Raw genomic sequence first — 72,089 nt, 5'->3', positions numbered from 1 at the left:
CATTTGCAAATATTTTCTCCCATTCTGAGGGTTGTCTTTTGGTCTTGTTTATGGTTTCCTTTGCTGTGCAAAAGCTTTGAAGTTTCATTAGGTCCCATTTGTTTATTTTTGTTTTTATTTCCATTTCTCTAGGCGGTGGGTCAAAAAGGATCTTGCTGTGATTTATGTCATAGAGTGTTCTGCCTATGTTTTCCTCTAAGAGTTTGATAGTGTCTGGCCTTACTTTTAGATCTTTAATCCATTTTGAGCTTATTTCTGTGTATGGTGTTAGGGAGTGATCTAATCTCATACTTTTACATGTACCTGTCCAGTTTTCCCAGCACCACTTATTGAAGAGGCTGTCCTTTCTCCACTGTACATTCCTGCCTCCTTTATCAAAGATAAGGTGACCATATGTGCATGGGTTTATCTCTGGGATTTCTATCCTGTTCCATTGATCTGAATTTCTGTTTTTGTGCCAGTAGCATACTGTCTTGATTACTGTAGCTTTGTAGTATAGTCTGAAGTCAGGGAGCCTGATTCCTCCACCTCCATTTGTCTTTCTCAAGATTGCTTTGGCTTTTCGGGGTCTTCTGTGTTTCCATATGAATTGTGAAATATTTTGTTCTAGTTCTGTGAAAAATGCCAGTGGTGGTTTGATAGGGATTGCATTGAATGTGTAGATTGCTTTGGGTAGTGGAGTCATTTTCACAATGTTGATTCTTCCAATCCAAGAACATGGTATATGTCTCCATCTATTTGTATCATCTTTAATTTCTTTCATCAGTGTCTTATAATTTTCTGCATACAGGTCTTTTGTCTCCTTAGGTAGGTTTATCACAGTTTCAATTTCAATGCTTGTGACTGGTCTGTTCATATTTTCTATTTCTTCCTGGTTCAGTCTCGGAAGGTTGTGCATTTCTAAGAATTTGCGCATTTCTGCCAGGTTGTCCATTTTATTGGCATATAGTTGCTTGTAGTAATCTCTCATGATCCTTTGTATTTCTGCACTGACTGTCTTTACTTCTCCTTTTTCATTTCTAATTCTATTGATTTGTGTCTTCTCTCTTTTTTTCTTGATAAGTTTGGCTAATGGTTTATCAGTTTTGTTTATCTTCTCAAAGAACCAGCTTTTAGTTTTATTGATCTTTGCTATCATTTCCTTCATTTCTTTTTCATTTATTTCTGATCTGATCTTTATGATTTCTTTCCTTCTACTAACCTGGGGTTGTTTTTGTTCTTCTTTCTCTAATTGCTTTAGTTGTAAGGTTAGGTTGTTTTTTTGATATGTTTCTTGTTTCTGAGGTAGAACTGTATTGCTATAAACTTCTCTCTTGGAACTGCTTTTGTTGCATACCATAGGTTTTGGGTCTTCGTGTTTTCATTGTCATTTGTTTCTAGGTATTTTTTTATTTCCTCTTTGATTTCTTTAGTGATCTCTTGGTTATTAAGTAGTATATTGTTTAGTCTCCATGTGTTTGTATTTTTTACAGATGTTTTCCTATAATTGATTTCTAGTCTCATAGCTTTGTGGTTAGAAAAGGTACTTGATACGATTTCAATTTTCTTAAATTTACCAAGGCTTGATTTGTGACCCAAGATATGGTCTATCCTGGAGAATATTCCATGAGCAATTTAGAAGAAAGTGTATTCTGTTGTTTCTGGATGCAGTGTCCTATAAATGTCAAGTTTGTCCATCTTCTCTAATGTATCATTTAAAGCTTGTGCTTCCTTATTTATTTTCATTTTTGTTCATCTGTCCATTGGTGAAAGTGGCGTGTTAAAGTCCCCTACTATGATTGTGTTACTGTTGATTTCTCCTTTTATGGCTCTTAGTATTTGCCTTGTTTATTGAGGTGCTCCTATGTTGGGTGCATAGATATTTATACTTGTTGTATCTTCTTCTTGGATTGATCCCTTGATCATTATGTAGTGTCCTTCTTTGTCTCTTGTAACATTCTTTATATTAAAGTCTATTTTGTCTGATATGAGAATTGGTATTCCAGCTTTCTTTTGATTTCCATTTGCATGGAATATCTTTTTCCATCCCCTCACTTTCAGTCTTTATGTGTCCCTATGTCTGAAGTGAGTCTCTTGTAGACAGCATATATACAGGTCTAGTTTTTGTATCCATTCAGCCAGTCTATGACTTTTGGTTTGGAGCATTTAATCCATTTACATTTAAGGTAATTATTGATATGTATGTTCCTATTACCATTTTCATAATTGTTTGGGTTTATTATTGTAGGTCTTTTCCTTCTCTTGGGTTTTCTGCCTAGAGAAGTTGCTTTAGCATTTGTTGTAAGGCTGGTTTGGTGTTGCTGAATTCTCTTAGCTTTTGATTGTCTGTAAGCTTTTAATTTCTCTGTCAAATCTTAATGAGATTCTTGCTGGGTAGAGTAATCTTGGTTGTAGGTTTTTCTCTTTCGTCACTTTAAATATGTCCTGCCCCTCCCTTCTGCCTTGCAGAGTTTCTGTTGAAAGTTCAGCTGTTAACTTTATGGGGATTCCCTTATGTGTTACTTGTTTTTTTTTCCTTTGCTGCTTTTAATATTTGTTCTTTGTATTTTTTGATACTTTGGTTAGTATGTGTCTTGGCATGTGTCTCCTTGGATTTATGCTGTATGGGACACTCTGTGCTTCCTGGACTTGATTAACTATTTCCTTTCGCATATTAGGGAAGCGTTCAACTGTAATCTCTCCAAATATTTTCTCAGTCCCTTTCTTTTTCTATTCTTGTGGGACCCTTACAATTCGAATGTTGGTGGGTTTACTGTTGTCCCAGAGGTCTCTGAGACTGTCCTGAATTCTTTTCATTCTTATTTCTTTATTCTGCTCTGCAGTAGTTATTTCCACTCTTTTATCTTCCAGGTCACTTATCCGTTCTTCTGCCTCAGTTATTCTGCTATTGATCCTGTCTAGAGAATTTCGTATTTCATTTATTGTGTTGTTCATCACTGTTTGTTACTCTTTACTGTTTCTAGGTCCTTGTTAAACGTTTCTTGTATTTTCTCCATTCTATTTCCAAGATTTTGGATCATTTTTACTATCATTATTGTGAATTCTTTTTCAGGGAAATTGCCTATTTCCTCTTCATTTGTTTGGTCTGGTGGATTTTTGCTTTGCTCCTTCATTTGCTGTGTGTTTCTTTGTCTTCTCATTTTGCTTATCTTACTGTGTTTGGGGTCTCCTTTTCTCAGGCTGCAGGTTCGTAATTTCCGTCATTTTTGGTGTCTGTCCCCAGTGGCTAAGCTTGGTTCAGTGGGTTGTGTAGACTTCCTGGTGGAGGGGACTAGTGCCTGTGTTCTGGTGGATGAGGCTGGATCTTGTCTTTCTGGTGGGCCGGTCCATGTATGGTGTTGTGTTTTGGGTTGTCTGTGGCCTTATTTTGATTTTAGGCAGCCTTTGTGCTAATGTATGGGGTTGTGTTCCTGTCTTGCTAGTTGTTTTGCATAGGGTGTACTGCACTGTAGCTTGCTGGTCGTTGCGTGAAGCTGGGTCTTGGCATTCAGATGGAGATCTCTGGGCGATATTCGCCATTTGATATTATGTGGAGCTGGGAGGTCTCTTGTAGACCAGTGTCCTGAACTCGCCTCTCCTGCCTCAGTGGCACAGCTGTGGCTCCTGGCTGGAGCACCAAGAGCCTGTCCTGCACATGGCTCAGAATAAAAGGGAGAAAGAAAAGAAAGAATGATAGAAGAAAATAGAATAAAATAAAGTAAAATAAAATAAAGTTATTAAAATAAAAAATAATTATTACAAAAAAATTTTTAAGTAATAAAAGAAAAGTGGACAGCAGAACCCTAGGACAAATGGTAGAAGCAAAGCTATACAGACAGACTCACACACAGAAGCATACACATACACACAAAAAGCGAAAATGGGAAAAAAAAAAAAATATATATATATATATATATATCGTTGCTTCTAAAGTCCACCTCCTCAGTTTGGGGATGACTTGTTGTCTATTCAGGTATTCCTCAGATGCAGGGTGCATCAAGTTGATTGTGGAGATTTAATCCGCTGCTACTGAGGCTTCTGGGAGAAATTTCCATTTCTCTTCTTTGTTCGCACAGCTCCCGGGGTTCAGCTTTGGATTTGGACCCGCGTCTGCGTGTAGGTCGCCTGAGGGCGTCTGTTCTTCACTCAGACAGGAGGGGGTTAAAGGAGCCGCTGGTTCGGGGGTTCTGGCACACTCAAGCTGGGGGGAGGGAGAGGTACGGATGCGGGGCGAGCCTGCGGCGGCAGAGGCCAGCGTGACGTTGCGCCAGCCTGATGCGCGCCATGCGTCCTCCCAGGGAAATTGTCCCTGGATCACGGGACCCTGGTAGTGGCGGGCTGCACAGGCTTCTGGGAGCGGAGGTGTGGATAGTGACCTGTGCTTGCACACAGGCTTCTTGGTGGCTGCAGCAGCAGCCTTAGCGTGTCATGCCCGTCTCTGGGGTCCGCGCTGATGGGGTCCGCGCTGATAGCCATGCCTCGTGCATGTCTCTGGAGCTCCTTTAAACGGCGCTCTTAATCCCCTCTCCTCGTGCACCAGGAAGCAAAGAGGCAAGAAAAAGTCTCTTGTCTCTTCGGCAGCTCTAGACTTTTTCCTGGACTCCCTCTCGGCTAGCTGTGGCGCACTAGCCCCCTTCAGGCTGTGTTCACGCAGCCAACCCTAGTCCTCTCCCTGGGATCCAACCGAAGCCCAAATCCTGAGACTTAGCTCCCAGCCCCTGCCCACCCCGGCGTGGGAGTGGACAAGCCTCTCGTGCTGGTGAGTGCTGGTCGGCACCGATCCTCTGTGCAGGAATCTCTCCGCTTTGCACTCCGCATCCCTGTTGTGCTGTGCTCTCTTCCATGGCTCCGAAGCTCCCCGCTCCGCCACCAGCGATCTCCACCGACGAAGGGGCTTCCTAGTGTGTGGAAACCTTTCCTCCTTCACAGCTCCCTCCCACTGGTGCAGGTCCCGTACGTATTCTTTGTCTCTGTTTTTTCTTTTTTCTTTTACCCTACCCAGGTACGTGGGGAGTTTCTTGACTTTTGGGAGATCTGATGTCTTCTGCCAGCGTTCAGTAGGTGTTCTGTAGGAGTTGTTCCACATATAGATGTATTTCTGATGTATTTGTGGTGAGGAAGGTGAGCTCTGTGTCTCACTCTTCCGCCATCTTGAAGCTCCTCCTGTGTATCTTAAGTGTCTTTTTCATTTCCCCTCCTTTCAGCTTCCTAAAATACATTTTTATATTTTCTCTTTTTAATCTCTTTCTTACTTCCATGTAAAATTCCTGTGTATATTCTGCCAACTAATATATTGTAGATTATATGATTTCTGAAAATGTTCTCCCAATTTGTGGTTTACCTCTTTATATTCATTATGATTTATTTTAGTGAAGAACTATTTTTAAATTTAATATGGTCAAATTTAGCAATATTTTTCATTTTTAATCTTTTAAAAGACATCTTTCTCTCCCCTAAAAGCTTAAAGATATCTTATAATGACATCCAAAGGCTTTATCGTTTCTCCTTCCATTATTATTTCAACCACTTGGAATTCATCTACTTTATGACTTGAGGTGAAGGTTTAGTTAGTTAATATTTTTCTACAAAGATAACTAATTTTTCCTGGCAACAAGTATTGAAGAATCAACATTTTCTGAGTTATCATCAATTATTTTTCTGTTTTTTTAATCAAATTTCCATATAAATTTGAGTCTATTTCTGAAATCTCTTTGATGCTTCTTTGGCCAGTTTGTCTATTGTGTATTAGTAACACACTGTCTTAAAAACTGCTGTTAGAACATGCTTGACACCTTTCCATCTTTAGGTATATATCGCTAATAATTGGCCCTTATCAATGTAAATTTTAAAATTATGTTTTAAGTTTAATTTTTAAAGAGCCTGTTGGGATTGCATCTATTTTATAGGTCAATTTAGGAAAAACTGATAATTTTTTGATGAGTGTTGGATCACTAAACATGGCATTTAACTCCATTTGTTCATCTCTCCTTTAATATCCTTCTCAAAATTTTTATAATTCTCTCTAATGTATTTGCTGAATGCTTTTTTTTTCAAATTCATTTTTTAATGTTTAGCATTTTTACAAACTGAGTATATCTATATATATCTCAGATGAAGAAACAGAGCATTACCCCAGAAGATGCATTAATATTCCCTTCTGTTAATTAAGGTAACTGCCATTTTGGCTTCTAACAGCATATTTAATTTTGCCTATTTCTGTACTTTATATAAATGTAATCATGCATTATATACTCTTATGTGTCTGCATCCTTTGCTTAATATTATGTGTATACTAATGATTCATATTGCTGCAAATTGTTAAAATTAATTTATTTTCAGTACTGTAGGATATTTTATTTTGTGAATATACCACACTTATTTTATCCATCCTATGCTTTGTAGACATTTGTGCAGTTTAAAATTTGAGGCTATTACCAAATGTACTGCTATGAACATTCTAGTCCATGGCTTTTGATTTAAAAAGCTACGATTTTCTGTTTTCTATATATCTGCTATGATGTAAGAATGAATTTTAAAAGTCCTAAGGTTTGTATATTTCCAGATTTATTCTGTATTTTAAACTATCAAATGGTTGTATCAATTTGTACCCCACATCATCAGTGTAAGAGAGTTCTGACTTCTTCACACCTTCATTGTATCTACGCCTGGGGTGTGTGTGTGTGTGTGTGTGTGTGTGTGTGTGTGTGTGTGTCTGTGTCTCATTTTGGCTAATTTGGTTCATACATATTTATATCCCAGTCTGATTTTAATTAGCATTTCCCTTACCATAAATGAAGGTGACCGGAAGTCAGAGGTTGTAAGGACCCTCGTTATATATACATCAGATTTTCAGGGTAGAGACCAGAGTAGAGAGGGTTGAAAAGTGAATCTGGAGGGGCAAGTAGAAGATGTATGGCACAAGATGTTTAGTAAGTGGTTGGGATATTATTCTGGAGCTTAGAGAAGTGGTCAGGACTAAAAATACAAATTTGGTAAGTATCAGTATATTGATTGTGTTTGAATCCATAGAACTCAACGCAGTGTTAGTTTGTGATTATAGACAGAGAAAAGTAAGAGACCAAGGAGATCATTCTTCTGCTAATATTAATGTGCAGAGTTCTGGCACAAGAGACATTGAAAATCAAAAACAAAAACAAAAAATTGACAGTGAGGTATGGCTAAACCCAGAATGTTGAGTCCTGGAATCCAAGTAAAGAAATTGTTTCAAGAAAGGAGTGACTAAATATGTCAAATAATTTTGATGAAGTAAATAGATTGAAGCCTAAAAATTAACCATTGTATATGGTAAGATGGAGTCATTTTGAGTATGACAAGAATTGTTTCAGTGGAGTAGTAGCAAAGAAAGGCTAAATGGCATGTGAATTAAGTGAAGAGAGTAGGCATATATGGACAATTTGGGGACCTATTAAAATAAATGGGAACAAAAAATGTAGCCTCAATTGGAAAAGGACCTAACATAAAGAGGATTATTTTTAGATAGAAATATTTTGGTATGTTTGTATTTTTTTAACATCTTTATTGGAGTATAATTGCTTTACAATAGTGTTAGTTTCTGCTGTATAACAAAGTGAATCAGCTATATGTATACATATATCCCCATATCTCCTCCCTCTTGCGTCTTCCTCCCACTCTCCCCATCCCACCCCTCTAGGTGGACACAAAGCACCGAGCTGATCTCCCTGTGCTATGTGGCTGCTTCCCACTAGCTAGCTATTTTACATTTGGAGAGTGGGAAGGGTAAGCTGGCTATGTTTGTATTTTGATTAAAAAAATTATTATGTGGGTAAACATTGGTTATGCAGAAGTTAGAGGGTAATTGAGGGAGCAAAGAACTTAAGCAGGCACTAGAGACTGAGAGAATGGTATACAGTCCATAGAGAGAGAGGTTGGCATTAGATAAAATCAAGAGTGGCTTATATATTAAAACAGGAAGGAAGATTATATGAGCAACAAGTACACGTAGGTGGGTGGGCTTGTTGGTGGGATGCTGAGGTTACTTAATTTTGGTTGGTTCTGTATTTTACATGATACAAGAAGTGAAGTCATCAACCTAGAACAAAGGATAGGGACAGAATATTGCATAGTTGAGAGAAGGAAAAGAGCAAGTATAGTGAAGGATCTAAGGGAATACATCATTGTAAAGCACACTTTGATGGAAAGAAAAGAATCACTGGTTTGAAAAATGGTTTGGGATATTACCCAATGACCTGGGAGAAAAAAGGTAAGAAAACTTGGTTAGCCAGAATTTGGGCTGGAGAAATGAAAATGGGGAAAATGGGAAAATGGAATATTAAAATTACCATGTAAACTATGTTAATCACTTCACCTACCTTGACTTTACAAACTGCAAATAGTTATACTAGAGAAAAAGTTAGTGTTTTGACAACTTTTGGAGAGTCTGTACTATGTGATATTTACTAATAGTATTCTATCATTCTCTGAAGTATCTGGATGTAGTATAGAGATTTATGACATTTTATTTGTATCAATAGTTCATTTATTTCCAAATATTTATTAGCTGTTCTCACTTTCTGTTATTGTTTTCTGAGAAAATGCCTACTTAGCTCAGACAGCTAAGTAAGATTAATATAAAGACCTGTTTGTGATGTCTGTTTATGAAAAACAAGGGAGAGACAACTATAATTAAGAGTAAATTCAGTATTGGTGGAGATTGAGAGAAGTCAAGGTGCATCTCAGACATAGTGTTCAAAATGCAATGGATTAGTCAAGTTGGGGAAAACTAAGAAAGATAGGTTCAGCCACCTTGTCCCAAAAGGAAGGGAGAGAGTCAAGGTTTAAGAAAGTCAAAAGATACCCATTTGGAAGTCAGTGTTACTAGTATTGGCATAATAATGTGGAGATAGGCTTGGAAGTGTCCTATGATGTCCTCTAACTGTGGCTGAAGATGGTTAGGGGTGGACTAACTGCAGAACAGAAGATAGCTCCAAGATTGGGAGAAGGGGTTGGTAGGAAGTTAAACTGTTATCTAAGCAGAAGACACAGGATGGTGGCTTTTCAACTGAATATGACCCACTGATGGACTTGCTTGTCCTGAATAGTGTTTTAAATAAACAGAATTAGTTTCCAACGTCCAAGATCTTTGAGATTTTACATAAAAATCTGGACTTACAGTTTCTTTAAAAAATGGAAAACTGTAGGAAACCAGTACTTGAATTTCTGCAGGGGAAAAGATACTCTGTTTTAGATAAATATTTCTGAACTAGTAATTTGTCTGACCCTTATTAATATGGGTGGACTAAAATGGTGTTAGGCTTCAGTAATAGTGTAACTTCCTACCAAACCTTTCTCCCAATCTTGGAGCCATCCTCTGTTCTGAAGTTTTTGATCCCTTATGATCTTTATCCCCAGTTAGAGGACATTGCATGGAACGTCCAAGCCTATCTTCACATTATTACTCCATTACTAATAAAGGTATAAAAAGAGATGAGGAGTCACTGTTTCATATATTTCCCATAAAATTAACTATATATATATATATATATATATTTGAAAGAAAGAAGCTAATTATGGCCTTGGGTCAGAGTCTGGACATGAATTAACAATCTGCTTCATTATGGCCTGCTATCCTTGTGAGTCATAGAACAATACAGCGGGTAGAGGAGAAGGGTATAGAAATGTGAAAGGAAGATACGCAAATAATGGATTTTCTTAGGTCCACATGACATAAAAATGGTAGCCATACAGTAACGTAGCTGATTCATAAAGATTATATCATGAAGAGCTGTTTGCATTGAAGATGAGTATCTGCTCTGAGCACAGCTTTATTACTGGAATGCTGTCATTCTCTTTGGTCTAGTAAATTCAATAATTTCTACCAATTCTTCCTCAGCCTTCTGAAATTTTCATGCGATGGAACCAACAGTGGGCATGCAAATGCAAAAGCTCTTCTGTTCTAGCACAACCCCGGTGAACAAGTAAGAGAGAATAAATGCAGTTAACTCCAAATACATTTAGGAAATCTTTAAAGGGCAATGTCTCCTACCATTGCATCTAGTTTGAAGTAGCAGTACATTAGGTTATAATTGGAAGCTCTTTTTTGAAATCTGTTCACTTGGGAAATGTCCTAAACATGATGCAGAAAGATTTCCATGAAAACAGTTCCAAGAAATAGTGATTATTGTTGGCTCTACTGGACAAAGGACTCTGAGATCACCTAATATCTGTTGTTATGTAACTTGGTCAGGCCATTTACTCTCTGGGTGCCTCACTTTCCTTGTCTACAAGTGAGTGATAATATTTTCTCTAGCTAGCAAATAGAGTTGCAAGTAAAATTTGAGATTCTAATAATGTACATAAAAGGTTTTTAAATAACATAAGTTATTCTACGAATAAGGCTGATAATTTGTTATGCCTGCATTTTTGTATTATAAATAAACTTAATAGGAAGTAAAATAATGGGAAATACATTCCAAGTAGTTTTTTAAAGATATACAGTAAAATTTGTAGATCTTAAGTGTACAGTTGGATAAATGTTGACAAATGTATACACTCCTTTTTTACTGAAGTATAGTTGATGTACAATATTATGTTAGTTTCAAGTGGATAACATAGTGATCTGGCAAGCGAATACATTACAAAAGGATCATCATGACAAGTTCAGTAACCATCTGTCACCATACAAAATAATTACAGTATTATTGACTGTATTTTTTACATTGTGTGTTACATCTCCATGACTTATTTATTTTACAACTGGAAGTTTGTATCTCTTAATCCTCTTCGTCTATTTTGCCCAACCTCCCCCACCATCCCCTGTGGTAATCACCAGCTTGTTCTCTGTATCTATGAGTCTGTTTCTATTTTGTTTTATTTGTTCATTTCTTTTGGTTTTTAGATTCCACATATAAGTGAAATCATACGGTATTTGCCTTTCTCTGTTTGACTTATTTCACTTGGCATAATACTGTCTATGTCCTTCCATGCTGTTACAAATGGCAAGAGTTCATTCTTTTTTATGGCTGTGTACTACTCCATTATATGTATATCTATCTCACATCTTCTTTATCCATTCATCTGTTGAGGGACACTTAAATTGCTTCCATATCTTGACTACTGTAAATAATGCTTCTATGAACATTGGGGTGCATGTATCTTTTTGCATTAGTGTTTTCTTTTTCTTTGGATGTATTTCAGGAGTGGAGTTGCTGGATCACATGGAGGCTCTATTTTTAGTTTTTTGAGGAACCTCCATACTGTTTCCCATAATGGCTGCACAAATTTACATTCCCAATGACAGTGCATGTGGGTTCCCTTTCCTGCACATCCTTGTCAACACTTGTTGTTTATTGTTTTTGATGATAGCCATTCTGATGAGTGTGAGGTGTGGTTTTAATTTGCATTTTACTGAATGGGAGAAAATATTCACAAATGATATATCAAATAAGGGGTTAATATTCAAATTACATAAAAAATCACACAACTCAATGTAAAACACACACACACACACACCTTTAACTAATGTTTCTATCATGCTAGAAAATTCCCCAAGACCTGGGAAATCCATTCCCAGTTATGCATCCAAGAAAAATAAAGCATCTATCCACAAAAATATGTGTACAATAATTTTAAGTAAGCATTATTCATAATAGCCAAGAACTATAAATAATTAAATGTCCAATAACAGGGGAATGTACAAACAAATCATGGTATATTCATGAAATAAAATGCCATTCAGTAATAAAGAGGAACTAAACATCAATACATGCAACAATGTGAATGACTCCCTTAAACATTGAAAGAAGCCAAACACAAAGAAATGATTCCATATGATTACATCTTGAGATTCTAAAAATCAAATAATGATGTTCAACCCTCTACAGCAAAGAGATTAATACATAGAAATAAATGCTATGATCTCAGAAAGAAATGGAGGAGGTATCTGAGCATATGTAATTCTGCTTATTTTCTTCTCTAAACATAAGGACCTTTTCCCTGCTTTAATGTGTTGAATATTATGACTTTGGATATATTTTTTGGATGAAAATTATTGACATGTTTGTGATTATAAGAGATAAGAAAATTGTGTTAAATAGTCAATACTTCTTGAAAGCAAAACACAAATAATCTCCAAATAAAATGAATAATTCAACTCAGATCTTCCTGTTTTTTTGAAGTGTAAACCATATGTAATACAAAATCTATTATTGAGTGGCTACTACATGAGTTTTGAATAAAAATAGTTTATAGGGATTGTCATTATACAATATTCACCATAAATATACCAACAAGGGTCTCTTGGGATTGGCTTCCATATATACATCCTTTCATTATGACATGGTGCAGATTTTGTCAGAATTTATTTGGCACAGTGTCTGGGATTTCTTGGTAATTTTTATGGATTGTGACATGACAGTATATGTGGGTGAAATTAACCCAATTTACTGTTTACTTGATAGATTAATAACCCCTCTGTACCTTTTATGCTCCATTTTATGCTGAAAATTCATGAAGAATCTCTGACAAAGATGCTCATACTGATAGGGCATTTATTAAAAATGTTACGACAGAAGTAAAAAATAATTGTGCTGCCTTCACATTTAAAAAAGTTTGCAGTTGCATTTGCACAACTTTGTGGCTAGTTTAAGAAGTTGATGTTGTTACCTGACATATGAACATTTTGCTTCTTCGTCATAATTTGGTTAATTGACTGAGCTCTGTCTTGTTCACTGGAGATCACAGATACTTCATATGCGAAGAGATACGAAATGAAGATCACACATTTTAAGGTATGCAAAGTATCATCTAAGAATTATTTTCTTTGAGAACCTTACATACATTGTGCACTGCTTCTTAAATCATAACCTGCTTCTTGCTCTGTTCCTCATGCGTTTTTGATTTTTATTACGATTATATTTTATTTTTCCTTGCTACACTTAGCAGAAGTGAAAATAAATATTGATGGTGTTAGCTGACAACATGGCTCTTAGTTTTCGCTGTGGAGACTTCAAAAATAGGAGAAATCTTATGCTGAAATGAAAGGAATATTTTGTTATAGTATTTGAATACTCTCAGAAGATTTTTATAAAAAGGACAAACATCTCTAATTATCTGTATCTATGCAGAATTGCTTTCTGAGGAATTATTTATATATAGATACATCTGAAAGAAATCTTTTATGGAATCTGTCCTTAAAAAACCTCCATTTATTTTAGACATGTTTGTCTGGCTTTCTTCCAGAGATAAGCTTTCTTTTAGAGTAAGTGTAAATCTGATTGTAAACCTATACCTTCAAAGAAACCAAAGTAGTCTGTTTCTGCCTTTGTCTTTGGTGCCCTTTCTGTAAATGTCCAGTATTTTGAGGTAAAAAACACATGAAGAAAATGTCTTTAGGAACTTCTTTCATTATTTTCAAATCTCTTCCACTGATATTTCAGTGATCACTTAGAGGTTCATTATCTCATAGATTTTTTTAATCTTGCTATTGATATTTATATGTCAACTTTTTCTCATTCAAAAAGCTTTGTTATCGTCCCATGGTGCGTTATCATCAAATTGAATGCCTAGAGTAGCATTCATTTTTCATTTATTCATTTGTGTATTAAACATGTGTTGTCACAATGTTTTGTGTATTGTATTTACTCATCTCCTATGTTTTTATAGGTTTTGCATGACTCTCATAAAAGTTTTAGCATAAGAGTTGAATTTGTATATCTTATTTATTTTATTCTCTGTAATCAAGCCCTTCTAGAATTTTGCATTATAACATCAGAATACACTTAAGCAATGATAATATTAGTACACTGGAGTAACCACGTATGGTTGTTTCCAGCAAACAGGCTGGGTTAGCCACCCAGAGGCTGAGGTATCAGGTATCAGAATCCTGGGGTAGGCACTGCTTTGCATGCTGGAAACATGGCACTGAACAGCAGAGGTAAAGTTTCTGTCTTTGTTGTGTTTACATTTTAAAGGTGGATAATATACTATGAACAAATACATAATATGTTCATAGAATGCAAATAGGGAAAAGAAATAAGGAGTTGATGGGACAATGAGATAAGTGAGTACCATAGGGTAGGGTTATCTGAAAAGTTTCTCTGTGAAGATGGCTTTTGAAACGAGCAAGAATTAAACTAAGGGAGGGAATGAGCTTTGGGGAAATGTGAGAGAACATTCTAATCAGAAGGAATAGTAAGTACAAAAGTTAGAGTGTTAACAGAGAAATTTGAGAAATGGAAAGAAGATCAGGGTGGTTGAAGTGGAGTGGATGAAGTGAGAATGGGAAAAGTTGGGGTTAGAGAAGGAGGCAATGACATGAGCATGTGGCACCTTCTAAGCCGTGGCGAGAAGTTAGGATTTTATTCTGAGTGAGATGGGAAATGATTAGTACAGGTTTTTGAGCAGAGGAGTTACACCATTTGACTTATATTTTAAAAGAACCATTTTGCCTTCTATGGGATGAATAGAAGGCAGGGAGACAAAAGGGCAAATCTGAGAGACTAGTTAAGAAGTTAAAGCAATAGTTCAAAGAAGAGATCATGGTGACCTGGTCTGGGAGTCTAGGGTTTCAATGGTAGAGGTAGCAAAATGTGACCAGATTCTAGAGGTATTTTGAAGACTGAACCCATGAGATTTGATGATAGGTAGGTTTTTTCTTATATATATCTGAAAACAAATGTTTATAAAAGTTAACCAGAAACAAAGGAATGAAAAGTACAACATTAAGAATGTTTGCAATATTCTACTTTTTCCTTTGTATAGATGGCTCACATGTGCTCCTTTTAACCTTGTGCTGTAGTGATTAGGATTCTGCACTTTCACTGCTTTGGCCTGGGTTCAATTCCTGGTCGGGGAACTGAGATCCCATAAGCCATGTGGCACAACCAAAATTAAAAAATAAATAGATAAATAAATAAATAAAATTATTCTTTAAAGCTTATTTAAATATTATCTTTTTGTATGTCATAAACCTTATGTAAATATTATGTGTATTTTTATATGTATAAAATAGCACATTGAATTTGATATTTTAAAAGTTGAGTATCTTCCCCATGATTTTCAAGTTAGTATGTAGCCCTAGCAAGATTGAGAAAAGTAGAAAGTAGATGTGGAGGGCAAAAAGAAATTATCTAGCACATCTCACTCCGGTCCCTTTATTGTACACTCATCCTTAATTCATTCCGATAAAAATTTACATACCCAACACTGGGGGCATACAAAGTCACAACAATTACTGTATCATCATGGAATGATATCATGATCATTTGGCTTAGTAATCATGATCAATCACTCTGAACAGTAAATTCTCTGAATGTTGGTTTGCCACTATAAAGAAACTAAAATGGCCAGTAATGGCTGCAACATCCAAATCCCTTGAACCATGGTAGTGTTTGGTAATAACATTCTTCCCTTGGGCTTTAGAATCTCTAAATCCATTGAGCTCAAGGTTGTAGAGACAGGATTCAGATTCTTCAACTGGGTTAATAGGAGTAATAGGAAGAAAAGTCAGTCCTTCTTTTGGTACCTTGGCTTGTATGGAGAAAATAGAACCATATTTTGGCTCCTATCTTAAATGGTACATTGTAAAACAGCACCATGAACCCATGGAGTTATCTATATGCTGGTGCTATGGGTGAAGTTTCAGTAGTACACTCATTTCCCTCTTTCATCAAACCAAAGGCTCAAACAATGGGACATGCTTTAAAAAACGATGAATTCTACAGATATGAACCTGTTGCTTTTTTTTTTTCCTTAAAAATCCATACTTCAGCTAATATATCATTAGTGAGAGAAGTCAAAGCATAACCAGTTTTCAATCAACCTTTGTATATCCAACTTCTAAAATTAAATCTGCTATGCTATTTGCCCCAAGATGTGTTTTTACCACTTTAATTAATAGTGCACATGGTCTGTGTAACTAGTAATAACATGTAACAACAGCAAATTTGTCCTAAGTCTATTGCTTTACAACTTAAATAATTTGTCCCAAGTACATTAACATGAAAGCCACTAAAGGAGGAAGCTTTAAGTCAATTCCTTTAAAATCCTTAGTTATTAAGTAACTAAGAGAGTTTTTTTTTTTTGAGAAAGATTAAGAAGGAAAATTGGATCATACATCTAATTCAGCACAGGAATTGAATCTGAATGTTCTAGACCACATCAATGATGCTTGCCCTCAGTTTCAAGGCATCTTAGAAGTTGAGTTCCTCTATCTTCTTTTGCTATTCTCTTTTAGAGTCTAAGTAGACCCTAGTATTATTAATGCAGGTTTTGACTGCAATGCCAATAATGAGAGCCTTTCCTGTCGATGGTGGGATTATCTGGATGGCATTCTTTATACTCTTCTATAAATGTCCTTTTGTTGATAACGAGCATTAAAAAATGACAGTATTTTCCTGGAGTGATTTGCAGAATCATATTGCAGGCATCAAACATATGAAGAAATGCCAGTGAAAAATTTAGGAAACTAACCCACACCAAGCTAGGGTGCTGTATAAATTGAAGTAGGCGTATCATAAATAATTAATATCACAACATACAGAGGTGAAGGAGGTGTTACTTGGATCTTCCTGTTTTATAGGTTTCACAAGGACAAAAATATAATGTAAACCTATTTACAAATCCCCACTTCAAGGGTTGTAGATAAATTACAGACCCTCAGTTAAATTTTAATTCCAGATAAACAACAAATATATTTTTTAGTATAAATATTTTCAAATTATCTCTTTGGGACATACTTATACTAAAAAAAATATTTTTATTGGAAATTCACATTTAACTGTGTCGCCTACATTTTTATTTGCAAAACCTGGCAAGTCTGTGTCCCTTCTACCAAGTTTTCCTAGGAAAATTCTCTTTATGATCTGCTGAACCCTTGGGATTTTATTGTTCTGATTGGGGTATTGGATAAGAAGAGACTAGATAATTAGTAAAAGAGGATACCTTCATTCTAGAGTAGAAAGAATGGGAGAATCCTTTCTGAAGGACAAAATAGTTGTGAGAATGGGGTGGGGTGGAGTAAGAGGACTGGGGTAGAGATAGAGAGTAATGGTGAGAAGAAGAGAGTTTGGGGAGTAGGTGCCATATTATGAGAGAGATTTAGACTAGAATTAGATACAATTTTTGGAAAGTTTTGCTCTTTTTTTATATAATATAATTTCTCTTTTGACATCTCACCAATAGGCTTCAAGAATACATTATGCTACTAGGTTGTTGTTTTTCTGTTGTTTTTTTGTTTTTCTGGTGTGAGGGTAAGTTGTTGGTTTTAGTTTCTTTAAGTTTTGATATCTGGCTGGCATTGGCCAACTGATGGCCCAGTTTAATTTAGGTTATATCAAAGTTCAGTGCACATCGATCATTCTCAAAGCATGGGGGCTGTCTTGTCAAAAAGCAAAAATGCTTTCATGCAGCTTTCAATAAAATTGGAAAATAGTAATTTAATATTGACTGAAGGGCTTGGGGTGGTTTGTGAAGTAAGGAAAAATCTTTCTCTAAACCGTAGCCAAAAAGTAGACAAGTGTCAATTTCCAAATTTAGGAAGTCATTTCAGTGAAAGAGTCTTGCTGGGGTGTGTTTTGTCTAGTTCTTACAGACATACTTGGCAGTTCAGTAGTTCTGCTTCAGGGATTCCCATTAAGTTCTTGAGTTACAGACCCATGTCTGGCTGCCCTGAATTATAACTGCAAAATGAGCTGTAGTTAACAATGTCATTTAGTTCCCCATTAGCATTTATATCACTGCAATAGAGTTTTGAATTCCTGCCTTTGTGAGGACACTTGAAGTTTCAAATCAGATTGTAAACTAAGAAATGATCAATAGTAGGGCCATTTTTCAGGCTACCCGAATAAAGCAACATTCCTTTGTGGCTTGAAAAAAAGTAGAATTTGTGAAGATGAAGAATATATGGATTTAACACTGAGGCCCAGTTTTAAAAGAGAGAGGAAAAAGTATCAAGAATAATATGATAAACATTCATATACCACATATCCACAGTTTTTTGAAAAGATTGACATTGCTGCTTTAGATCTAAGGTTTTTGAAAAAAGATATAAAGTAGATACATGTATAATGTTGAACTAACTTTGGCTACCATTTCCCCAAGGGCCACTACCATAAAGGTTTTGGTGTGTATCCTTCCAACCTATGTTTTGCTCCTATATGTAATTAGTAAATTGGATAACCATGAATATGTGAGATTTAATCATGCAGCCACTTCATATGTCTCCCCTATTCCTTTATACTGACACTATGGGTGTTTACTCTTCCCAAGTAATAGGCAAAATTCAAGTAGTCTGTGACATTTCTAAGTGCCCTTAGCTAATAAAGAATCATATGGTTATTTAGAGGCACTAAATACTGTCTCAATTTGGTAATTAACTTTTCAGGTCTGGGATCATTAGAGTTTCATGTAATAGTCAAAACTCTAAACTTGATTTAATGCTGAAACTTCTTTCCACCTCTGTCTTGGGCCAAGTACATGAGTAAAGTCTAAGGTTGAGATGGGGCACATATGGTCTGCTTCTCTCCCTCTGCCTTGAATTTCTACAGGGCTTTCCTTGGCTTTTTAATCTTGTGTCTGAGGCCTCCAGAGTTGATGGAGGTTGGGTAGCTAGGAGATGTAGGTAGATGAAGAAAGTTCTGACTTACTATGTCATTCAAGGTCCTGGCAGGAAACAGGTGGCACATCCAAAAGGGATGATTACTAAGAGTTTAATGAAGAGAGTGTTTTAAAAGGAAAGGTGAAACACCCCATGGTTAGGAAGAGTGAAAAGCCACCACCATACCTGAGGTCACCCATCAACAGCTTAGGCCCGAGGTGAAGGAATACAGACACTGCCAAGCCACAGCCCCAGCAGGGAGGGAGCTAAGAGAATAAATAAACCAAGTTCTCTTTCATCCCACTTGCCCCAAACCCCCAGATATCCTGTGGGGTTTTTCCACTGGCTGAAATCAACCAACAGCTAAAGACTTGACGTAACTCTTATGGGTAAGCCTTCAGGAATATAAAGAAGGAGCAGATCTGTAAGGCTAAATCTTCCTCTTTGAGTACTTTGATGGGTCTTCAAATATTTTCTCTTTTTTTCCTTCACCCCCACCTAATTTGTGGGGAACTCCCATCTATATTTCCTACATTAGGGAGAATGTATTCTGATTAAAGTTTGTTGCTGTTCCTTTCTTAAATGCCTGGCTCTCTAGCTATATGTCAGCTTTCCAATTCTAAATAAGTTTATTCCTCCAGGAATGTTCTCTCTTCCACATGACCGACATCTAGTCCAAAGGAATCACTCATGCATTCTTGGCCCTGAAGGACATTGAGAGTGCATATTAAAATGGAAAAACACTTTACCTTCAATGCAACCTTCACATCAGGAGGTCCACTAATCTCCATTCCTTTATGATTTTTCAGACTAGATTCAGAAACTGATCCCAATCTTTAGAGACACGTTAGTCTTTTTTGAGTATTTTACTTAAAGACCTACTCTGTTATCTCATACTGTCGTGTTCTTGCCTTATGGTTTCCATTTCATTTTTTAAATTGTGTTTGAACATTTAGAAGAGCCTTAGTCTAAATGTTACTTTTAAATAATCTAGTAGTTCTGGTTTAGAACTATCTAGTATTTCACAAACGGTGGATTGTGATTTTTTTTATTATGAATTAAAATTCACTGATACTTTTCATGGAGTGCCCAAGTAATAAAAGTGACTTAAAGAGCTGACTTCATATTTGCCGCTATCAGGCCTAATATATTTTATTGATTACAGACTATTTCTATGTTAAATGTTTGTCTTGAGATTCCACAGCACAAGGATTGTGTGTTTTGGCTCACACATGGATGTGGCACAGGAAGTGCTGTTGCCGTGTACTTTATTGCCGTGTACTTTATTTCTACCTATGGCTCCAGAAAGATGGCAAACTTCCTCGCTTTCTTTATGGGTCAGTAGGTAGAGTTTTCGTACTCTTTATTTTTTGTATAGAGAAATGCTTTGGGATATCCTGGTTTTAATCATGTACAGCAGGTGTTTAGCTTGAACTCCTCTGTTATATGGAATTTAATTCTCTTCTAAATCATCGGTAAAACATTTTGGGTACCTAGATATTTTTCTTTTTGGTTTCAAGCTTAGCTCTATAATGTAAATATTTTTCTATATTTTATCTGACATTTCTATATGTTTGGTATATATGTGTGGTGGTGACATATCTGCTTAGTCTGACTTACTGACTGGACATAAATTTGGTTCAAAAAGGAATTTTTGTGAGAAATGGGCATTTTCATTTCTATGTAATTTTAGCACATGTAATTTCAGTAATGTAATACAGGCAACATAGCATAATTTCTAACTCAGTTTAATCCATTACATAATCACTCTAAAATTTATAAAGCTAGTACAGATGTAGATCAAGGAAGGAACTTTTTATTCACATGTAAGTATGGAAGAAGTCAATCACAAAATGTCATATTTCTAGTTGTATTATATTTTATAATTATATTCTACTGTAAAAACTGATTGAAAAAATCAATTATTTCCATTGCCCATAACAAAAATTAAAAATAAGGAAAGCCATGACAGTTCATATTTTGTTTTGTTGTAAGATAATTATTTAGTTCTTTCAAAAATTGAGAGATGTAGGGCTTCCCTGGTGGCGCAGTGGTTGGGAGTCCGCCTGCCGATGCAGGGGACACGGGTTCGTGCCCCAGTCCGGGAAGATCCCACATGCCGCGGAGCGGCTGGGCCCATGAGCCATGGCCGCTGAGCCTGCGCGTCCGTAGCCTGTGCTCCGCAGCGGGAGAGGCCACGACAGTGAGAGGCCCGTGTACCGCAAAAAAAAAAAAAAAAAATTGAGAGATGTAGTGAAACTTTTATGTACAATATTTGTTTTTTCTCACCTATTTGGTTATGTAATTTCAAATGCATGAGGCATCAAGTCTCGCAAATGGATAAGCAGGGAAGTCTGCCAGGAATTTAAAAAGATTATGATACATTTGGAAACTACTTGTGGATCATCATCTAATATTTCAAAATTCAAATTAATCATTAGGCTTGGGAAAATAAATATAAAAATAAGAACTCCATAATGACTATGGAAGTGTAATTGAATAGAGAATTTATTCATTAAGGTTATAAATCCCATTACTGGTTTAAATGCTTTTTATACCACTAACATTAATGTCAAATAAAGACTGGGTTGCTATGCATTAGACCTGAAAATGCATATTACACTAATTTTGGTCTAAAGCCTGTGGGTAAGATCATTTAAGTCATTACACAGGAATAAACCAGGTATTCATGGTGTTGAACATAAAGATTTACATCATTTTCCCATCCATGTCTTGATTAACATCTCAGTTTTGGAGAGAGCTTAGTAAAATATCAATGAGAATTAGGTTGTTATAGGGAAGTAATATAATGGTTCACTGTTTACAAGAAATGGGAACATGGCTTCAATTACCAAATGTGACTTTTTTCTCTGCCTGAAGGTCACATGAGGCTTTACTTGATAAAATATTAAGATATAAAAACAAACTTTTTTTTCTTCAGAGCTTTCTGCTTATATTTATGGTAATAGCTTTTTGAAATTAAAGGCAATGTCTGATAATTAATATGCCATGTTAGGATGATAATCAAACAATTGTATTTGCATCCATTAATTCTTTAGTACAAATTATTTTTCTGAGACGTGAAGGGAAATTTTCCTTTTGGGGTGTGTGTGTGAGGAAATGGGTAGATGGTACTTAGGATGAAGTAGATAGAATTGTCATGGTGTAGATTTTCTTCTCTCTCATGAAACAGACCTCTAGATTAGAGGTAAATAAATGAGCATGATCAAGCTCAGTTCTTGTTTTGTCACTTTCTGCTATATCTTCAAACCATTTTATTTTTGATTACTCTACAAAATCTCAGCAAAATCATTCTTTCTAGATTTGCCTTCTGTGTTGCACAACTTTTTTAGTGATCTTTTAGTAATCTTATTAGTTGACTGTTCACTCTTTTTCAGTGAAATGGAAACAACCGCTAACCTTGGTTTCATTGACTGCCAACTATCTTGAAGTTTACTTTTCTTACTCCAAATTCTCATACTCTGTCTTTAACTTTCAATTTAACTGTTGATTAAAGACCCAATCTAAATCAACAATGAGATATTAACATTTTTTGTATGTAATTAACCACTCTTTTAGACTACAGGAGAAAAATATGATTATTTTAATAGATTCAGGGAAATAATTTGATAAGTTTCAACAATATTTATGATGAAAACATTCAGAAAACTAGTAATACAGGCAATAATCTTTAACTTGATACAAGCAAAACACATATCTCTCTTAAAACTGATAAATCAGTCTAAAAATTAGTAAAAATATAGAACAGTACTATTTAATAAAAACATAAAGCTCGTATGTAGTGTGAATCAATAATTTAAATTACTCATGTATAAAATGTTCTGGTAGCCATATTTAAAAAGTAGAATGAAGCAGATGAAATTGAGTAATTCCCTTCTAAATAACTCGAGTCAAAAAATTATCCAGAAAAAATATAAAATACTTCAGACTGAGTGATAATGAGAACATCACATATCAAAATCTGCTGGGTGCAGTTAGATCAGAGTCAAGAGCTATAACACCTAAATATAATCCTCATCCTTGGTTAGATTTCATTTTAAAAAGTGGGGGTATATTGTGGAAGAAGTCCTTTTTTTCTCTGTGAGCTTGATTTTTCCATCAACTTCATGTCCTGAAAATAGAAGAGATTCTCTTCAAATTTAATTCAACCTTTAAGTAAACCAACTGTTTGTACTTCCGGAATCACACCCAAAAAATCTTGAATTTTTTTCTTGTTCATCAAGATAAGTTTAGATTATTTCTCTTTTATTATAAGTTTAAGAATTGTTGACTACTTAAGAGACTACCCTTTTATTCAAATTAAAGATAGATGGAAATATATTTTCAGAAAAGTTTTAATTTTAATGATAATTACTACTCCATTATAATATCAACATTTATTGGAGCATTATATGTATGATTTATCAATAGAAAGTGCAAAGATAATTTTTGGTTTGATTAGCTATTTACTATAGATAAATGACAAACATAAAAGCAACTTTATTTTTACTTTAAAAATGATTAGTTTTAAAAATACAATAATGAAAATACCACATATCATAACTACGGGATGCACTGAAACAGTATGCATTTATAGAACACAATTTATAACATAAAACATTTCTATTAAAAAGAATAAAGGATAAAATTTATTAATTACATGTCTTGCCTAAGAAAGTAAAAAATGGGTGCAATCCTAAAATAAATGATGAGAAAGAATATAAAAGTAAGAGGAGAAATCAATCAGGTATAAAGCAAAAGATTCAAGAGAAGATTGTTAAGAGACAAAAGTTGTTTTTTGGCAAAGACTAAAAGACAAAACTTAATTGAGATTTCTTTTTTTAACCAGAGGAGGCACACACAATATTAGGAAAGATAAGAGGAACATAAGCAGATGAATTGCAGATTTAAAATATATAATAAAAACATCATTATAATTTTATTCACATAAATTTAAATACCTAAAAACAATAAATAATAAACAGAGATACGGATAGATCTTTGGAAAAGATTATTGAATGAAAAAAGTATTAAAAATGTGAGATTTATAGCACAACTTCATTTAGTTACATTAGAAACATAAACCTGAAACACCATTTTATATTTTATAAGATTATACACATTGTTTATTTTTCTAAATTACCTTTATTGAGTTATAATTCATAAACAATACAAATCACTGATTTTAAGTGTACAGTTTGTACTGTACCTTGACCTCTAGAAATTGTTCAACTTACAATTCTTTGCCTTTGCCTAGCTTCTTGAAGTCTCACCATATGTATACAATTTATGGTCTGGAACAGACTCAAGGGATTCAATTCACCAATTTCTGAAGCTATCGCTGCTGATCTCCCATCTCTCCTCTACTCCACCACACCCCATAAATTCCAGCTACCTTAGTCTCTCCACCCACTTCTAATCTCTGTCTTCTCAACCCTGTATGACTGACGTTTTCTGCTTGAGCTCCCTGTCTTTCTTTCACAGACTGGAATGGTCCTCCATGTAGAAAACAAGGATGATCTTAGAACTCACTTCATTTGTTTCTTTCTCTCAGGAATCTCTGCCCTGCATTAATTATAGTCAAATAATGTTATTTAGTATATTTTTATGTCATTTCTAATTGTTTATGGCATGAGGGCAAGGCAGTTATTCCTCACAGCAAAAGCAGAAGTTCTATATATGTACATTGTTAAGGATCTTTGTGAAATATAACCTGGTAAGTGACAGGTAGCATTGTGCTTTGGGGTTAAAGAGTTAAAAAGTAAGGGAGAGGCCTTGCCTAAGTTAATGATAAATTTTCTATGAACTAAGAAGTATGTGTTAATAAACTCAATAAGTATATCCAAGGTACATAAAGAAAGTTAAATTTAAAACATAGATGTATTCTGACAGAACTCACAGTAAGTGCTCACTAAACTATATGGTTCCCTAATTGTTGGAGTGTTTTACAAGGTGGATTAATAAGTATTCAAAGCTGTGGCAGCAGACTTCACTGGGGCTGGGGGGTAACTGGGGAATTGGTGATGGGTTAAAGGAAGGTAGAAAGGCACAGTTTTGTATGAGAGGAATGCTTGGATATACAAATACTGAACTCAAAGGCCAATTTTGATACAGAAACATTGTTCCTCCTTATGTGAGAAGCTACCCTGAGGAAATTCCTAGTTGAAGCCCCAGAGGTTCATTTGACAAGAGAATGGCATTTTGTCCTAGCACAATGAATGAAGGTGTCTCTACAGGAGATTTAAGGGGCAGAGGCAATTCCAGAAATAACCCCCAAAATATCCCTGCATGCAAGCCTAAGGAACTGGGCTGGCTTGAGTTGTGAATGCCATTCCTGTGTGGATGACATAGGCAATCTCCACAATAGGTCAAGAGGCTGAGTTGGTTATAGGTGGGTCCCAACCCAAGAGCCCGGAGCAGCTGGAGGTATATGGATTTTCTTGGAAGGCTGGTTGACTTGGTTACCTTTTCCTGGAGTGTTTGTTCCTAGGATGCAGTTGTGCCCATCATTGCTGAGACAAAGACCTGGTTACACAAGATGAGCTTTCTATCTTTATTCTACCTGGTGTGCTGATCCCATCCAATGCCCTAGGATGGCTTCTTGGTGTCTTATTTTCCTTGAATGTTCTTTAGTGTTGTCCTTCAAAGATCTGAATATTTAGAGAAATATGATGAAGTTGTCTCTGAAGGGAAGCCTGGTATCTCCATATAGTGCTGCAATTCCAGATCCACCTTGGCTATCTGGACCGGGATACACTATTTTGCTGGCTCCAGAACAAGGCCATTTCCACCATTGATAGTGTGGTTTCCAGGTAACAGTAGCGAAAGCACTGCTTTTTGTTTATCAAATTAGCAAAACTTTTTTAAAAGTGTAATATCAATTTTTGATAAGGATCAATTGACATAATCATTCTCATAAACTGCTTGCATAAAAATAAATGGGTTAAAATTTTCTGGAAAGAAATTTGTCAGTTTGAATTAAGAGTACTTAAAATAGTCATATTATTTATCAGATATTTCATTATCAAGGAATCTACCCTAAAGAAGTAGAAACTTTGTCATAGATGATTTTTCAAACTGTTTATTGAAGCATAATTGTTAATAGTAAAATTGTGAACAAATCAATTACCCAAAAATAATAGAATGATTAAATTATTTATGATAAATTCTTTTGAAGTGATACTGGTTGGGTATTACAGTGGCATTTTTCAGAGCTACCTAATATATTAGGAAAATGCTCATGCCATAATATGGATACTAACCACATATGATTTGATTTCATTCTTGTAGAAATGCTTACACATAGATAATTGTGGAAGGCAATGCACTAAAATATCAGCAATGGTTACTGCTTTCTGTTACTTCTGAGAAAATCATTATTTTGGTCTTTGTACTTCTTTTTAAATTCTTTTTGACGACCATATAATATATACTAAAAATAATTTCATGGGACTTTATGTACATTTTTTGCAGTTTCCTGGGAGTCTGTAATTGTATCAGAATAGTTATCTTATCTCCAAATGGTAGAGATAGCACTGACCTCAAAGGAATTTGGGAAAAATAAATACATGTAAGGCTCATTGTACAATGCTTGGCACATGATTTGAGTTCAATAAAAGTTGGCTGTCATTAACTTTAACAGCTGATTGATATATAATGGAACTAAAAAATATACAAGTAATAATAAAAAAGAGATTGAGATACTGTATCAAATTGTTGCTTTCAGCAATTACTACAGTAGTGTATGCTAAGGTAAACACAGAGGTAATTAGTTCTGAGGCCAGTAAAAGCAAATACAGAATGATTAAGTAAAGACAAGGCAATAGAACAAGTAACCAACTGTAAAAATATTTTATTCACCTAGTAAAGTAGAAATAGTGTTAGCAAGGAAAGATAAAAACAAGACTGAGAGATAGTGAGATCTAATACTGTTGAAATATGTATAATGCTCAACTGGGATGTTTTATCAGATGGTTTTCAGTGTCTGTTTTTTATACCTTTACTCTCATTACAGAAAACATCCCCCTGAAAGTAGATTTATAACCAAAATTATGTCCTTTTCCAATCTATGCCCCATAGAACTCTTGTTCTGATTAAAAATAAAAAACAATGAAGAATATTGAGTAAATGTTTTTGCTGGTTATTATCCATGTAGCCTTCACTCTCTAAGATGTGAAGACATGTAATTATGTGTCATTGGCATTGCTAGTGAAGAAAGGAAGTCTGAACTCTTAGCCATTTGATAACTGAAGAAAAAAATGATGGAACATCTGGGGATCATAGAATCTTTGTGGGACTCAATGGAATAGTGACCCAGTGAGTAAACTTAAACAGTATTCACATGTCTGGTAAATTAGAGACCATCTTCTAGTGCTATGAGAAGAATAGGAAACATTTGTTGAGGGCTGATTTTGGGCCATGCTCTATTCTAAGCACTCATTCAACTCTCAACAACTTTAGGAAGTAGTTGCTAGTATCCTTCCCCATTTCATAGATAAATAAATTGAATCAGAAAGAGATCAAATAACTTTTCTACATACAGGCCATACAGGAGAGAATTTAAAACCACATCACTAAACTGCAGGCTCCAGGCTTGTTCATTTATACCTCTATTCTCTACTGCTAGAGATTTAAGGAAGACAAACTGAAGATAAACATAGCATTTGCCAATTAAATAATTAGTTTTGAGTTAATTGTATAAGCAGGAAACTGCCCAACCATGGAATAACATGGATCAACTGGAATAAACTTTAAGAACTTCTTATAGAAAACACTCTACCAAAGTTTGAAGCAATCAAAAAACTTTCTGAGGAGAAACTGTGACCTGAAAAAAGAATTAGGTAATTTAAGAATTGTAAAAGTATGTGATGTGTTTCCTCAGTCCTAAGTTTTTATATTCCATGTGTGAAGAAAACAAATAGACTTCAAGCTCTCGCTATGACAGAAAAGCTTGTATCAGATTAACTTTCCAACTGAGGGAACAGGAAGTGTAGGTGGGAATACAAAAACTGGAAAAAATAACTTTAGAAATTAAAAAAAAAAAAACTATTGAAAGACAATGGAGAGGCAACCAATGCAGGCAGTGCTTCAGGGTCTATGATCCTTTAGAGGAAAAAAAGCACAGTAGGAGAGTTCCATTTTTATCCCAGCTTTATCTTCTTAGGGGATTTTCCAAACTGTGCTGCTAGGGAAAGGAAAATGGTAGAATTAACTGACTGAGAAGACAGAGTTCAGGTCTGTTGGTACTTTACAGGCTAAATTCTGGACAGAAGGAGAGTCCAGTGAAGACACTCAAAAATCTGCCTATACACTCCCATGAGTCTTTGGCCAGTACTTAAACTATGTGCATATAGGGTAAGTCACCTTAGAATTCAGTAAAATATGACATCTAGAATGTTGAAAAACTTAGCAGAGATTTTAGCATCTGTGTTGTGCTGTGGAGACAGAGGTTGGAATTCAAGCATTTTAAAGGTGGAGAAGACTTCATAAACACCTTGGGCTTTCAAGTGAGTCTCCAGAAAGGCCACATCCTAAGAGTAAGGGACCCACCAAAGAAATAAGATTCATAGCTTGAGAGTAAGGGAAAATCTGAAGAAGAGCAGTCCTGAGGAAGCCTGACACCATGCTCCCATACGATCACAGCGCTCTGCCAAAAGTCTTTCTGCCTGTCAAAAAAAGCTTAACCCTCCTTGGAGGGAGAGAGTATCATTAAGAGCCTTTATGATTTTTTAAAACTTGTTTTATGTAGGTGTAACTTAGATACTATAGATTGATTGTATAAAAGACATTAAGTGTACAGCTTAGTAAATATCTTCATCTATTTACACTTTTGTAATTACCTCTCATTTCAACATATAGAACATTTCTAGAACCCTGGAAGGTTCTCTCATCTCTAGAACCCTGGAAGGTTCTCTCATCTCTCAGGGGTATTCAGTATTCTTATATCACCATCAGTTAGTGTTACTTGTTCTAAAATTAATATAAGTGGAGTCATTTGTATGTTTAATGCCCAACTCCTTTCACTCAACATAATAACTATGAGATTCATCTGTATTGTTCTATGTATCTATGGTTTCTTTTTATTGCTTTATAGTATGCCATTATATGAATATTCCACAATTTATTAATTTAATCTGTTGATAGAAATTAAGGTTGTTTCCAGTTTAGGGCTATTATGAAATATTCTTGTATACACTTTTGGGGGAACTTATACACTCATTTTTCTTGTGAATATGACTAGGAGTGGTATAACTTTAGCAGATATTGCCAAAGTATTTTTCAAAGTGCTGGTAAATATTTACACTCCTAACATTGATTGTTGAGAGTTGCAGTTACTCCACATTTTTTCTGCCATTAGTATTGTGACTCTTTGGAATCTGAGTCTTCAGGGGAAATATGTAGTGGTATCACACTGTGGTTTTAACTTGCATTCGCTTTGTAGGTAAAAATGTTGTGCACATTTTCCTATTCTTGCTGACCATTTGATTCCCTCTTATGAAGTCCCTGTTCAAGACTTGCCCTTTTTCATTGGGTGTTTTTTTAAAAAAATTATTTGCAGAAGCGATTTATATACTCCAGTCATATCTTTTGTTGGATATGTGAACTGCAATATCTTCTCCCTGTCTGTGAACTATCTTTTCACTTAGTTAATGGTGTCTTTTGATTGATAAACATCTTTAATTTTCATAAAATCAAAGGATTATTTATATTCTTTTTAATTAGTGGTTTTGGGTATTGTTTAAGAAATCTTTTGCCTACACCAAAGGTGTGAAAATATTGTCCTATTTCCTTCTAGAAGCTTTATTGTTTACCAATCACATGTAGGCCTGTGATCCATCTTGAATCAACTTGTACATATCCTATGAGCATGTAAGGTAGGAGTCTATGTTCTTCTTCTTTTTTTTTAAACTAATAAATCGGCAATTGTCCCAGTATAATTTATTGAAAAGACATCCTTTCCTCCAGTGAATTAGAGCTCAAACCATTGATGACTATACATTTGCAGGTCCATTACTAGATTGTCTATTCTGTTACACTGGTCTATTTTTCTATGTATATGCCAAACTAGACTCTCTTAATTACTCTAGTTTTAGAATAAGTCTTGAAATCTAATAATGCAGTTCCTCCAACTTTGTTATTCATCATCAAGATGTCTTGGCTATTCTAGGTTCTTTCTACTTAGGTATAAGTTTTAGAATCAGCTTTTCAATTTTCCCCCAAAATATTCTGTGTTTGCAGAGGCTTTGAAGATAAATTTGAAGGAGAATTTTGATACTAATCATAAGGGATTTTCTAATCCTTTAAAATTGGGCTATTAAATTCTTTTTGAGCAATGATTCATAGTTTCTGATGTATAATTCTTGCACATATTGTATTATATTTACTCCTAGACAAACTAGTGTAGGTGAAACATTTTTAAAAATTTCCTTTTATAATTGTTAGCTGCTGGTACAGAGAATTATTATTTTTTTGAATATTGACATATCCTGCAACTTTGCTAAATTAATTCCAACAGTTTAAATTCTTCTGGATAATTTTTCTTACATACCCGATCATGTCATCTGCAAATAAAGTTTATTAATTTACAATATTTACATTTTTATGCATTTTAAAACTTTCTTTTGTGTTAATTATAGATGCACATACAGTTGTAAGAAAAAATACAGTACAATTCTATATGCCCTTCACCCAGTTTGCCCCCACAGTTAAATCTTGCGTAGCTATAGTACAATATCATAGCCAGGAAATTGATATTGATACAACCCATCAATCTTAGTCAGATTTTAACAGTTTTATAGGTGCTTCTTTGTATATGTGTGTGTGTGTGTGTCTGTGTGTTTTGTTCTGTGATATTTTATCATAACGTGTGACCACATTCACATTCAAGATACAGAAGAGTTCCGTTACAAGGATACCTTGTGCTACTCTTTTACAGCCACAGTTGCCTCCCCCCTGACTGCAACCCCTTGCCTGCCCTCAGCTCTGGCAACCACTAATCTGGTTTTGATTTCTATAATTTTATCGTTTCAAGAATATTATGTAAATGGCATGACACCTTTGAGACTATTTTTTTTCCTCCCAGCATAATGACCTTGAGATTCATCCATCATACAATATTCAAGTTGTATCAAAGTTTATTCCTTCTTCTTTCTTATACTCCATGGTATGGATGTATCACATTTTGTTTAACCAGTTACCCATTGAAAGACAAACGGCTTACTTCCAGTTTGGGCCTAACATGAATAAAGCTGCTGTGAACATTCATGCACAAGTTCCTGTGTAAACATGTTTCTAGTTGTCAGGGATAAATGCCCAGCAATGCCATCACAGAGTCATATGGTAAGCTCGTGTTTAATTTTTTAAGAAACTGCCGAACTATTTCCCAGAGTATCAGTTGACATTTCCATCATTAGTATATGAGTGATCCAGTTTCTCCACATCCTTGACGGCATTTGGTGTTGAGGTTTATCCTACTTTGGGTTGCTCAACTTCTTGAATCTATAGATTTATGTGTTTCACCAAATTTGGGAAGTTTTCAACCACTATTTCCTTGAACAACTTTCCAGTTCCACTCTCACTCTTCCCTTCTTACAAGGTTCTAATTATACCAGTGCTAATTCTTTTGTTATACTCCTACAGGTTCCTGAGGTTCTGGGTTTGTTGTTCTATTTTTCAGTCTATTTTCCATTTTTGTTCAGATTGGGTAAATTCTATTGATGTGTTAATTTTACTGATTCTATCCTCTGTCATCTGCACTCTACTATTGAGCCCATCAAGCAGGTTTTTGATTTCAGTTTTGTATTTTTCAGTTCCATAATTTCCAGTTGGTCCCTTTTCATAACTTCTATTTATTTGTTGATATTTTCTATGTTTTTATTTGTTTTAAGAAGATTCACAATTTCTTCTTCAAGCCTTTTTTATGGTGGATGCTTTAAAATCCTTTTCAGATAATTTCAACATATGATTTATCTTAGTGTTGACATCTGGTATATATTTTTATTCAGGGTGTGATTTTCCTTGTTCTTTCAAAGGTGAGTGATTTTTTATTGTACCCTAGATATTTTGGATATTATATCATGAAACTTCAGATACTATGTAATCTTCTTATTGTAGTAGGTAGTCCTCCCATTTGAGGTGTACCTCTGGGGCAGGTAGATGTGTCCGTTCAGCTTCGGGCCAGGCCCTGCCAAAACCACCCTAGCAAAAGTGGAGTGCCAACTCACACTGCATTATTGCAGACAAATCCAGTTTCTCCTATGCCCTACTGATACCTTCTAGGGGAAACTGGGGCACCAATTTGTACCTCCTTGTTGCCTCCAAGAGGGGATTTAGGCTCAGCTTCCTGCTGGGCCCCACTGACACCAGTAGAGAGGAACAGAGGAAGCAGAGTGCCAACTAGCCCTTCCTGTCCCCAACAACCTCATCCTGCCTCCTTAATGCTAGGTGAGGTGGGGATTCAGCTGCCCCACTGGGCCCCACTGATACTGGCAGATGGCCAGCATTCATGTCAATTAACCTTACTTTTCATAGTCTCATTCAATCTCATTGCTGCTGGGTGTGTGTGAAGGTTCAGCTCCCCGTGGGGCACTGGTAAGAGCAGGGGTGAGGAAGACTTAGAATATTGACTAGTCCTGACTCACACTGCCTTGTACAGTCTCAATGCTGTGGAAGGGGTGGAGGCTTAGCTTATGGCTGGACTCCCCTGACACTACCATGGTGGAGTAATTTTAGCACCACCTACTTCCAGGTGGAAGATCAGGGAGTTGGAGCATTACCATCTGCTTAAGACATACAGAGGATAAAAGATCAGCTCCAGACTCAGAACGATGATACCACTTTATCAGGGAATTGGAGTGCTGCCAGGTTTGGCCAGTTTGGGGACGGAAGGTTAGCTCCCAGCTTGGCTACACCCATACCACTGGGGAGGAGAATTGGAGAGCTGCTGCCTGGTTTCTGCTGGGCAGGGGTAGGGCTGGTAGAAGATTAGTTTCCTGTTCAGCCTCTGAATTCTGACAGTGAGTGGTGCACTTTTTGCTGCTGGTGTTTGACCAGAGTAGGGTATTGCCAATAAGGATTTTTGTTGTAAGGCCATGGATTTCTGGTCCTTGGACTAAGTGGAACAGGCTTTTCTTGGAACTTTTTTGTTTTTTTTTTCTGTTTGTGCCTGTTGCAGGTCTTGGGTTTGAAGGCTTCTGCAGCACCCTGCTGGGATGTAATGTCAACCAGTAAGGAAGCCAGGGAACTCACTGTCCTGCCATTCCCCAGGTCCCAAGGTCCCTAGGCAGTTTGCCTTCTTTCCACCTTTCTGAGCCTTCTGGTGCTTATCTGCTGTGTTATGTCCAGAGTTTTCAGTTATGAGGCAATGCCTGGGAACAATGGGGCTATTTCATCTTAGCCAAAACCAGAAGTCTTTTTTAGGGCTTTTTTGTACTGGCCAAGACGTCAAGTACAATATGTGAAACAAATCAAGATAGTTTCATTCTTGTTTTGTTCCTGAATCAGGGTAAACTTTTCAGTATTATTAGTATGCTCTTTTGATAGGTATTTTTGTCTGATTAAGGAAATGTCCTTATATCCCTAGTTTGCCAAGAGTTTGTAGGATAAATTAAACTTTATCTAATGCTTTTTTTTTTTGCTGTAATTGAAAGAACAATATGCTTTTTCTCCTTTGTTTTGCTGAAGAGGTGAATTATATTGATTGATTTTCAAAGGTTAAATCAAACTTGCATTTTTGAAAAAAAACACATTTTGTCATCATGTGTTATCCTTTTAATTTAGTGTTGGATTTAATATTCTAAAATTTCATTAATAAGGACTTTTTCTTTTATGGTGTAAGAGAGATTACCTTCTTGAATTTATTCATTGGATTCTTAATTTTATATCTGTTATTTTTTCAGTTATAAGAGTTTTATTTTCTTTCAAATCTAACTCCCTTCATATTGTTACTAATTCTCTTCCAAAATTTTCAATTTACTTCCTATATTAAACTATGTGAGTTTGTAATTCCAATATCCTGACCCCCTGTTGTTCTGTTTATTTTGTCTGTTTCTTCCTTTAGTTTTCATTTATATAGTCTCTCTTTTTTTTTAATTAGAGCTATGATGTCAGGGAGATATGGTTTCATATCCTCCTGGTTTTTGTCATTTACTGACTCTGTGATTATGAATAATCAACAAGACTTAGTTTTCCTAATGTAATATGGGAATAAAATCACTTTTCTTGTGGGATTGAAGTGAATAATAAGTGAGATAACTGTAAGAGTGGCCAATATTCTTTAGTCTTTCTTGACAGATTTGTTCCTTTTACAATTTTCTTTCACCTTTTGTAATTTTTTATTTCTGTAGAAGGCAGGAGGAGAAATATTTTTCCTTGACTACCTCATTTTTTATTTATTTTAATAATATAAATCAGATATGGTGTCTCCCTTCTTACAAAACAAATTTTAAATACTATGGCCCCTGTTCGGGGCACATAATGATAAAAAATAATAGCTATTTTTTGAGCACGTTACTACTTGCCAAACAAGAGTATACACAATTTTCATGAATTCTTACAGAATTCACGTGAGGTAGGTGCTAACAACATTCACATTTTATGGACAGAAAGAGACATGAAGTACCTTGCATAGGGGCCTGGAGCCAGAATCCAAGCCCAAGGAATCTGACTCTAGTCCAGATAACACACTTACCTACTTCTCCTTTGTTTCTCACCTACACATTTTAATTAAGAGGCAGTGTGTTGTAGTGGTTAAAACACAGACTCTGCAGTCACTTTGCCTCAGTTTGACTCCTGATTCTGTTACTTATGGTGTGAGACAACAGGCAAGTTGCTGAAAACTGAGTTTTCTTATATATAGTAATTTGTATTATGATCTATATTAAGTGTTGGGCCATTCATGTAGTCTTAATCTCCTGTAGGTTTGATCATTTTGATTGTTTAACTAACATTATATTCGGAAATTTATTTTTAGAAATGATTTGAGGATTAGATTAGTGTCATAATCCTACATGGAGGAACTCATCTTTACTTCTTCTAAGTATCTGGGGACACCAGAAATCTGATATGATTTAATCAATTCCCAGGAATTGAGAATATTTGAGGCTTTTTTTCAAGGTCTCTATGAGAGCCAATCTAGTTCTATTTCCAGGTCACTCTTTTCCTAGGTTGCAGCTTTTTAGAGTCCCAATCCAAAGTATTAGAATTACCAAGACTTCCGTGTTTTTTGAATCCTGAACTCCAAAGATTTATTCCCTGCCCCAAGATGTTTTCAGAAGTGCTTCTGACATTCTCAGCATGTCAGACACTACCAGCAGAAAAGCTGCTCCAAGTGTTGTTTTACCTCTTTGGATTTCTAACTTCAGTTATATGTAGTATCAGTAAAATGTCTTCATTTTATTAGTGCTCAAGGATATTTATATACCTTTATATCTTTCTATCTATCAGATTGTTCTAGTTGTCCTTGGTGGGAAGATTGATCTAGTTGCTTTATCTACTATTAAAAAGCAAATATGATTTTCACATTTAGATTCAAATGATTAATAATTCTTTGAATGCCAAGTTTATGATTTTTATTTTTTTCATTTTACTTATCTTTATCTCCTACAATGAATAGATATTACATGTGTAATATGAAATATTTATTTAAAAATATAAATTGTAAAAGATCAGGATGGGAGAGATCATGTTTGATAGTAGGTCATATGAAAGATGGAAGAAAATATAAAGTCACGGAATTCATGAATCATAGGCAATATAAAAAACTACAGCCAGATTTACCTGCTCTCCATATGCTGCAGTGTGGTGGTCTTAGGAGTACTCAATTTAACTCAACCAAAAAATCTTTTAGTGGATCATTGATGAATTGTGATGTATCCAGAGGAGAGCAGAAAAATCTTGAGTTTTCAGTTGCAATGAGGAAGAGTTGGATAAACAGGGGAAGTTTAACTGAGACAATATATGATTAAGAAGAAATATGATAACTATCTTCAAATATTTGAAAATATGTTATGCTGGAGAAAGTTTATTTAGTGCATGTTGCTTTAAAAGGCAAAAATAGGGAGTTAACTAAAAATAGGAAGGGAAGTTTTCCAAATAATCAGAAAGTTTACCAATGCTATGTATATATAGTATGGAGAGCTTTGCAAAACAACATTATCCGCCCCTGGAAGTGGCAGAAACTAATGGGTTGATGGCTACTTCTCAAGCTTCCCTTCAATGAGTGTATCCATTACAAATCAAATATATTGTAAAATTTTATGTCTCTAGTGTTGTTCTAGAAACAGCATGTAGGATGTATTATAGAGGTAACAGTTTAAGATCAAATAAACAAGGCAATCTAAACACTAAATGGTGTCTTACTTGGACATGACTTGACAGTGGGTTTGGCAAGGACATGGAAACCAGAAAGATTTCCTGAAAAATTATCAAATTATTTGGTGGTTTACTATATATAGAAGATAAAGTAGAATAATCAAATATTACTTTTTAATGTGCATTAATTCTAGGAAGAATGTAGGATTAAGTGGAATGAATAATGTGAAAAAATCACATTATAAATTGTAAAATATTTTAAAATATTTGTTATTACATAAGCTTTTGTATAGATTTTTGCTTCCTGACTTCTACAACTACTTCTTTTCTTGAGAAGCAGTCATTTGTTCTATAAAATTTTCTACCTCTATAATCTGTCCTGCTGAAAAATTGCAACAACCCATGTGTGAATAAGAGAAATGTTTCATTATTTCTGCCTGATTCAGTTTTTAGCTTTCCCAATTTAAGGGATGTTCAGGCTGATTATCCAACCTGGAAAGGCAGATTATTGCTGATATAATAGTATTACTTTAGTATAGAATTGTTTTTTTAAATGGTGCAATACTTCTTATATCTGATAAAAATAGTTATTTTTCATTATTCTTCTACTATTTGCATAACTGTGTACAAAAAAATTGAGTTATACCAAGAAACAAGGTCATTTAACCTTATATAGTTTTCTTTATGTAGTTGTTGGTAGGCAGAATAATAGCTAACCCAAGATGTCTAGATCTTAATCCCCAGAGCTTGTGAATATTTACCTTACTTGGCAAAAGGAACTTTAGATGTGTGATTAAGTTAAGAACTGATATGGGGAGATTATCTTGGATTATACAGGCCCAGTCTAATCATGTGAGTCCTTAAAAGCAGAGAACCTTTCCAGGCTGGAGTCAGAGAGAAATGTAACTACCAAGGAGTGGTTTTGAAGATGGAGGAAGCGGGCATGAGCCAAGGAATATGTGTGGCCTCCAGAAGCTGGGAAAGGGAAAGGAAGCTCCCCAAGGGCTTCCAGAAAGGAGTACAGAACTGCCAACACCTTGATTTTAGCCCAGTGAGACCTGCATCAGATTTCTGACCTAAAGAAATGGAAAGTGACGTCTGCATTGTTTTAAACTACTAAGTTGGTAGCCACAGCAGGCATAGAAAACTAATACTTCCATGATCTCATGTTTGCTACAACCATGGATTTTCTTACTCATCTTATTAATTTGGATGTAAACAGAAAGAAACAAATGCTGAGTCCAATTACCACTGACTTGAACAGACAGAGTTTTTTTCTCATGTAACAAGAAATCCAGAGTTAAGTAGCCCAAGGCAGGTGCTGCTGCTCATCCTGACCCAGACTCAGTTTAGCTTGTTGCTCTGTCATTCTTAGCAGATGTTTTTCATTCTTATTTTTGTAAGATGGCTTTTTTTGTAAGATGGCTATTTTTGTAAGATGGCTTTTTTCATTCTTATTTTTGTAAGATGGCTGCCACTTCTCTAGGCATCTCATCCTCACCCCAAGAAGGAAGAAGATGAAGAGATGAGTGAGCAGGTAGCAAAATGACATCTTTGCAGAGCTTTTCCAGAAGGCCCTCTCATCCTTTTCAGATTTATGTCATGGCTCAGGTAAATTCATATGGATACCCTAGTTGCAAGGTAGTTTAGAACTTGGAATTCTTAGCCGGGTACATTTGGTACCCTGAACAAATTTGGGATACTCTTAGTACGGAACAAGTAGAGTGGGTTAGAACTTATCATTGCCTTTTACTTCCATTACTACACATTTTAGGGAGTGCAGAGCCTACTACTGGAATCGAAAGAGTGTTCCTGTATCCTAAAAAAGTAACTATGAGCAAGTTGTATAAAGGGTTGAAACACACAATCCCTGATTTGGAGACATGAATGATAGGAATTAAGAGGTAGAGAAGAACTACTTGGGAAAGGGATCTGTGATTAAGAAGATTGCTTCATCAGCATATTTATCTACCCAACTTCTATTTTTTCCTTCCATTTGTTCTTCCTAGCTTTTCATTATATCAATATTCCAAGACTTAAGTTTAAGACTTATCTTTCTGTTATTCTCTATAAAACTCTTCTACTGATAATTTCAAATACCTATAGATTGTTTTTTAGTGTATTTCTACAAGATAACTTGGCCAAGTAAAAGGTATATCCTTTCACTTTTTCCCCCTATTCCCTAAATAAAAGTTTAGCAAACTAGGCTTGCACACCAAATCCAGCTCATCATCTAGTTTTCTAAATAAAATTTTATTGGGACACTTACACTTATTTACATATTTCTTATGGTGGCTTCTGTGCTACAATGGAAGATTTCGATAGTTGCAACAGAGACATACATCTCACAGAGCTGAAAATATGTACTATCTGGTGCTACAGGTAATATTTGCCAACACTTGCCCTCAATTAAGGATAATTATTTTATGATATGGGGTTGAAGTGGGTAAAGGAAGTATCAGTACAAATTGGATTCCAACCACTATAAAATGCTTTTCCCTGTCTTGGGAGTTTATCTCCTATCTTCTTGTAACACTTCAATTAGGAGTATTACATCATTTAAGTTTTGTAAAAACACCTGGTACTTTTGTTTCTCCCTCTTATCTAGCATTAATAGACCAGCAAATGAATACCCAGAATTTTTCATCTTGAATATCAACTGTACATGAAAGGGAAAACAATCTGAGACAAAGGAGTAGAGGTTATTTGATTCTGTTTATTACAGTAAAAATCCATGTAAATATCTTGCCTAATCCTGGAATTTCTGTAACTCCAGACCACCAGAGTAAATTGTTAAGTCCAAAATATTCTTCCAATTAAAGTCATATTAACAAGATAATTAAAGCATAATGTGATATGTGCCATAAGGTGTATAAAGTACTTGTAGAGGACAAAGAGAGCATTTCTCAGGTGAAACTGAGTTGAGTAGTGAAGGATGAGTGGAATTTTACCAAGGAGACAACACAAGGAAAGGAATCTTAGGTTGGGGGAAGAGAACATTTAATAAATACCGTGTTGGAAACTTAAATGAATGTTATTTTGTATTAGTTTTCTAATGGCTGCCATATGAAAGTACAACAGACTGGGTGGCTTAGGCAGCAGGAATTTATCCTTTCACAGTTCTTCAGATCAGAGTGTTGGCAGGATTAGTTTCTTCCGAAAACAGTCTTCTTGTAGTCAGCCATCTTATCTATCTTCTGTATCTTTTCAAGGTCTCCACTCTATATGTGTCTGTGTCCTAATCTCCCTTTCTTATAAAGACACTAGTCATACTGGGTTAAGGCCTACCTTAATGATTTAATGTTAATTACCTTTTTAAAGTCCCCATTTCTGTGTGCAGTCACATTCTCAGGTGCTCAGGGTTAGAACATCAACATATGAATTTGGGGGTGATAAATTCAGTTCATAGCATATGTATTCATAGATTCAGAAGTATTTTGATTCAACCATAGGATAAAATGATACACCAGGAGGAATGGTAAAATAGGTGACTATAAAGGTAGTCAAAACCCAAATTTGGATAATGTCGTAGTAAATACTATGGAATTATTTTGTAAATAATGATGAATCAAAGGCTGATGTTAAACAGAGAAAGATCGTGATCAGAATTACATTTTAGAAAAAATAAGTCTTTATGGTAGTGGAGAAAGTTGTAAAGTGGGTGAGATTAGAAGCAAGAAGACCAGGAGGATAGTTTCTGCAATAGTCCATGCCATTCATGATGGAGATCCAAATAAAGGCAGTGGAGTATTATACAGAAGGGAAAGGGCATATTTCTGGGCTAATTTATCTTTCCTAACCCCTTGAAATTAGGGTGGAGAGAGAAAGCAGAAGAAGCTTGGGCTGCTGGGTTGGCAGTGGCTCTATTTGTAGAGATAGGAATGGAAAAGTTGGTTTCAGTTTGGAATGTTTTACTTTGAGGTACTTGTGATGATTAATTTTATGTGTCAATTTGACTGGTCCACAGACCCAGATATTTGGTTAGAGATTATTCTGGGTGTGTCTGTGAGGGTGTTTCTGGATGATATTAACCTTTGAATCAGTAGACTAACTAAAGCAGATAGTCCTCCCCAGTGTAGGCAGGTCTCATCCAATCCACTGAAGGCCTGAACAGGACAAAATGCTGAGCAAAAGAGAATTCACTACCTTTTCCTGATGGTCTTGATAGTGGCACACTGGTCTTCTCCTGCTTTCAGGCTCAGACTAGAATTTACACTATTGGCTTTCCCATAATCAGGCCTGCAGATTACAGATCTTGGGGTTTCTCAGCCTCCATAACTGCATGAGCCAGTTCTTTATTATCTCTCTCTGTCTGTCTATCTATCTATCCGTCTACCTATCTTCCTATTGATTCCTTGTCTCTGGAGAACTCAGTCTAATACAGTAAGTACTCATCATCCAGTAAGGCACTGGAAAGAACCCTTGAAGCAGCTAAAGATATAGGTAAATTAGAGAAGAGATTTGTGAATCATTAATGTTTAATGATTAATTAAACATTAATGATTTAATTAGAGAAGAAGTTTGTGAATCATTAATGTTTATAAGAATTAACCAAAGTAACAGTTGAGAAAATAAAAATCACCATTCAATAATAAATTTCAAATGCAACTTTGTATGTGGCTCTGTGCTTTTCTTCAGAACTCCTCAGGCTGTGCCTTGATCTTTGCTGTTTTCACAACTTCCCTTGAGCTGGGAACTATCTTAGATCCCCTCAGAACTTAGTGCTATGAAAATGTAATAGTTTCATTTACTCTTTTCTAATTCATGAAATTATAAAACCTTTGATTAGCTGTCATCATCAGGGATAAACCTCTCATCTCCTGATTAAATTAAAACAAAACATTCAAATTGGTTTCTTTGCTTTACAACTACCCCTTCTCCAATCCTTCAAATACACAGCCACCCCATATACTTCCTAAACTTTTAGTTTGTTTCATTGCTCCATCCAGATTCCTTAGCCTGGTATTGAAAATGCCATGGTCTGGATGGAGTCTAGTCCTGTGACTCCAGCCTCCTCCATCCCTCTACACATGCTCAGCCCACCTCTCCATTCTTAGGTCCAATTTGTATTTATCCAACTCTTTGTTTTGCTCTTTAAAGCAGGAATGGCCAAGACCTACCTCTTCCATAAAAGCCTCCCTGATTGCCCCAGCAATGGTTTTCTCTCTGAATTATCTATGACATTTATTTTGGTCAAAAATAATTTCCTTCTTTATATAATGTATTAGTCAGCTTGAACTGCCATTACAAAATACCATAGTCTGAGTGGCTTAAACAACAGAAATTTGTTGCTTATAGTTCTGGAAGCTAGAAAGTCCAAGAACAAGGAGCTGACTGGTTTGATTCCTACTTAGAGCTCTCTTCCTGGCTTGCATAAGGCCTCTTTCTTGCTGTGTACTCACATGACCTTTCCTTGGTGTGTGTGCATGGAGAGAGCTTTCTCTGTTTATCTTCTTATAAGCCACCAATCCTATCAGATTAGGATCTCACCCTCGTGACCTCATTTAACCTTATATACCTCCTAAAAGCCCTATCTGCAAATATAGTCCCATTGGAGGTTAGGACTTTAACATGATTTTTGAGTAGACACAATTTAGTTGATGGCATGTAGTCACTTAACTGAGTTATATCTGTATATATCTTATCTCTTGAACTAGACTTGAATTCCTCTAAGAAGAGTCCCTGATTTATATTTGCTTCTTCTATCTTTATTCAGTGTATCCCACCTGGTTAGGCATCTAGTCACAAATACATATTTGATGAAACAGTGGCACTGAATAACTTCTCTTAATATATACAGTATCTTAATGTCCCTTCCTATGTTGCGGACTCTCATCTTCCTATGATGGTCCAGGTTTAGGTTTCCAGGTAGTGTATATTTATTCCTCATATAGTTTAGCTTGACAAATGACTAACATTAAGAATTAAGAATTAAATCCCATCCAGTCCTAAATTTTCTCCTTAGGATGGGCATAACTTTTCATACCCTAATCCCTCTATCCTTTTTTGGCCAGTGACAAATAAATCCCAGCTATTATTTCCATCAGTTCTCCCATCTCCCTCTTTCTTCTCTCCTCTCCCTCTTTCTCTCTCCCTCCCCTGCTGTCTCTTTAGTTTTCATTTTTTAAAGGGGTGTGAGAAGATCATGAGGAAGAGTCAACTTTTCCCTTAACTGTGAACAAGGTCTTAAATTTTAAAAAAGAGAAGTGTAAAGATGATCCTAGACAAATATTGAATTTTCTTTTTAGGCATTAATGCACACTTTTTTGATCATTTGTATCTTGTAATCTATCAAATCAAAGCCTGTGGGTGGACTCTAATCCATGAATTATTGACAGCAGCACCAGTAGTGTGTCCTCTGAGGCTTTTACAGTCTATTTTGTAAAAGCCTAAGTGGGTTTTTTTAATGTGTGGTTCAATAGTGGTTTGCTATGCCAAATAAGTTTAGAGTCAGCCTCTACTTAGGAACAACATAAAAGTTCATTTAGCTTATAATTAGTGAGGGAATGATAGTCTAAATTAGTGATATCTGAATTTATACTATTTTAAGAAAATATTTTTTATAAATATATTTATATTCTCACCGAATCAGGTTTTCTAATTTGATTTTGAAATACTAGCAAACTTTTAGGATCTTGATGTAACTTCTTTAGGAATATATTCACCAATGATTTCAGTACATAAAGTAAGGAATGGCCCCAAATGGTAATAGGATCTTTGGAGGCTAATGTTTATAGACTTGAAGTTTTGCTTTTTATTTTAACAACTGTAAGGTGACTCTTCACTCCTGAATTGCCCATTTTCACATTGTTGCCCCTCATTTATTCCACTAATGTCCTTCCCAACTTTAGTGTTTTGTACCCTACCACACACCTGCATAAACAAGTCCCTGAGAATTAACAAAACATGGTTTTTAAAAGTCTGACCGATAGGCTGTATATGAGTTTATACATCATATAGTATTTCTTTGTGTATGACTTTATTAATGTCTTAATGCTGCTGTGAGAAGAGATTACGTATGGAAATTGTTTTCATAATCTTAAATACAGAAACAATATTTCAGAAGAGTTAAAAGCACATGAGTCAGTATCAGACAGACCTGTCTCTAAGCCCTGTCTGTGCCCTTGGGCAAGTTGCTTTTAACTGTTTAAGCTATGGTATGTTAGTCTGTAAAACATAACAAGGGTGTGCTCACCTGCTGTGTCTATTGTGATAATTAAATTTCATAATGCAAGTACAGTGGTGGCTCATATTAAACATTCAAGAAAAGTCAGCCATTCTTAATATAGATTGACACCAGTACATTCTCTCCAAGTCACCGATACAAATCTCTTCTCTGTAATCCTGTCTTTAAAATAATTGATACATATATGAATATTAGCAAAAACGAAAATATCAAGCTCTTATCAGGGAACATCCTGACATTTTAATGAATAAATGAAAGTTACTTGTTATTCTTTATTTACTTATACTTTATTAATTGTTTGCAAATGTTCTTGCTTAAGAACCTTGAAAAAGAACCTAAAATTGATGGGAACTATGATAACATTTTGTTTTAGTGCATGTTTTTGATAGTAAACCCCTTCTAAAAGTAGACTTATGTCCAGTCTGGCTCCATATTATAATACCTTCCAAATTAGTGGCATCCAAGTAGAGAAATTTTACCTTATTTTATTTCATGAGATATTATTGCCACGACTGATTTGGAATGTCAGTTCTGCTTAGTAGCTCTGCCCTTGATAGCAAAAAATGCTTTTCAAAGATGAGACCTATAAAGCCTTCTTGTCTTCATTTCCATTTTCCAGTACAACCCAAGCTTTTATGAGGCTAGGAAAAGCTTAAAAGATTCTCACTTGTCCACTGCGTCGTTTGTAATATAAACCAAATTAATCCTAAGGAAAAGAGCATCTCTCTTTAATAATATGAAGCTGTTGGAATGATAACAGTCTAGTCTGTGAATACCCACGTCTCCATTGGATATTTACTCCATACTCAGGCTGTGTAATATGCTTTCTACACCAAGGGCAGAAGGAGCTCAGCAAGGGGTCAGGAGGAACCTCTTCGGTGTGGCAGTCAAGAAAGAGTCTCAGATACATGTGAGGACCTGTTATTTCCTGGAGTTAAGACATACATTGCTGTAAAGGGCTTTCCTATGTACCCCCTTTTCTTGACTCTACTCCAAGAAATGAATGCTGTAATTATTAAAGAAATGAGAAGGTCCTAGAAAAGAAAGTTGTTTAGTAGACTCCAGTTCAGGGTCTATACTGCCACATTTCAAAGTTCCAACACACGTCTGGGATGGGAGATCTTGTGAATATCTGGTGGGAAAGACAATGGGAAACGTAACCCATGAGAAATGGATCTTGACTACCCTCACCAGAGTTCCTCACTACAAGTGTGCCTCTAGCTCTATAAGCATGCTGCATGCTGACATCTGTTTCTGAGCTGGCAAATTTCAGGTCCTCCTGAGTTAGGGAAAATAGGACCACTGTATGCCCACTGAGTTACCCCAATATTGATTTGTACCAGAGCTAAGGATTTTAAGTGGCAAGATACTTCATGTGAGCCCAGAATATAGGACATATTTTTAAAACTATTTTATTGAGGTATGAGTGACATACAAAAAACATATTTAATGTATATGACAGTGATTTTGGAGGTAAGTATACGTCCATGAAACTGTTAACACAATTTATGCCATAAACATATCTGTCACCACCAAAGGCTTCTTCTGTCTTATTTGTTTATTATTATTATTATTGTGATAAGAAGACTTAAGATCTCCCCTCTTAGCAAAATTTTACATATACCGTAAAGTATTATTAACTATAGGCACTAAACTATACAATAGATCTCTAGGACTTATTTATCTTTCATAACTGAAAGTTTACACCCTTTGAGTTTCTTTGATATCTGACTTAAGTTATTTCAGAATCTCAACTTCTATTCAATTTAATAAATATTCACAGAAGATGTGTCAAGAGCAGGGACCTGTGCTGAGGATTGTGAAGGATATAGAGTTGAAGAAGGCAGCTTTTGCTTTCCCTCCTATGAACTCAAAAATCAAAATAGAACTCAAAAAGCTTTTGCTTTCCCTCCTATGAACTCAAAAATCAAATAGAGAAATACAAAATTCCATATATATACAGGCAACTTCTGGCCCCATATTCAAGCTTTAATAATATCTAATCATGAGTGCTTCCTAGTTGAGCCTCTGACATAAGATATAGTCATAAACACTTGGCCTAATAGTCTGTTTTACACTTAATATTGTCTACCCGTTAAAGGACTAATGTAAAATATATATATATATTTTGTCTACAAGGCCTTCTAGTTAACTGAAGACTGCTTTAGTATCACTGTAGATTATGAGACACAGAGCTACTTCCTGTCTAGTAAACTCAAGTATAAACTATTGTTTGAGCATCAGGCTTTCCTTCAATTTGTATGTGACATGCTAGCCTTGACAGCATGATGCAATTAGATGCTTAAAATATCATTTCCTAAAAACGTATTTGATTTGCAATTAAACACTTGTTAAAATATAACATGATAGCTAAAATGTAAGCAGAGAGAATGGTCCTGATGAATCAGAAACGTTGCTAAAGTTACAAACTTCACTAGAATGACAATGTGTTCTTTGTTTAAATAAATAGGAGACAGGGGAGATTCTCAAGAACACTGGTTAAAGTTCATCCCATGGATCAACTAAGTACAACCTAAAAACTGCTTTCCTTACTTAGAGTTTGAAACGGGAAATTCACCAGGAAGTATTTAAATAAATATATTACTAATAGTTTCTGAGGAAATTCATGTGGAAAATAAGAACTTGCAAAGTTTATGGTAAAATGTCAGATGAATGTTGTCAGATTAAGTCTGCAGAAAGGTCAGTGTCACCTAGAATTTCGCCCATTGCTGTCCATTCCTCCACTGTGGTCCTTACCACACCCACCCCAGGAGTTAACTGAATCCTATTTATGGCAACCTCTGCTTAGAATTACATAAGTATTTGTGATTGAACAAATAAATTTGGAATTGTCTGGCAAAGGGTTCTATTGTGTAACTACTTCCAGAAATAATATGAAAGCGATTTCTTAAAAGTAAAAAATCATCCATGATGCATCATAGGACTATTATAATAGTGAAAAGACAAGCCCTTCCCTTCAATTATTGGACAAATATTCCTTCCCCTCCCATAAAGCCCAATAGCATCTCATACTCAAACTATGCAGTGGAGCCTCATGGTTAGAATCTCTGGAGTCAAGAAAGTCTGTGTTCAAATTCCTACTTTGGACACAGCCTATCTGCTTGACCCTAGTCATGTTATCCAATCACTGTATGCCTCAGTCTCCTGGTTTATGTAAAGAGAGAGTAATTATTATATCCACCTCATCTGAGCATTGAGAAAGATATAATGTGATCATGTATATGAAGCCCTTGGCATAGTTTCTGACATGGAAAACACTCAATAAGTGTATATAGACATATATAATATCTAGAGTTGACTTGTTCACTTTCTCTTTGTCCTGACATCCTCATTTTGGTGAATTAATATCAATATCCTTCTAAATGCTAAGGCTCAAAACCGTAAGCATCATCATCTCCTTAATTTGCATTGAAACAGCCTATCCTTTTTCAGCCCATCAGTTGCTGAAATCTGGTATTTCTTTCATCCACCATGTTGTCTTTTGAATAGCTCCCTTTTGTTCCATCCATTCTTACTACAATTATGGATTACTTCTCATCTAGGTTAATGTGATGGCAGCCCCACAAAGGAGGCCCCTATCTCTTCTCATTCTAATTCTCCCTATGTAGAACTTCCAGATCAATCCTCTTAAAGTTTTATTTTGACAGGGATGAATATTTATAACAAACTGAATATGATTATTTTTCATTCATTCATCTAATGAATATTGATTGATCAAATGTTATAATCCAAGCAATGTTTTAATCACTAGGGATATAGTAATAAATAACATAAATAAGTCCCTACCCTCAGGAAGCTTAAATTCTGGTGAACACACTAGTTGTACAAATAATAATAATTAAAAAATAACATATTTCTATAAAATAGTAAACTCCAGTGAATGCTTATTATTATTAATCACTTGTTATATGCCTAAATATTGCCAACCGTAATGATACATATTTCATATATATTGCCTGTAAACTTTAGACATCCCTGAAAATTAGGTGTGATTCTCATTCTACAAATGAAAGAACTTAATCAGACAGATTAAGTAACTTGCTTAGCATCATACAATTAGTGGGAATCAGATCTGTTATGTGACTCTAAGTCTATATGATAGCAAAGTCAAGCAATTTTCATTACAAGTGACCTTCTATGGCTTAATAAATGGCTAAATAATTCATTTAATGTTAACTAAGACACCCATCAGCCCTCACCCAGCCCTTTTTTTCTAACTTTATTGATTACTTCTTCAGTTCTTATATCCTGCCTTCAAGCCATATAGGGCCACAAACCACATTTCACTTTCTGCCCTCTGTACAATGTCACCTCGAGTTCCCTAGACCTAAGATGTTTTGTCTGTCTCTGTCTCCCTCCCTCTGCCCCTTACCTTTCACTCCTAGTTTCTAAGATCCAAGAAGCCAGTAAGCTTTCTATATCTCCCCACCATAATTGAAGTGTCCCTAACATAGAACCCATTGAATTTTTGACACTTGTATATGACATTAACTTTAAGCTACCTTTTATTATAATAAAAATTCAAATTCTGTAGAACATGAATAAATCTTTTATTATCTTCAGTCAACTAGCTTCACTCATTGATGTCTGTCTCACTGTGTGTGATACAGTGTTTATAATAATGCTTTGCATATTATATGAATCCAGTATAGTGAATAGAAATTTGGGGGAGGAAACAAATGATCCTTTAATTTGCATGAGGAGGTGACTGCCAACCACTCCATATTTAGATGGGCCTAGTTGTTGAAAGCTTTAAAATCTATAAAGGATTAATAATTATGGCTGAATTATAGTAAGTAAATGCAAAAAGACACATTAGCTTAATTGAGTTAGAGGAAAAATGATGTAAAAAATGATAAGTGATTGTATGGATTGTTAAAATGATGTGTCAGATATTGGCCTGAATCCAACTTTTTCCTTTTTTCAGCAGCTTCTTGTCCAGTGTCTGATTATTATGGGATTTTCAATGACTTCCTAAATAAAGACTACTAGTATTTTAGGAGTTATCTTTGGATACACCCTTGGGATAATTCCAAAGGCACAGGGAATGTTTAAATTGAAGGGACAAAAAAAGAAATTGGCTTTTCATAACCTTACTCTACAGATTCATGTGTTTTAAGATAGTGGGAATTTTTAAGAATACTCTTTTCTGACACAGTGAGACAGGAAAGCCTTAGGTCAGAAACATCAGCTTTACAAAAAAATGCCTTGAGGGAGGCCCAAATGTATTATCTAGAGGCCTTTCACCTCTTCCTCTAGCCCTGGTGCCTGTCACAGTACCATCAATCCATTTCTAGCATTTTACTTAGCTATGAACTTCTTAGAGTGACAAGAGAGTGATTCATAATATATAGTAAGGCTTCCAGGAAGCTTTTTAACTTTAAGCTACAGGGCAAGTGAATCAGCCTTTTGCCTTATCACAGGAACTACTTATCTTTAATCTTTCAATTAAAGGTCAAAAAATGAAAGAAGACACTCTGGTCGTCTATTATGGAATTTTGTTCCCATTGTCAGAGAATCTGTTCTTTTGTAGTTGTCTCTCAACCTGTTCAAGATTTGTGCTTTTCTCCCCTTGTTTCTGATTTAAAATGTGAGAAATTTTCTCAGGAGGTCTGGAAATCTTTGTGAATTACAAAAAAAAAACACATAGAGAATTATAATCACTTTCAAAAAGAGGCAAAAAAAATCATGCCTCCCATGGTAAGCATAATGTTTGTTTAAAGCCTTTGCCAAAAAAGATTAAAAGCAAAAATTTATGAGCTAAACTAAAATATCTTTTAGGAAGTTGAAATCCTGCTTCTAATGTCTTAGTCCGTGTCTGCCTAACTAAGTAAAGAGGAGGTTAAATAAGTTTATGCAATAAAAACAAAAACAGTTAATTATTACAATGTGCCAGACCTTTCATGAATTGATGTATTTAATCCCCAAAGCAACTCTGTGAGATAGCTTTGCTATGTTCCTAACCGACAAGTGAGAACTCTGAAGTGCAGTAAATTGCCCAAGGTCAAAGAGATAGGAAGGGACAGAGCAGAGACTTGCTTCCGTGAAGTATGGTTTCAGAGCCCATGCTCTTAACCACTGTACATTATCATTCTGTAATGCAGGAAACTTATGTGGAAAGTTCAGACTCCTAGCGTTAAGAATGGGTTTGGAATCTGAAATATTTTAGTGATTCCTGTACTCTTCATTTGCTCTATATATGCTACAGTAAGATACTTCTATGAACATATTATTCTTAGTCTTTAAAAAATCATTCAGGAACTATCAAATATATCCCTTAATCCAAAATCAATTTATATTTATTAAATATCTCATGACCTATTATGGATATTCAACAAATGTTCAACAAATTGTTGGGTGAATGTGTGAAACTACAGTTTATTTAACGAACTTCTATTATCGCTCTTCATGTGTAAGTCACTGTGCTAGGTGCTTCTACACACACTATCTTATCTAAACCTCAAAATGCCCCTGAGAGGTATGTATACGCCAACCTGTTCTGAAGTTGAGGTCACAGATGTCTAAGAGACTGAATAACTCACTCTAGGTCAACAGAATGAAAGGAATAGAAGTCCCATCTTGAAATCTGTTAATCTCTGAGGCTCAAAAGTTTACCAGCAATCCAGTAGCATAAATCACCTTAAAATTAAAAAAAAAAATCTGCTATGCTAAAATACAATTCATTTATGCTTGATGTAGAGTGTTGGGAAAATTCTTTAAGGGCTAGCCTTCCAAATAACAAAGCACAAGTTCTAGCAAAGATTCATTAATGGATTATATTAACACACTTGTGTCTGGTGGATTTAAAACCATCCAGGTATCATAGTAATAACATGTTAATAGTATTCCAGATACTTCTATTTCTAGGGACTTCTAGCTTCCCAGAAACCTGAGCCTCAACTCTTAGCAACTGAGAGTCTTACGAATGTGTAGTACAATTCCTCTACATCTCAATTCATTTGTATATAATTAAAAGTTATTATAATTGCCTTCTGTAAACCTTAAGGAATTATAGGATTCCTAATTAAAACAAGGATGTTAAAAGAAAGAAAAAAATCTAGAACTTACAGATGGGGGAAAGAGTGGGATGTAAAGTTTTATAATTCTATGTTCAGGGAAGTTATGCTACATATCACTAGAAATCTAATAAAATGAAATGGACCAATGTCTCCCAACAAAATTCCCCCATGTGATTGAGTTCAAGAGGGATAAATATAATCCCTAAGGAAGCCCTATTGATGAATCTGACTGACATCATTACAGCTACTACATTAATATTGCAGGGTACTTAGATCAAATTTTTCTCCAACTAATATTTTATTCACAAACTGCAGTAATAACGAAACCAGCATATTTGCTGGCTTGTAAGGCAAGAGCCAGTTTTTGGTTGTGAAAACACTGAGAATCAAACTTAATGAACTTAGTCATCTGCAAATGTAACCCTATGATATGGCTGGTTCATGGATACCTATGTAGAAGGACATTTACCTGAAGAAAGTTCTAATAGTTCTGTGGTCAAAATATCAATAGAAGAATGGTGACTTAGACAAAGGGAAACCTTTAGATTCTTCAGCTTCTGTTGTTGAACAGTATCCAAATGATGGAACTAGCAACTTCTTTTGGCATATCTACTACTCTAGAGGCAGGGTATATATCAGGTGGTCAGAGTTTGATGCCACTATTCATTAGGGTTTTCTTTTTTCCCCTAATTTTATTTTCTGTTCTAAGAACGCTTAACATAAGATCTGCCCTCCAAATAATATTTTTAGCTTACAATATATGTTTGTTGACTATAAGGGCAATGTTGCACAGCAGATCTCTAGACCGTATTCATCTTACTTAACTGAAACTTTATGCCTCTTGACTAGAAACTACCTGTATACCCCTCCTCCTAGCCCCTGGCAACTACCATTCCACTCTGCTTCTATGATTTTGACTGTTTTAGATACTCATATATGTGGAATCATACAGTATTTGCCTTTCCGTGATTGATTTATTTCACTTAGCATAATGTCCTCAAGGTTCATCGATGTTGTGCTGTATCACAGAATTTCCTTCTTTTTGAAGGCTGAAAAGTATTCTATTGTGTGTGTGTATGTGTGTGTATGGTGTGTGTGTATATCGATAAAGAAATATGGAACTAATAACCACATTTTCTTTATCCATTCATCAGTTGATAAACATCACGTTGTTTCCACATCTTGGCTGTGCTTTTGGTGATATATTCATGAAATTGTTGCCAAGACCAATATCAAGGATATTTTCCCTTATGTTTTCTTCTAGAAGTTTTACAGTTTTGGACATTTGGTTCAGTTTGAGTTGATTTTTTGTACGTGGTATAAGATATGGTTCCAAACATTATTTTTCATGTGGATATCAAGTTTTCCTGACATAATTTGTTAAAGATACTGTCCTTTCCCTTTCGTGTATTCTTGGTACCCTTTTTGAAGATCAGGTGACTGTAAATACATGGATTTATTTCTGGATTCTCCATTCTGTTCAATTGGTCTATATGTCTGTATGCCAGTACCATACTGTTCTTCTTTTTTATTTTAATTGAAGTAGTTCTCATGTCTCCTAGTTTGTAATTCTTCATTTTCTTATTAAGTGATTCAAGGAAGACTCCTGGGATCCTTCCCAAATCTGATACAAGCATTAAGCAGTTTAAAGTTTACTCCAAGGTAGATTTTTTCTCCTGTCCAAGTTATTTAAAAGTTTTTAAAAAAATTTTTAATTCAAGTATAGTTGATTTACAATGTTGTGTAGTTTTAGGTATATAGTAAAGTGATTCATATATATATATATATATATACATATATATATATACATATATATATACACACATACAAATACATATACATATATATATTATTTTTCAGATTCTTTCCCATATAGGTTATTACAGAATATTGAATATAGTTCCCTGTGCTGTACAATAGCTCCTTGTTGACTATCTATTTTATATATAGTAATCTGTATATGTTAATCCCACCTCCTAAGTTATCCCTCCCCCACCTCTCCCCTTTGGTAACCGTAAGTTTGTTTTCTATGTCTGTGGGTTTATTTCTGTTTTGTAAATAAGTTCATTTGTATCATTCTTTTTTTAGATTCCACATATAAGCAATGTCATATGGTATCTGTCTTTGTCTGACTTATTTCACTTAGTATGATAATCTCTAAGTCCCTCCATGTTGCTGCAAATGACATTCTTTCTTTCTTTTTTTATGGCTGAATAATATTCCATTGTTTGTATGTACCATATCTTTATTCATTCATCTGTCAATAGACATTTAGGTTGCTTCTATGTCTTGGTTATTGTAAATAGTGCTGCATTGAACATTGGTGTGAATATATCTTTTTGAATTATACTTTTCTTCAGATATGTGTCCAGGAGTGGGATGGATATGTGTCCATGGATCATATGGTAGCTCTATTTTCAGTATTTTAAGGAACCTCCATCCTGTTCTCCATAGTGACTGTACCAATTTACATTCCCACCAACTGTGTAGGAGAGTCCTTTTTCTCCACATCCTCTCCAGCATTTACTATTTAGAGACTTTCTGATGATGGCCATTCTGACCAGCGTGAAGTGATACCTCATTATAGTTTTGATTTGCATTTTTCTAATAATTAGTGACATGGAGCATCTTTACATGTGCCTGTTGACTATATATGTCTTCTTTGGAGAAATGCCTATTTAGATCTTCTGCCCATTTTTTCATTGGGTTGTTTTTTTTTTTTTTTTTGGATATTGAGCTACAAGAGCCATTTGTATTTTGGAGACTGGAGATTAATCCCTTGTCAGTCACACTGTTGGCAAATATTTTCTCCCATTCTGTACGTTGTCTGTACCATACTGGTTTTTTTTTGTTTGTTGTATGCAGGCCTCTGACTGTTGTGGCCTCTCCTGTTGTGGAGCACAGGCTCCGGACGCACAGGCTCAGCGGCCATGGCTCATGGGCCCAGCCGCTCCGCTGCATGTGGGATCTTCCCGGACCAGGGCACGAACCTGTGTCCCCTGCATCGGCAGGTGGACTCTCAACCACTGCACCACCAGGGAAGCCCCCCATACTGTTTTGATTACTGCAGTTTAGTAATATATTTGAAATCAGGATGTATAATGCCTCTAACTTTGTTTTTCTCACTATTAATATGACTATTCATGGTCTTTTGTGTCTCCATATGTGTTGTAGAATTATTTTTTTCTATTTCTCTAAATATTGCCATTGGGATTTTACATTGAATCTGTAGATTGATTTGGGTAATATGGACATTTTAATATTATTAAGTCTTCTGATCTAGAACATAGAATGTTTTTACATTTGTTTGTGTCTTCTTTAATTTCTTTAGTCACTGTTTTGTAGTTTTTAGTATGCAAGTGTTTCACCTCTTTGTTTATTCCTATTCATTTTATTATTTTTGATGCCTTTGAAAGTGATATTGCTTTTCTAATTTCCTTTTGGGTATTTCATTGTTAGTGTGTAGAAATGCAACTGATGTTTTATATGTTGATTTTGCGTCCTGCAACTTTACTGCATTTGTTTATTAGTTCTAACAGTATTTTTTTTTTTTTGAGTCTTCAAGATTTTTCTATATACAAGATGATGTAGTCTGCAAACAGGGGCAGTTTTACTTCTTTCTTGATTATTTGTATGCCTTTCATTGCTTTTTATTGCCTAAGTGCTCTGGATAGGACTTCTAGTACTCTGTTGAATAAAAGTGACTAGAATGGACATTCTTGTCTTGTTCCTGATCTTAGAGGAAATGTTTTCAGTTTTGACCATTGAATACAATATAAGAAATTAGTTTTCCAAATATGACCTTTATTATTTTGAAGTAATTTCCTTCTATTTCTAGTTTGTTGAGAAGTTTTATCATGAAAAGGTTTTCAGTTTTGTAAAATGCTTTTCTGCATCTATTAGGATAATCATATGACTTTTGTTCTTTATTCTGTTAATGTGGTGTCACATTAATTGATTTTCAAATATTGAACCATCCTTGCATCACAGGGATAAATCCCACTTGGTTATGGTGTATGATCTTTTGAATGTGCTCTTGGATTCTGTTTGCTAGTATTTGTAGAGGGTTTTTGCATCTATATTCATCAAGGATATTTGTGTGTAGTTTTCTTTTCTCCTAGTGTCTTTGTCTGGCTTTGATATCAGGGTAATGCTAGCCTCATGAAATGAATTTGGAAGTACTCCCTTCTCTTCAATATTTTGGAAGTGTTCGAGAAGGATTAGTGTTATTTCTTCTTTAAATGTTTGGTAGAATTCACTATTGAAACCATCTCATCTTCGGTTTTATTTTTTGGGAAGTTTTTGATTACTAATTCAATCTCCATACCTGTTATAAATTTTTTCAGACTTTTTATTTGTTTATCATCTAGTTTTCATAGTATTGGAATATCATTGTTCATATAGTCTCTTATGATCCTTTTTAATCTGGTGGCATCAGTTCTAATGCCTCTTCATTAATTTCTGATTTTATGTATTTGAATTATTTTTTTTTAAAAATAAGCATTCATTAATTTTGTTTATCTTTTTAAAAAAACTCTTGGTTTTGTTATGTTTTTCCTATTTTTTTCTAATTTCTACATGATTTATTTCTGCTCTTTTTTTTCCTACATCTTTATTGGAGTATAATTGCTTTACAATGTGTTAATTTCTGCTGTACAACAAAGTGAATCAGCTATAGGTATACATATAACCCCATATCCCCTCCCTCTTGAGCTTCCCTCCCACCCTCCCTATCCCACCCCTCTAGGTCATCACAAAGCATCGAGCTGATCTCCCTGTGCTGTGCAGCTCTGCTCTGTTATGTATTTATTTATTTTTAACATCTTTATTGGGGTATAATTGCTTTACAATGGTGTGTTAGTTTCTGCTTTATAACAATATTTATTTATTTTTTGTTGCTAACTTTGGGTTTAATATGTTCTTTGTTATAAAGCTCTTTGAAGTGTAAAGTTAGGTTGTTTATTTGAGATCTTTCTTTTTAATGTGGGTGCTTATTGCTATGAGCTTCCCTCTTTTTTTTTTTTTAACATCTTTATTGGGGTATAATTGCTTTACAATGGTGTGTTAGTTTCTGCTTTATAACAAAGTGAATCAGTCATACATATACATATGTTCCCATATGTCTTCCCTCTTGCGTCTCCCTCCCTCCCACCCTCCCTATCCCACCCCTCCAGGCTGTCACAAAGCACCGAGCCAATATCCCTGTGCCATATGGCTGCTTCCCACTAGCTATCTACCTTACTACGTTTGGTAGTGTATATATGCCCATGACTCTCTCTCGCCCTGTCACAGCTCACCCTTCCCCTTCCCCATATCCTCAAGTCCGTTCTCCAGTAGGTCTGCGTCTTTATTCCTGTCTTACCCCTAGGTCCTTCATGACATTTTTTCCCTTAAATTCCATATATATGTGTTAGCATACGGTATTTGTCTTTTTCTTTCTGACTTACTTCACTCTGTATGACAGACTCTAGGTCTATCCATCTCATTACAAATAGCTCAATTTCGTTTCTTTTTAAGGCTGAGTAATATTCCATTGTATATATGTGCCACATCTTCTTTATCCATTCATCCAATGATGGGCACTTAAGTTGTTTCCATCTCCGGGCTATTGTAAATAGAGCTGCAGTGAACATTTTGGTACATGACTCTTTTTGAATTTTGGTTTTCTCAGGGTATATGCCCAGTAGTGGGATTGCTGGTCATATGGTAATTCTATTTGTAGTTTTTTAAGGAACCTCCATACTGTTCTCCATAGTAGCTGCACCAATTCACATTCCCACCAGCAGTGCAAGAATGTTTCCTTTTCTCCACACCCTCTCCAGCATTTATTGTTTCTAGATTTTTTGATGATGGCCATTCTGACTGGTATGAGATGATATCTCATTGTAGTTTTGATTTGCATTTCTCTAATGATTAATGATGTTGAGCATTCTTTCATGTGTTTGTTGGCATTCTGTATATCTTCTTTGGAGAAATGTCTATTTAGGTCTTCTGCCCATTTTTGGATTGGGTTGTTTGTTTTTTTGTTATTGAGCTGCATGAGCTGCTTGTAAATTTTGGACATTAATCCTTTGTCAGTTGTTCATTTGCAAATATTTTCTCCCATTCTGAGGGTTGTCTTTTGGTCTTGTTTATGGTTTCCTTTGCTGTGCAAAAGCTTTGAAGTGTCATTAGGTCCCATTTGTTTATTTTTGTTTTTATTTCCATTACTCTAGGAGGTGGGTCAGAAAGGATCTTGCTGTGATTTATGTCATAGAGTGTTCTGCCTATGTTTTCCTCTAAGAGTTTGATAGTTTCTGGCCTTACATTTAGGTCTTTAATCCATTTTGAGCTTATTTTTGTGTATGGTGTTAGGGAGTGATCTAATCTCATACTTTTACATGTACCTGTCCAGTTTTCCCAGCACCATTTATTGAAGAGGCTGTCCTTTCTCCACTGTACATTCCTGCCACCTTTATCAAAGATAAGGTGTCCATATGTGCATGGGTTTATCTCTGGGCTTTCTATGCTGTTCCATTGATCTATCTGTTTTCGTGCCAGTACCATACTGTCTTGATTACTGTAGCTTTGTAGTATAGTCTGAAGTCAGGGAGCCTGATTCCTCCAGCTCCTTTTTTCGTTCTCAAGATTGCTTTGGCTATTCGGGGTCTTTTGTGTTTCCATACAAATTGCAAAATTTTTTGTTCTAGTTCTGTGAGAAATGCCAGTGGTAGTCTGATAGGGATTCCATTGAATCTGTAGATTGCTTTGGGTAGTAGAGTCATTTTCACAATGTTGATTCTTCCAATCCAAGAACATGGTATATCTCTCCATCTATTTGTATCGTCTTTAATTTCTTTCATAAGTGTCTTATAATTTTCTGCATACAGGTCTTTTGTCTCCTTAGGTAGGTTTATTCCTAGATATTTTATTCTTTTCGTTGCAATGGTAAATGGGAGTGTTTTCTTGATTTCACTTTCAGATTTTTCATCATTAGTATATAGGAATGCCAGAGATTTCTGTGCATTAATTTTATATCCTGCTACTTTACCAAATTCATTGATTACCTCTAGTAGTTTTCTGGTAGCATCTTTAGGATTCTCTATGTATAGTATCATGTCATCTGCAAACAGTGACAGCTTTACTTCTTCTTTTCCGATTTGGATTCCTTTTATTTCCTTTTCTTCTCTGATTGCTGTGGCTAAAACTTCCAAAACTATGTTGAATAAGAGTGGTGAGAGTGGGCAACCTTGTCTTGTTCCTGATCTTAGTGGAAATGCTTTCAGTTTTTCACCATTGAGGATGATGTTTGCTGTGGGCTTGTCATATATGGCCTTTATTATGTTGAGGAAAGTTCCTTCTATGCCTACTTTCTGCAGGGTTTTTATCATAAATGGGTGTTGAATTTTGTTGAAAACTTTCTCTGCATCTATTGAGATGATCATATGGTTTTTCTCCTTCAATTTGTTAATATGGTTTATCACATTGATAGATTTGCGTATATTGAAGAATCCTTGCATTCCTGGAATAAACCCCACTTGATCATGGTGTATAATCCTTTTAATGTGCTGTTGGATTCTGTTTGCTAGTATTTTGTTTAGGATTTTTGCATCTATGTTCATCAGTGATATTGGCCTGTAGTTTTCTTTCTTTGTGACATCCTTGTCTGGTTTTGGTATCAAGGTGATGGTGGCCTCGTAGAAGGAATTTGGGAGTGTTCCTCCCTCTGCTATATTTTGGAAGAGTTTGAGAAGGATGGGTGTTAGCTCTTCTCTAAATGTTTGATAGAGTTCACCTGTGAAGCCATCTGGTCCTGGGCTTTTGTTGGAAGATTTTTAATCACAGTTTCAATTTCAGTGCTTGTGATCGGTCTGTTCATATTTTCTATTTCTTCCTGATTCAGTCTTGGCAGGTTGTGCATTTCTAAGAATTTGTCCATTTCTTCCAGGTTGTCCATTTTATTGGCATAGAGTTGCTTGTAGTAATCTCTCATGATCTTTTTTATTTCTGCAGTGTCAGTTGTTACTTCTCCTTTTTCATTTCTAATTCTATTGATTTGAGCCTTCTCCCTTTTTTTCTTGATGTGTCTGGCTAGTGGTTTATCTATTTTGTTTATCTTCTCAAAGAACCAGCTTCTAGTTTTATTGATCTTTGCTATCGTTTCCTTCATTTCTTTTTCATTTATTTCTGATCTGATCTTTATGATTTCTTTCCTTCTGCTAGCTTTGGGGTTTTTTTGTTCTTCTTTCTCTAATTGCTTGAGGTGCAAGGTTAGGTTGTTTATTCGAGATGTTTCCTGCTTCTTAAGATGGGCTTGTATTGCTATAAAGTTCCCCCTTAGAACTGCTTTTGCTGCATCCCACAGGTTTTTGGTCGTTGTGTCTCCATTGTCATTTGTTTCTAGGTATTTTTTTATTTCCTCTTTGATTTCTTCAGTGATCACTTCATTATTAAGTAGTGTATTGTTTAGCCTCCATGTGTTTGTATTTTTTACAGATCTTTTCCTGTAATTGATATCTAGTCTCATGGCGTTGTGGTCAGAAAAGATACTTGATACAATTTCAATTTTCTGAAATTTACCAAGGCTTGATTTGTGACCCAAGATATGATCTATCCTGGAGAATGTTCCATGAGCACTTGAGAAAAATGTGTATTCTATTGTTTTTGGATGGAGTGTCCTATAAATATCAATTAAGTCCATCTTGTTTAATGTATCATTTAAAGCTTGTGTTTCCTTATTTATTTTCATTTTGGATGATCTGTCCATGGGTGAAAGTGGGGTGTTAAAGTCCCCTACTATGAATGTGTTACTGTCGATTTCCCCTTTTATGGCTGTTAGTATTTGCCTTATGTATTGAGGTGCTCCTATGTTGGTGCATAAATATTTACAATTGTTATATCTTCTTCTTGGATCGATCCCTTGAACATTATGTAGTGTCCTTCTTTGTCTCTTTTAATAGTCCTTATTTTAAAGTCTATTTTGTCTGATACGAGAATTGCTACTCCAGCTTTCTTTTGGTTTCCATTTGCATGGAATATCTTTTTCCATCCCCTTACTTTCAGTCTGTGTGTGTCTCTAGGTCTGAAGTGGGTCTCTTGTAGACAGTATATATAAGGGTCTTGTTTTTGTATCCATTCAGCCAATCTGTGTCTTTTGTGGGAGCATTTAGTCCATTTACATTTAAGGTAATTATCGATATGTATCTTCCTATTCCCATTTTCTAAATTGTTTTGGGTTTGTTATTATAGGTCTTTTCCTTCTCTTGTGTTTCTTGTCTAGAGAAGTTCCTTTAGCATTTGTTGTAAAGCTGGTTTGGTGGTGCTGAACTCTCTAAGCTTTTGCTTGTCTGTAAAGGTTTTAATTTCTCCATCAAATCTGAATGAGATCCTTGCTGGGTAGAGTAGTCTTGGTTGCAGGTTTTCTCCTTCATCACTTTCAGTATGTCCTGCCACTCCCTTCTGGCTTGTAGGGTTTCTGCTGAGAGATCAGCTATTAACCTTATGGGGATTCCCTTGTGTGTTATTTGTTGTTTTTCCCTTGCTGCTTTTAATATGTTTTCTTTGTATTTAATTTTTGACAGTTTGATTTGTATGTGTCTTGGCGTATTTCTCCTTGGATTTATCCTGTATGGGACTCTCTGTGCTTCGTGGACTTGATTAACTATTTCCTTTACCATATTAGGGAAGTTTTCAACTATAATCTCTTCAAATATTTTCTCGGTCCCTTTCTTTTTCTCTTCTTCTTCTGGAACCCCTATAATTCGAATGTTGGTGCGTTTAATGTTGTCCCAGAGGTCTCTGAGACTGTCCTCAGTTCATTTTTTTTCTTTATTCTGCTCTGCAGTAGTTATTTCCACTATTTTATCTTCCAGGTCACTTATCCGTTCTTCTGCCTCAGTTATTCTGCTATTGATCCCATCTAGAGTACTTTTAATTTCATTTATTGTGTTGTTCATCGTTGCTTGTTTCATCTTTAGTTCTTCTAGGTCCTTGTTAACTGTTTCTTGCATTTTGTCCATTCTATTTTCAAGATTTCGGATCATCCTTACTATCATTATTCTGAATTCTTTTTCAGGTAGACTGCCTATTTCCTCTTCATTTGTTAGGTCTGGTGGGTTTTTATCTTGCTCCTTTATCTGCTGTATGTTTTTCTGTCTTCTCATTTTGCTTATCTTAACTGTGTTTGCGGTCTCTTTTTTGCAGGCTGCAGGTTCATAGTTTCCACTGTTTTTGATTCTGTCTCCAGTGGCTAAGGTTGGTTCAGTGGGTTGTGTAGGCTTCCTGATGGAGGGGACTAGTGCCTGTGTTGTGGTGGATGAGGATGGATCTTGTCTCTCTAGTGGGTAGGTTCACGTCTGGTGGTGTGCTTTGGGGTGTCTGTGGCCTTATTATGATTTTAGGCAGCCTCTCTGCTAATGGGTGGGGTTGTGTTCCTGTTTTGCTAGTTGTTTGGCATAGGTTGTCCAGCACGGTGGCTTGCTGGTCGTTGAGTGAAGCTGGGTGCTGGAGTTAAGATGGAGGTCTCTGGGAGATTTTCGCCGTTTGATATTATGTGGAGCTGGAAGGTCTCTCGTTGACCAGTGTCCTGAAGTTGGCTCTCCTACCTCAGAGGCAGAGCCCTGACTTCTGGCTGGAGCACCAAGAGCCTTTCATCCACACGGCTCAGAATAAAAGGGAGAAAAAGTAGAGAGAATTAGTAGAAGTATGAGGAAAGAAAGAAGGAAAGGAGGGAAGGAAGGAAGGAAGAAAGAAGCAAAGAAGGAAAGAAGGCAAGAAGGAAAGAAAGGAGGGAGGGAGGGAGGAAGGAAGGAAGGAGGGAAAGAAGGAAAAAAGACAGAAAGAAAGAAGATACAGTAAAAATAAAGTATAATAAAGTTATTGAATTAAAAAATACTTATTTAGAAAAAAAAAGGCACGGATAGAACCTTAGGACAAATGTTGGAAGCAAAGCTATACAGAGAAAATCTTACACAGAAGCATCCACATACACCCTCACAAAAAGAGGTAAAGGGGGAAAAATCATAAATCTTGCTCTCAGAGACCACCTCCTCAATTTGGGGTGATTCGTTGTCTAAAGGAGGGAAGGAAGGAAGGAAGGAAAGAAAGAAAGAAAGAAAGAAAGAAAGAAAGAAAGAAAGAAAGAGAAAGAAGGTAAAGTATAATAAAGTTATTACAATTAAAATTAATTAAGAAAAAAAATTTAAAAAAAACCATGGACGGATAGAACCCTAGGACAAATGGTGGAAGCAAGACTATACAGACAAGATCTCACACAGAAGCATACACATACACATTCACAAAAAGAGGAAAAGGGAAAAAAAATCATAGATCTCGCTCCTAAAGTCCACCTCCTCAATTTGGGATCATTCCTTGTCTATTCAGGTATTCCGCAGATGCAGGGTATATCAAGTTGATTGTGGAGCTTTAATCCGCTGGTTCTGAGGCTGCTGGGAGAGATTTCCCTTTCTCTTCTTTGTTCTCACAGCTCACAGGAGCTCAGCTTTGGATTTGGCCCTGCCTCTGCGTATAGGTCGCTGGAGGGCGTCTGGTTTTTGCTCAGACAGGACGGGGTTAAAGGAGCTGCTGATTCGGGGGCTCTGGCGCACTCAGGCCGGGGTGGGAGTGGGGGTGGAGGGAGGGGCACTGCGTGCGGGGCGGGCCTGCGGCGGCAGAGGCCAGCGTGACGTTGCTCCAGCCTGATGCCCGCCGTGCGTTCTCCCGGGGAAGTTGTCCCTGGATCCCGGGAACCTGGCAGTGGCGGGCTGCACAGGCTCCGCGGAAGAGGGGTTTGGAGAGTGACCTGTGTTCGCACACAGGCCCCTTGGTGGCGGCAGCAGCAGCCTTAGCGTCTCCCGCCCGTCTCTGGGGTCCGCGCTTTTAGCCGCGGCTTGCGCCCGCCTCTCGAGTCCCCGCTTTTAGCCGCGGCTCGCGCCCGTCTCTGGAGTTCCTTTAAGCAGCGCTCTGAAACCCCTCTCATCGCGCACCAGGAAACAAAGAGGGAAGAAAAAGTTTCTTGCCTCTTCGGCAGGTTCAGACTTTTCCCCGGACTCCCTCCCGGCTAGCCGTGGTGCACTCACCCCTTCAGGCTATGTTCAAGCCGCCAACCCGAGTCCTCCCCCTGCGCTCCGTCCGAAACCGAAACCCGAGCCTCAGCTCGCAGACCCGCCCACCCCGGCGGGTGAGCAGACAAGCCTCTCGTGCTGGTGAGTGCTGGTCGGCACCGATCCTCTGTGCGGGAATCTCCCCGCTTTGCCCTCCGCACCCGTTGCTGTGCACTCCTCCGCGGCTTCGAAGCTCCCCCCTCCGCCTCCCGCAGTCTCCGTCCGCGAAGGGGCTTCCTAGTGTGTGGAAACTTTTCCTCCTTCACAGCTCCTTCCCACTGGTGCAGGTGCCGTCCTTATTCTTTTGTCTCTGTTTTTTCTTTTGCCCTACCCAGGTACGTGGGGAGTTTCTTGCCTTTTGGGAGGTCTGAGGTCTTCTGCCAGCCTTCAGTAGGTGTTCTGTAGGAGTTGTTCCACGTGTAGATGTATTTCTGTTGTATCTGTGGGGAGGAAGGTGATCTCCGCGTTTTACTCTTCCGCCGTCTTCAAGGTCCCCCGAGCTTCCCTCTTAATACTCGTTTTGCTGCATCCCATAAGTTTTGTTTGTTTCATTTCATTTTCTTTTGTCTTGAAGTATTTTTTAATTTTCCTTTTGATTTCTTCTTTGACCCCATTGTTGTTCCAGAGTGTGCGGTTAATTCCCACATATTTGTGAACTTTTTAGTTTTGCTTTTGCTGCTGATTTCTAGTTTTATTACATTGTGGTTGGAAAATATACTTGATATGATTTAAATATTTTTAAATTTGTTAAGACTTGTTTTGTGACTTAAAATGTGATTGGTCTTTGATGAAGACCCACGTGTACTTGTGAAGTATGTGTATTCTGCTCTTATTTGGCCGAATCGTCAGTGTATGGCTGTTAGGTCTATTTGGTCTATAGTGATATTCAAGTCCTTTGTTTCCTTATTGATCTTTTGTCTGGATATTCTCTCCATTATTGAAAGTCAGATATTGAAGTCTCCTACAATTTTATATCACTATTTACTTTTCCCTTCAGTTTTGCCAGTGTTTGATCTATATGTAGGTGCTCTGATGTTGGAATCATATGTATTTATAATTGTTATATCTTCTTGATGAATTGTACTCTTTATCACTATAAAATATTCTTCTTCGTCTATTAAAGTTTTTGAAATAAGTCTATTTTGTCTGATATAAGTATAGCCACACCTGCTCTCTTTTGGTTGCCATTTGCAGGAAATATCTTTTTCCATCTCTTCATTCAGCCTATGTGTGCCGTTAAATCTAAAGTGAGTTTCTTGTAGACAACATATAGTTGAGTCCTTTTCTTTTTTTTTAATCCATTTAGTCACTCTATGTCTTTTGGAGAATTAAAACCGTTTACATTTAAAATAATTATCATTAGGGAAGGATTTTCTATTGAATTTTGTTAGTTGTTTTCTGATGGTTTTGTGTGTCTTCTGTATGTATTTTCCTTTTTATGTTTCTTCCTTTGTGTTTTGTTGATGTTTTGTATTGATATGCTTTGATTCCTTTCTCCTTTTATTTTTCTTTTGTGGTGACCTTGAAGCTTACATAAAATATCTTATTAACAGTCTACTTAAGCTGATAACAACTTAAGCTCAGTCACCTACAAAAACTGTCTATGCATTAGACAAAGCAGGTGCCTCTCCCAGTCTTCATAAACTGGCCTTTTATGGGTGAAGACCCCCTACCAATCAGCCTGACTCAAGATTCTGGGGGTCTCTACCAAATTTTCCTTTCCTAGGGATAAGCAGGCAGCTGTGGTTTTTTTCCATTCATTCTGTGCTGAGTTGAGGTGGAAAGCTGTGGCATGTAGTCCAAACCACCATTCATGTTCCTCCCCAGATGGCTAACTGTGCCATACCCATCAAAACTCCAAGACTGGCAAGTCACATACCAGTTCTTTGGGCAGACCCAGAGAAATTGGTGTGTTGTATGCATGAATCAACCCTTTCTCTCTCTGGGGAAAGCTAAGAGCTGGGAATTTTCATACACATACTCCATGCTAGCATGAAGGGAAGAATCTGGTGTCTACAAACCAAAGCCACTGTTTCTTTTCTTCTCTAGGTGGCTAGACTGTGCTGGACCCATCAAAGCTTCAAGAATGGCAAAACTTCAAGAATGGCAAAACTTCTTTGAGCACCTCTGGAGAATTTGGAGTTCTAGATACAGGAATCAACTTTTTCCCTCCCTAACAGTAAGCTGAAAATTTGGATTTTTCATTTGCTTATTCTGTGCTAAGAAGGGTGAGGATCTGTGGTATCTAACAGCCTGAGCATTTCCCTCTCTGGGGGAAGACTGTGGCTAGACTGTGCTGGGCTTATCAAAGCTCCAAGATTGGCAAGACAGAAGCCAGTCCTCCGAGGTACCCCTCAGAAAAGTTGGGGCACTGGATGTGTGTACCTACCCCTTCCATCCCCTAAGTGAAGATGGGGGCTAGGAAGTATTTTGCTGATCGTATGGTTCTGTGTCTGGGGCAGGGACTCTGGTGATAGGTTTTTCCAGATCTCCCTACGGGCCTTGATGAGTTTCATACTCTCCTGGTGTGCAAAAGCCTTTCAATTAGTTTCTGGATTTTTCACAAATGGAATTTATCTGTGAATTGTTGCTGAATTGCTGTGTTTGTGGGTGAGAGGAGGTGCAGGGCTTCCTACTCTGCTATCTTGCTGATGTTACTACCATTAAGGTTTTCTCCAATTAATTGTTCCAATTCATACATATTGAGGCAATACTGACATATTGCAGAAATCCAGGGGGCCATCATTACAATAGAATACAAGGTAAATGGTGCCCTCTGTAATTGTAAAATTCCGTTGACCTTCTGTTAGTATATTTTGTAGACTGAATGAAGGCTTGGATTAGGAGGGAGGAAAAGGTCATGAAAAGGGGGAGCTAGGCAGCTACTGAAGTTAAACCTGGTCTATATTAGAGGATTATCTCACTGTGGCTTGAATTGTATTTCCGTGATGACTAAACATACTGAGCATCTTCTCTTGTGCTCATGAGCTATTTGTATATATTCTTTGAAGAAATGTTTATTCAAATCCTTGGCTAATTTTGAAAATTGGCTTATTTTTATTTTATTGTTGAGCTCTTTATATACTTGTTATTGTAAGGGTTCATTATGTATTCTGGAAGTATGTCTGTTATAATATATATGATTTGCAAATACTGTCTTGCTGGTGGCCTTTGCAGTACAAAAGTTTTTAATTTTGCTGAAGTCCAATTTATCTCTTTTTCTTTTGTTGCTTATGAGTTTGATATTACATCTAAGAAACCATCGTCTAAGATAAGATAACAAATATTTACATTTATGTTTTCTTCTATGAATAGTTTTAGCTTTTATATTTAGGTAAAGATCCATTTGAGTTAATTTTTTGTATATAGTTTGAGGCATTTTGATTTTACATTTTGATATCCAGTTATACCAGCATAATTTGTTGAAAAGATTTTCCTTTCCCCATTGAATTGACTGTGTCTTTGTCAAAACTCAGTTGATTATAAATGTAAAAGTTTATTTTTGAACTCTCAACTCTATACTGATAATCTATATATCTATCCTTATATGACACTATCTTGATTACTATAGCTTTCTAGTAAGTGTTAAAATTGAGATGTGTGAATCATCCAACTTTTTTTGTTTTTCAAGGTTGTCTTGGCTATTCTGGGACCCTTGCATTTCCAGATAAATGTTAAGATCAGTTTGTCAATTTCTGCAAAAAAGCAGAATTTGAGGGTCTTGATAGAGATTGTTTTCAATATGATTTATTTGTGGAGTATTACCATATTTAGAATATTAAGTCTTCTAATTCATGAACATGAGATTTCATTACATTTATTTAGATCTTTTAAAATCACTTTTATCAGTGTTTTGTAGTTTTCATTGTAAGAGTCTTTTACTTATTTTGTTAGACTTATTCCCAAGTATTTGATATTTTTTGATGCTATCGTAAATGAAACTGTATTCTTAAATTTCGGATTGTCTATTACAGTGTATAGAAGTCGATTTTGTGTGTGTGTGTGTGCGGTACACGGGCCTCTCACTGTTGTGCCCTCTCCTGTTGCGGAGCACAGGCTCCGGACGCGCAGGCTCAGCGGCCATGGCTCACGGGCCCAGCCGCTCCGCGGCATGTGGGATCTTCCCGGACCGGGGCACGAACCCATGTCCCCTGCATCAGTAGGCGGACTCTCAACCACTGCACCACCAGGGAAGCCCTAGAAGTCGACTTTTGTAGGTTGATCTTATATCCTGTAACCTGCCAAACTTACTAGTTCTGATAATTTTTTTTTAATTTGTGATTCCTCAGGATTTTCTGTATATGAGATCTTGTCATCTGTGAATAGGCATACTTTTACTTCTCTTTCCTATCTGGATGCCTTTTTTTCATGTCTAATAGTCTTGGCTAGAACCTTCACCACAATGTTGGGTAAAAGTTACTGGAGTAGACATATTTGTCATGTTCTTGATCTTAGCTAAAAAGCAATTGGTCTTTCACCATAGAGTATACTGTTAGATATTGTTTTTTTATAGTTACCTTTTATCAGATTTAGGAGGTTCCCTTCTATTTCTAGTTTCTTAAGAGATTTTATTATAAAATGATGTTGTACTTTGTCAAGTGCTCTCTCTATGTTTATTGAGATGATCATGTGTTCTTTTGTCATTTATTCTATTGATATGGTTTATCACATGGTTTGATTTTTGGATATTAAACAATTCTACATTCCTGGGATAAATCCCACTTGGTCATGGAGCATAATGTTTTTTATGCTTTACAGGCTTTGGTTTGCTAAAGTTTTATTCATGATCTTTGTGTTTATACTCATAAGAGATATTGCTCTCTGGTTTCTTTTCTTATGTCTTTGTCTGGTTGTGGTACTAGCATGACACTGACCTCATAGACTAACTTGTGAACTATTCTCTTGTCTATTTTTTGTTTGCCAACAATATGTGTTAATTTTTTAAACATTTAGTAGAATTTAACAAATAAGTCACCTGGCGGTGGACTTTTCTTTGTAGGAAGTTTTTTTTAAATTTTATTTTTATTAAATTTTTTTTTTTTTTTTTTTTGTGGTACGCAGGCCTCTCACTGCTGTGGCCTCTCCCGTTGCGGAGCACAGGCTCCGGACGCGCAGGCTCAGCGGCCATGGCTCACAGGCCCAGCCGCTCCACGGCATGTGGGATCTTCCCGGACCGGGGCACAAACCCGCGTTCCCTGCATTGGCAGGCGGACTCTCAACCACTGTGCTACCAGGGAAGCCCCTGTAGGAAGTTTTTAAATTAATTCAATTTGTTGTTATATGTCTATTCAGATCCTTTAGGAATTTATCCATTTCTTCTAGGAATTTATCCATTTCATCTAAGTTATCTAGTTGGTTGACATATAATTGCTCATAATACTCCCTTATTTTCTAGTGAGAGGATTCAAATAAATAGAATAATTTCAGATATGGATAATTGTTCTGAAATAATTGACTCACAGTGCCTGTAGAAAAATCTTAACCTTTTTTTTTGGTATTTAGGGACCTTCGTTTCCCAATAAGAAATCTTGCTCTGTAGAGCAGGTCTATGCAATGCTCTTTGTATACCCCATCCTGCTTCCTACTTCTCTGTTTATGTCCTTGCAATTCCTCATGCCTTGATTCCCTTTTCTTTTCTCCTTCTTAGTCATCTAAAGACTCCCTCAACTCTGCTCAGTTTAGCAGCCTCTGGGAGATTTTCCTGATTACTACAGCCCTAAGGACTCACTTCAGATCTATACTTGTAGTACTCATTATTGCACTCATTTGGCATTAACACAGGTGTTTCAAGTACTGTTTAGTGTTACCTATGCAAGTTATGGCACTTCAGATAGATTTGATGCATTTTGCAGGAAATAAAAAGTAGATTTTTAAACCTCTTTGTAATCTTGGCACTTAATACAGGGATCTAAAAACTGTACACAGTGAATTTAGGGGTATTATGTAATGAATACAGGAGTAAGTCCTTCATTTTAGTGTAGATTTTATTTCCTAAAGGCAGGTTCTTAAAATTGCCCCTGACTGACTGAGATAAAATATCCCTCAATCTTGTCTGATTTGAACTTGTACTCTTGTGAGGTATTCCCCAAAATGTGTTACAAAACTTTTCACTGTCATTGAAAAGGTACACTTTACATCTCCATCCACTGTTTCTTTATAATATGAGTATATTAATGTATATCTTCCAGGACAAGTATAAGGATTAAATGGAACTTTGCATGTAAAATTTTTTTTTTCTGTAAAGGAAAAAGGTGTGAAATAAGTGTGGTTACTTATTACCAATAATCTTCTTTTTTTTCCATTGTTTAAATTGAAGTATAGTTGATGTACAATATTATATGTTACAGGTATACAATATATATATTTTTTATTTTTGCGGTACACGGGCCTCTCACTGTTGTGGCCTCTCCCGTTGCAGAGCACAGGCTCTGGACGCGCAAGCTCAGCGACCATGGCTCACGGGCCCAGCCGCTCCGCGGCATGTGGGATCTTCCCGGACTGGGTCATGAACCCGTGTCCCCTGCATTGGCAGGTGGACTCTCAACCACTGTGCCACCAGGGAAGCCCTCACAATTTTAAAGATTATACTGCTTTTATAGTTATTTTAAAATATGGGCTATATTCCCTGTGTTGTGCAATATATCCCTGTAGCTTATTTTATACTTAATAGTTTGTACATCTTATTCTCCTACCTGTATACTTCCCCTCCACCCTTCCCTTTCCCCACTGGTAACCACTAGTAAAAACCAAAAGCACTCCACAAACATTAGTGCTGTTGTTAAAGGAGTGAACTGAGGAAAATGTAGACAATATGAATACATTGTGCATTCAGAGAAAATTTTTCTTTAAATGCTTTTAAAAAAGCATTTTTGCTCCTCCCCCCAATGGGTTATGGCAGTTTCAGGCAAAGCATTTTTTAAAAAACATAGATAGTAGAGGACAAAGGGCTCAGATGATGAAGAGTAGTATACGGAAATTTGAAGAAGTGTTGGGTACATCATACTGTTCTATAAAAGAGATGTTGGGTATATCTATCTGTAGTCATATTCCATCTGTCACTGGGAAATCTATGAGATGTACAAACCAAAGAATGAAGTGATTTACTCTCATTTTAAAAAACGACATTGGCTAGATATCTATCATATCCATTACTTCTTTTCTTTTTTCATGTGACCAGTGTTGGCCTATATTTCCAGCTCTCCTTGCAGTTTAGTGTGATCATATGATGGAGCTCTGACCGCGGAAATGCACACACTCTCTTTTTCCTTATCTTCCAGGTAGATATAGTGACCCCCAATTATATGCTTGGGCTTTAAAGTTGATCACTGAAGTTGGCATCACTGGGTCTCTGAGTGACTGCAGGAGATCATGTAATATATATTTTGTGCAATAAAACAAAATTACAGCAACATGCTGAGGACTCCGAGAGGCTATGCAGTAATTAAAACTGTTTATTTCTTTTTTTTATTTTAGCCTACTGTTATCCAAACTTATTGATCCATAAAATTTTTTTGAGATTGTGGAGAGGGGTAATTACATCCATTAACATCTGGTGGAACACACTTTGTGAAATTTTGTCTTAGAGACTTGATTCCTATAAGGCCATAAACTACTCTTCAGCAAGACAAGCTGCAAAAAGAACGGAATAAAGAATAAATGTAGGACAGAAACAGTTAGTAGACCTACCTGCTGCTATGAGTTCCAATAAAATCTGAGGACTTTCACGTATAAAATTTAAACTAGGTAAGCAAAAGGAAAGAAAAAGGCAAAAATAAGTGTTTTTTTTGTTAACATTGCTAGAACTCAGGTTTTTCTGCTATTCAGAATTCTTAAATTTGAAAAGAACTGACACTAACACATGTATTATTTTTCCCTTTTACTTTTTAACATTTTACAGGTTTGGGTGTATATAAATTATATCCTATAAATTCACAGATAGTAAGAGTACACTTGAATTATTTTAAATAAATTTATAGAGTTGTACAACCGTCAACACAACCCAGTTTTCGAACACATCCATTACCCCAAAGTGTTTCCTTATGCCCAGCTGAAGTCAATATCAGACAACCATGCATCAGCTTTGCCTTTCATGGAGCTTTGATATAAATGTAATCCTGCCGTATGTAGATTATTGCATCTGTCTTCTTTTACTTAGCATAATGGTTTTAAGGTCCATTCATATTGTAGCACATATCAATAGCTTGTTCCTTATATACATGAATAATATTCTATTAGATGAATACTCCACATTTTGTTTATCCTTTCACCAATTAATGGACACTGGAATTGTTTCCCAGTTTTACTATTATAAATAATTTTACTGTAAACATTTGTACACAAATCTTTGTGTAGACATATGTTTATTTCTTTTTTTTTTTGAATTCTTTTTTTTATTAGTCATCAATTTTATACACATCGGTGTATACATGTCAATCCCAATTGCCCAATTCATGACACCGCCACCACCACCCCCCCACCACTTTCCCCCCTTGGTGTCCATACTTTTGTTCTCTACATCTGTGTCTCAATTTCTGCCCTGCAAACCGGTTCATCTGTACCATTTTTCTGGGTTCCACATATATGCGTTAATGTATGATATTTGTTTTTCTCTTTCTGACTTACTTCACTCTGTATGACAGTCTCTAGATCCATCCACATCTCTACAAATGACCCAATTTCATTCCTTTTATGGCTGAGTAATATTCCATTGTATATATGTACCACATCTTCTTTATCCATTTGTATGTCGATGGGCATTTAGTTTGCTTCCATGACCTGGCTATTGTAAATAGTGCTGTAGTGAATATTGGGGTGAATGTATCTTTTTGAATTATGGTTTTCTCTGGGTATATGCCCAGTAGTGGGATTGCTGGATCATATGGTAATTCTACTTTTAGTTTTTTAAGGAACCTCCATACTGTTCTCCATAGTGGCTGTATCAATTTACATTCCCACCAACAGTGCAAGACGCTTCCCTTTTCTCCACGCCCTCTCCAGCATTTGTTGTTTGTTTGTAGATTTTCTGATGATACCCATTCTAACCGGTTTGAGCTGATAGCTCATTGTAGTTTTGATTTGCATTTCTCTAATAATTAGTGATGTTGAGCAGCTTTTCATGTGCTTCTTGGCCATCTGTATGTCTTCTTTGGAGAAATGTCTATTTAGGTCTTCTGCCCATTTTTGGATTGAGTTGTTTGTTTTTTTTAATATTGAGCTGCATGAGCTATTTATATATTTTGGAGATTGATCCTTTGTCCGTTGATTTGTTTGCAAATATTTTCTCCCATTCTGAGGGTTGTCTTTTTGTCTTGTTTATGGTTTCCTTTGCTGTGCAAAAGCTTTGAAGTTTCATTAGGTCCCATTTGTTTATTTTTGTTTTTATTTCCATTACTTTAGGAGGTGGATCAAAAAAGATATTGCTGTGATTTATGTCAAAGAGTGTTCTTTCTATGGTTTCCTCTAAGAGTTTTATAGTGTCTGGTCTTACATTTAAGTCTGTAATCCATTTTGAGCTTATTTTTGTGTGTGGTGTTAGGGAGTGTTCTAATTTCATTCCTTTACATGTAGCTGTCCAGTTTTCCCAGCACCACTTACTGAAGAGACTGTCTTTTCTCCATTGTATATCCTTGCGTCCTTTGTCATAGATTAGTTGACCATAGGTGTGTGGGTTTATCTCTGGGCTTTCTATCTTGTTCCATTGATCTGTGTTTCTGTTTTTGTGCCAGTACCATATTGTCTTGATTACTGTAGCTTTGTAGTATAGTCTGAAGTCAGGAAGTCTGATTCCTCCAGCTCCGTTTTTTTCCCTCAAGACTGCTTTGGCTATTCAGGGTCTTTTGTGTCTCCATACAAATTTTAACATTTTTTGTTCTAGTTCCGTAAAAAATGCCATTAGTAATTTGAAAGGGATTGCATTGAAT

The sequence above is a fragment of the Tursiops truncatus genome, chromosome 2, assembly GCF_011762595.2.
Source record: "Tursiops truncatus isolate mTurTru1 chromosome 2, mTurTru1.mat.Y, whole genome shotgun sequence".
Taxonomy (NCBI): Eukaryota; Metazoa; Chordata; class Mammalia; order Artiodactyla; family Delphinidae; genus Tursiops; species Tursiops truncatus.
This window is presented reverse-complemented; position numbering follows the sequence as displayed.